This window comes from Bos grunniens, chromosome 12, assembly GCF_055505025.1.
Source record: "Bos grunniens cultivar Pamir isolate PY7600 chromosome 12, Bosgru_T2T1.0, whole genome shotgun sequence".
Lineage (NCBI taxonomy): Eukaryota > Metazoa > Chordata > Mammalia > Artiodactyla > Bovidae > Bos > Bos grunniens.
Window position 1 is genome coordinate 53,300,862 of NC_141176.1, and position 72,089 is coordinate 53,372,950.

At 40.2% G+C, this 72,089-nt stretch overlaps 1 protein-coding gene across 2 annotated transcripts; it reads right to left on the reverse strand.

The window, feature by feature from the left end:
• Positions 1-18,326: 18,326 nt before the first annotated feature.
• EDNRB (endothelin receptor type B) lies at positions 18,327-50,103 on the reverse strand. Of its 2 annotated transcripts, none has more exons than XM_086328602.1 (8): positions 49,927-50,103; positions 48,597-49,128; positions 29,700-29,812; positions 29,386-29,590; positions 27,620-27,769; positions 23,462-23,595; positions 22,788-22,896; positions 18,327-20,871 (listed from the first exon to the last, which is right to left on the reverse strand). In XM_086328602.1, the coding sequence occupies exons 2-8, from the start codon at positions 49,074-49,076 to the stop codon at positions 20,737-20,739; spliced, it is 1,326 nt and encodes a 441-aa protein (XP_086184728.1). In that variant the 5' UTR covers positions 49,077-49,128; positions 49,927-50,103; the 3' UTR covers positions 18,327-20,736. The 2 variants fall into 2 exon arrangements, with proteins under 2 accessions (XP_086184728.1, XP_086184727.1); XM_086328601.1 differs by having other exon boundaries at positions 49,849-49,968.
• Positions 50,104-72,089: the final 21,986 nt, after the last annotated feature.

A 72,089-nucleotide genomic window follows, 5' to 3' on the forward strand; every position in this document is an offset into this window, starting at 1 on the left:
ACTCTTGCCTGGAGAATCCCATGCACAGAGAAGCTTGGTGTGCTATGGTCCACAGGGTTGCAAAGAGTTGAACACGACTGAAGCAACAGCACACATGCACATCATGACACACAGTGGTGGGTTTTTTGGATTGACACTAGCCTCATTGATTTGTTCTCAATTACTCCTGTGAGTTGAATAACATACAATGTTTTTTTTTTTTTTAGCATGTATTAGTGTACATATATTTATTATTCTATTTGTTATGCCTTGATCTATTGACACTGATTCACAACAGATTGAAAACTTAAAGCTGAATTTCAAAAATGACTTTTCAAGCAATAGGCCTGGAAACAAGGTGACTTTTTGGTTTATATTTTCTTGGTAAAGGCAAACTTAAAATGTCTTTTTGGAAAGAGTACATGTTTGTTAAGATGTCTGGCTGGGTAAGTGGGATTTATAAAGAGGCAAAGGAAGGAGAAGTAATAATAAACTTCCAAGAAAACTATAATTTCAATTCAAGCTGCTGTCCAATATTTATAGAAAGCAATTAAGTAATTTTCTCATGTAATAATCTCAACAAAGTCCTGTTGTCCCCATCATGGTTTATTTTGTATAAGGAAGATTTTTTGTAGAATTTATGTATTGAATATCATCTGTTTCAGCATTCCAAATTGTATTTTGTAGATATACAATTATGTATGTCTAAATAACAGCTTTTTAGAAGTCAAGAAGAAAATAGTGACTTGAACCAAGATTAATCAAAAGAGTTGTTTCTAATATAAAAGAGATGGGAATACCAGACCACCTAACCTGCCTCCTGAGAAATCTGTGTGCAGGTAAAGAAGCAACAGTTAGCATTGGACATGGAACAACAGAGTGGTTCCAAATCAGGAAAGGAGTATGTCAAGGCTGTATATTGTCACCCTATTTATTTAACTCATATCCAGAGTATATCATGAGAAATGCTGGGAGGGATGAAGCACAAGCTGGAATCAAGATTGCTGGGAGAAATATCAATAACCTCAGATATGCAGATGACACCACCCTTATGGCAGAAAGCAAAGAAGAACTAAAGAGCTTCTTGATGAAAATGAAAGAGGAGAGTGAAAAAGTTGGCTTAAAGCTCAACATTCAGAAAACTAATTTTATTGATTTGATTTTTCTCCCTTTGTTTCTTGATGAGTCTGGCTAATGGTTTGTCAATTTTATTTATCCTTTCAAAGAACCAGCTTTTGGCTTTGTTGGTTTTTGCTATGGTCTCTTTTGTTTCTTTTGCATTTATTTCTGCCCTAATTTTTAAGATTTCTTTCCTTCTACTAACCCTGGGGTTCTTCATTTCTTCCTTTTCTAGTTGGTTTAGATATAGAGTTAGGTTATTTATTTGACTTTTTTCTTGTTTCTTGAGGTATGCCTGTATTGCTATGAACCTTCCCATTAGCAGAGGAAGATAAACTTTCAAACTCATTCTATGAGGCCACCATCACCCTAATACCAAAACCTGATAAAGATGCCACAAAAAAAGAAAACTACAGGCCAATATCACTGATGAACATACATGCAAAACTCCTTAACTAAATTCTAGCAAACAGAATCCAACAACATATTTAAAAGATCATACATCATGATCAAGTGGGCTTTATCCCAGGGATGCAAGGATTCTTCAATATTCTCAAATCAATCAATGTAATACACCACATTAACAAATTAAAAAATAAAAACCATATGATTATCTCAATAGATGCAGAGAAAGCCTTTGACAAAATTCAACATCCATTTATGATAAAAATCCTCCAGAAAGCAGGAATAGAAGAAACATACCTCAACATAATAAAAGCTATATATGACAAACCCACAGCAAACATTATCTTCAATGGTGAAAAATTCAAAGCATTTCCCCTAAAATCAGGAACAAGACTAGGGTGCCCACTTTCACCACTACTTTTCAACATAGTTTTGGAAGTTTTGGCCATAGCAATCAGAGCAGAAAAAGAAATAAAAGGAATCCAAAATGGAAAATAAGAAGTAAAACTCTCACTGTTTGCAGATGACATGATCCTCTACATAGAAAACCCTAAAGACTCCACCAGGAAATTACTAGAGCTAATCAATGAATATAGCAAAGTTGCAGGATATAAAATCAACACACAGAAATCACTTGCATTTCTATACAATAATAATGAGAAAATAGAAAGAGAAATTAAGGAAACAATTCCATTCACCATTGCAATGAAAATAATAAAATACTTAGGAATATATCTACCTAAAGAAACAAAAGACCTATATATAGAAAACTATAGAACACTGGTGAAAGAAATCAAAGAGGACACAAATAGATGGAGAAATATACCATGTTCATGGATTGGAAGAATCAATATAGTGAAAATGAGTATACTACCCAAAGCAATCTATAGATTCAATGCAATCCCTATCAAGCTACCAATGATATTTTTCACAGAGCTAGAACAAATAATTTCACAATTTATATGGAAATACAAAAAACTTCAAATAGCCAAAACAATCTTGAGAAAGAAGAATGGAACTGGAGGAATCAACCTGACTTCAGGCTCTACTACAAAGCCACAGTCATCAAGACAGTATGGTACTGGAACAAGACAGAAATATAGATCAATGGAACAAAATAGAAAGCCCAGAGATAAATCCATGCACCTATGTACACCTTATCTTTGACAAAGGAGGCAAGAATATAAAATGGAGCAAAGACAATCTCTTTAACAAGTGGTGCTGGGTAAACTGGTCAACCACTTGTAAAAGAATGAAACTAGAACACTTTCTAACACCATACACAAAAATAAAGTCAAAATGAATTAAAGATCTAAATGTAAGGCCAGAAACTATAAAACTCCTAGAGGAGAACATAGGCAAAACACTCTCTGACATACATCACAGCAGGATCCTCTATGACCCACCACCCAGAATATTGGAAATAAAAGCAAAAATAAACAAATGGGACCTAATTAAAATTAAAAGCTTCTGCACAACAAAGGAAACTATAAGCAAGGTGAAAAGACAGCCTTCAGAATGGGAGAAAATAATAGCAAAAAAGCAACTGACAAATAATTAATCTCAAAAATATACAGGCAACTCCTGCAGCTTAATTCCAGAAAAATAAATGACCCAATCAAAAAATGGGCCAAAGAACTAAACAGACATTTCTCCAAAGAAGACATACAGATGGCTAACAAACACATGAAAAGATGCTCAACATCACTCATTATTAGAGAAATGCAAATCCAAACCACAATGAGGTACCATTTCACACCAGTCAGAATGGCTGCGATCCAAAAGTCTACAAGCAATAAATGCTGGAGAGGGTGTGGAGAAAAGGGAACCCTCTTACACTGTTGGTGGGAATGCAGACTAGTACAGCCACTATGGAGAACAGTGTGGAGATTCCTTAAAAAACTGGAAATAGAACTGCCATACGACCCAGCAATCCCACTGCTGGGCATACACACCGAGGAAACCAGAACTGAAAGACACGTGTACCCCAATGTTCATCTCAGCACTGTTTGTAATAGCCAGGACATGGAAGCAACCTAGATGTCCATTGGCAGATGAATGGATAAGAAGGCTGTGGTACATATACACAATGGAGTATTACTCAGCCATTAAAAAGAATACATTTGAATCAGGTCTAATGAGGTGAATGAAACTGGAGTCTATTATACAGAGTGAAGTAAGCCAGAAAGAAAAACACCAATACAGTATAATAACGCATATATATGGAATTTAGAAAGATGGTAATGATCATCCTGTATGCGGGACAGCAAAAGAGACACTGATGTATAGAACAGTCTTTTGGACTCTGTGGGAGAGGGCGAGGGTGGGATGATTTGAGAGAATGGCATTGAAACATATATATTATCATATGTGAAACGAATCACTAGTCCACGTTCAATGCATGATACAGGGTGCTCAGGGCTGGTGCATTGGGATGACCCAGAGGGATGGTATGGGGAGGGAGGTGGGAAGGGGGTTCAGGATGGGGAACACATGTATACCTGTGGCAGATTCATGTCAATGTATGGCAAAACCAATACAATATTGTAAAGTAATTAGCCTCCAATTAAAATAAATAAATTTATATTAAAAAAAAAGAAAACTGAGATCATGGCATCTGATCCCATTACTTCGTGGCAAATAGATGGGGAAACAATGGAAACAGTGAGAGATTTCATTTTCTTGGACTCGAAAATCACTGCAGATGGTTACTGCACCCATGAAATTAAAAGACCACTTGCTCCTTGGAAGAAAAGCTATGACCAACCTAGATAGCATATTAAAAAGCAGAGACATGACTTTACCAACAAAGATCTGTCTAGTCAAAGCTATGGTTTTTCCAGTAGTCATGTGTGGATGTTAGAGTTGGACTATAAAGGAAGCTGCGTGCTGAAGAACTGATGCTTTCGAACAGTGGTGTTGGAGAAGACTCTTGAGAGTCCCTTGGACTGCAAGGAGATCCGACCAGTCCATCCTAAGGGAAATCAGTCCTGAATATTCATTGGAAGGATTGATGCTGAAGTGGAAACTCCAATACTTTGTTGCAGGAAGAGGGACCCCTTCTGGGGCCCGAAACTGGGCTCTTGTCTAACATTCAGAAATGAATTGTCCGAGGAGACATATGTGCTGACAAAGCAAGAGATTTTATTGGGAAAGGGCACCCGGGTGGAGAGCAGTAGGGTAAGGGAACCCAGGAGAATTGCTCTGCCACGCAGCTCGCAGTCTCGGGTTTTATGGTGATGGGATTTGTTTCTGGGTTGTTTTTGGCCAATCATTCTAATTCAGAGTCTTTCCTGGTGGCACACGCATCGCTCAGCCAAGATGGATGCTAGTGAGAGGGATTCTGGGAAGTGGATCCACACGCGGTGTCTCCTTTTGACCTTTCCCGAACTCTTCCGGTTGGTGGTGGCTTATTAGTTTCGTATTCCTTACCAGGATGTCCTGTCATAAAACAGCTCATGCAAATGGTTACTAAAGGGCCTGACCAGGGTGGGCGGTTTCAGTCAGTGTGCTTCCCCTAACACTTTGGCCACCTGTTGGAAAAAAACAACTCTGATGCTGGAAAAGATTGAAGGTGGGAGGAGAAGGGGACGACAGAGGATGAGGTGGTTGGATGGACTCAATGGACTCAATGGACATGAGTTTGAGGAAGCTCTGGTAGTTGGTGTTGGACAGGGAAGTCTGGTGTGCTGCAGTCCATGGGATCACAAAGAGTCAGACATGACTGAGCAACTGAACTGAAGTGACAGTTACATCACTATTATTTTAAAAGTTTTTTTTTTCTCTCTCTCTCTTCTCCAGTTTATACCCAGTCTCTCCTTGAAATCCAATCTCATCTCCTCCTGCTTTCTCAGGACTCTCTTCTTTACACCATTTCCCAAATCCTCTTCTGTATCTTCAAACCTCTCCCTCTCCAGCAATTTAACCCCATTATTATATAAACTCTGTCAAGATTCTTGTGTATTATTTTAAAAAGACAAATGTTGTAGAAGTTCTTCAAGTGTAAGTGACGCCAAGTCAAATATTTATATGTTCTTCCTTTACTTTCGGCATGTCAGGTGAGTGCATGTGTGCATACACACACACACACACACACACACACACACACACCCTTCAAAAGCATTACAAGCTGCCTTTCTCTTGTGGCTCCCCCTCTCAGTGAACAGCATCACCCAAGTCAGACACCTGGGATGTGTCATTGACTCTTTACCTATCTGACTCCCACTTTTCATTGATCACTAGGTGGGATCCTGTTGATTTATTTTCTAAATATCTGTTTAGTCCAGCTACATCTTTCCAGAACTATTACCCTAGTCTAGGGTGCAATATCTGTTACCTCATAACCTAGGGCCTTTTAATCTGTTTCTAGAATTCCAGTTTTGCCCTCATTTACTGTCTGTAGAAGGTCCATGATCATCTTTCTAAGTGCACATCCTGGATTGAAAGTGCTTAGTGTCTCCCCATCACTGATTTGAAACTCTTACCTTTGAAGGGCCTTCTGAACTGGATTTTGTTTACTTGTCTGTCACTATTCTCTTGCTCTGATGCCACATACACACAGAGTTCAGATATACGCACATGCATATGCACACACAGACCCACACCCATGTACACACATATACATACAAACACACACACACACACACACACAGACATTGTCAGAGATCATGTCCTCTCTCATCTCTAGGCTGTACGTGTGCTGTCCTCTCTCAGGAGAAATCTCCTTGTTTTGGACTTTGGTCTGGCTAACTCCCACTCACTCTTAGCCTTCAGGCTAAAAGTCACCTGCCCTAGGAAGCCTTCCCTAAATGCCACAGAATCCAGGCTCCTCTGCGCTTTGTTTTTCCTGTAAGAGTTCTTATTGAGTTCCACGTGTGTTGTTGACTTTTGAGAAGAATAAATGAACGGTGTTGCTTATCTCAGATTTATAACTTGGCTTTCTCCACAGTCTGTTTAATATGTACTGAACAGTGAGGCCAAAGTTGACTACAGTGTCAATTTAAGTACTTGAAATAATAAAAACTTTCCTAGTCTTAAAGCACACTAGGATAATGCTAATTGATAATACTAATTGTTAATTAGGATAATTGATTAAGCTATGTTTCAACCTCTTGGAAAAAAACAATTTTTCTAGCACCACCTACAATGTAATAAAGTGGACTTCATGTTCAGCCATTGTTTTCTTTTTCCCCTATTTCCTTTGATTTGCTAAAAAGTTTAAACTTTCAAGAATTAATTTAGTAAGTCATTCAAATTTGCCTGTTTATTATGTTAAATGTATTACAGTTTTAAAATCCCCTTTGGAATTTATTTGCTTAATCTTTAGTAAACATTACAAAATGCTTCTATATTGCCTATTTAGTAAAATACCCTTGTTATACTTCTGCCAACCCCAAAGCATTCAGACACTCTGCAAATAATAAACACTCTGATTAATATGTGGTATTAAAAAATCTAGCCAGAGTGCTTACAGAGCTTACAAACCAGGAAATGTATTCATATGCCTCTACCACTATTCCACTTTTAAAGATTAATTTTTACATTTAATAAACTAACATATGTGCCCTAGTTTATTGTAAGAAGGTTTATAATGAATACTAGCTTCTTCCTGCCCCTCCCCTATCCTTTGTTCCTGTGAATTCTGCATCATTAAGTAATATCTTTCTTTTTTCCTAGCCTTTCAAGCCTTTTTCTTTCATGTTTCTGAAAACATAATTTACTGCCATTTCTCAATTTTTCAATTAGGTGTTATCTACATTTTTCCTTTTTTTTTTTTCCACTTCTTAAATTGTGAACTACAACATAACTACAGAAGTGGTCATAAGACATTTATACTTAAATAATATACAAATTTAGTAGTATATAAAGTACATCATATTTTATGTAATATGTATATATAATAGTATCAACATAACGCATGTATAATGTATGCCAACTTACATTCAGTTCAGTTCAGTTGCTCAGTCGTGTCTGACTCTTTGCGACCCCATGAATCGCAGCACGCCAGGCCTCCCTGTCCGTCACCAACTCCTGGAGTTCACTCAGACTCATGTCCATCGAGTCAGTGATGCCATCCAGCCATCTCATCTTCTGTCGTCCCCTTCTCCTCCTGCCCCCAATCCCTCCCAGCATCAGAGTCTTTTCCAATGAGTCAACTCTTCACATGAGGTGGCCAAAGTACTGGAGCCTCAGCCTTAGCATCGTTCCTTCCAAAGAAATCCCAGGGCTGATCTCCTTCAGAATGGACTTTTTGGATCTCCTTGCAGTCCAAGGGACTCTAAAGAGTCTTCTCCAACACCACAGTTCAAAAGCATCAATTCTTCGGTGCTCAGCTTTCTTCACAGTCCAACTCTCACATCCATACATGACCACTGGAAACACCATAGCCTTGACTAGATGGACCTTTGCTGACAAAGTAATGTCTCTGCTTTTCAATATGCTATCCAGGTTGGTCATAACTTTTCTTCCAAGGAGTAAGCGTCTTTTAATTTCATGGCTGCAGTCACCATCTGCAGTGATTTTGGAGCCCAGAAAAATAAAGTCTGACAGTGTTTCCACTGTTTCCCCATCTATTTCCCATGAAGTGATGGGACCAGATGCCATGATCTTCGTTTTCTGAATGTTGAGCTTTAAGCCAACTTTTTTACTCTCCACTTTCACTTTCACTTTCATCAAGAGGCTTTTGAGTTCCTCTTCACTTTCTGCCATAAGGGTGGTGTCATCTGCATATCTGAGGTGATTGATATTTCTCCCAGCAATCTTGATTCCAGCTTGTGCTTCTTCCAGCCCAGCGTTTCTCATGATGTACTCTGCATATAAGTTAAATAAGCAGGGTGACAATATACAGCCTTGACGTACTCCTTTTCCTATTTGGAACCAGTCTGTTGTTCCATGTCCAGTTCTAACTGTTGCTTCCTGACCTGCATATAGGTTTCTCAAGAGGCAGGTCAGGTGGTCTGGTATTCCCATGTCTTTCAGAATTTTCCATAGTTTCTTGTGATCCACACAGTCAAAGGCTTTGGCATAGTAAATAAAGTAGAAATAGATGTTTTTCTGGAACTCTCTTGTTTTTTCGATGATCCAGCGGATGTTGGCAATTTGATCTCTGCTTCCTCTGCCTTTTCTAAAACCAGCTTGAACATCTGGAAGTTCACGGTTCACGTATTGGTGAAGCCTTCTTGGAGAATTTTGAGCATTACTTTACTAGCGTGTGACATATATAATACATGTATGTATAATAGATGTGTGTGCCTGCTAAGCTGCTTCAGTTGTGTCTGACTCTTCCCAAGCCTATGGACTGTAGCTGCCAGGCTCCTCTGTCCATAGGATTCTCCAGGCAAGAATCCTGGAGTGGGTTGCCATGCCCTCCTCCAAGGAATCTTCCCTAGCCAGGGATGGAACCCAAATCTCTTACGTCTCCTGCATTTGCAGGCTGGTTCTTCATCACTAGTGCTACCTAGGCAGCCCCATATATAATATAGTTATATTTAAAGTACATGTTGGGCTTCCCTGGTGGCTCAGATGGTAAAGAATCTGGCTGCAATGCAGGAGACTCGGGTTAGATCCCTGGGTCAGGAAGATTCCCTGGGAAAGGAAATGAAACCCACTCCAGTCTTCTTGCCTGACAAATCCCATGGACAGAGGAGCTTGGCGGGCTACAGTCTATAGGGTCATGGAGTCAGACATGATTGAAGTGACTTAGTACAGACATGAAGTATATATTTATATATAATATAGTTGTTACTATTTTTGTTTAGTCGTTAAGTCTTGTCTGACCCTTTGCAACCCCATGGACTGCAGCCTGCCAGGCTCCTCTGTCCATTTGGATTTCCCAGGCGCGAATACTGGAGTGAGTTGACATTTCCTTCTCCAGGGGATCTTCCCAACCTAGGGATCAAACGCACTTCTCCTGAATTGGCAGACAGGTTCTTTACTGCCAGCTACCAAGGAAGCCCCTATATAAATAGTTAGCCCCTATAGAAATAGTTATTACCATAGATAGCCATATTATATACATCATATATTTTGTATTAATATGCATGTTAGCATACAGAATACTATAAATTAATAACATAACAAATAATAAGCATCTTTCCAAAGCCAGTAGAGCCTCATGTGAATAACCATCATCCTTCCTGTATAATTATTTTCTTGCTTACCTTTATTTATTTATTGTCATCTATGGTTGCAATACTGTGAAATATAGCTTGGTTTTGCAAGGTTTTGAACTTCATGTTAATGAAATCAGACTGATGGAACTCAGTGGTTCTCAACAGGAGGCAGTTTGGCCCCCACGAGGCACTGGACAATGCCTGGAGACATTTCGTTTGTAACAACTGAGTGGGTGGATGCTACAGGCTTATTATTTAAAGCTGAGGCTAGGAATGCTGCTAAACATCTTAAAATGCACAAGAAAGACGCTTTAAAAAAGAATTATTGGGTCAAAAATGTAAATAGTGCTGAGGTTGAGAAAACCATAGTAGAGTATATCGCTGTATGGCTATGGACCACAAAATCTAGCCATAGAAAGTATCATGGATAGAGTTAGAGTTTTTCTATTTTTGACTGAAACAAACAATACTTCAGTGAACATTCTGGTATCTGTATCCTGATTACATAAGCAGTCTCTCTACAAGTAGTAATTTTGGTCATAGGATAAGCGTATCTTCAACTTTTTTAGGTAGTTAGCAATTGTTTTCTCTGACGTGCTGTAGGCCATGGGGTTGCAAAGAGTTAGACATGATTTAGCGGCTGAACAACAACAACAGCTATTGTTTTCCCAAGTTGGTGTTAGGTTTTTATTATACAAAATTAAGATTTACCTCTGTTGCACCACAACCATTACACACATGTTTCTTCCCCTTTTTTTTTTCTTCCAATTTATTTATATAACAATTTCATTTGTGTCACAAGATTATTTAAAACAATCTTCAGTGTTCACATTGACAACAACATATCCAAGTCATGTAGGTATGATAATTTATTTTTTCTCTACCAGAAAAAATTTTGGAGATGAATGATTACCTAATTACTTTTTGTTTGCTTACATTCTATGCAACTGCTATCCATTTATCCTCAGGAGCTTTAATAGACTTGCAAACTCCTATAAATACGGTCAAATATGACAATCTCTTCTGATTTTTTTTGGTGAGCTCCTCCCCCTGATCTTCAGCTCTAAACTAGACTGATTGCACTGTAGACAGGTTAAACAGTATTTCCTCCCCCTCAGTTATCTTGGGAATAGTTTCTGAGCCTTTCCTGTGTGGGATTCACCTGTTTCCTGGATCCCTTAATTTCCTTCCTCAGTTTAGCTTAAGCACACTTTGGTAGAAGAGCATTACATTCTACTTTCCCTCAAGTTCATCTCTGAAATCCTTTCATTGTATTTTATTTTATTTCTCCTACCAATGTTCATTTTCCAGGAGCATGTTTTCCATCTTTGAACATTCCTTTTGTGTATACAACGTCCAGTATTTGCTGCTCATTATTTATTGCTCTGGGAAAATCAGTTATGATTTTGCTGCATTTTTTTACGTTTGTTTCCCCAGTCCCTTTGTTTTGTTTTTTTTTTTTCCCCTGGTTGTTTTGGGTTCTTTCACTTAAGACGTTTTTCTAAAATGCCTACTGATCTTTGCCTGATTATTCATATTTCAAAATGTGGCACTAAGGTAATTCTAGGTATGTGGTGGGGAAGAAAACCCACTGCAATGAGAATTTTCCCCACCCTCAATAGAGATATCTGTAGACATTATTTTTCTTGAGCTGAGCTGGTTATTTCCTCAGAACAGAATCTTCAGTCTCCTGCTGGGACATACAAGACTGCCAGTCATTCTTCTGGTGTGTCTGGTAGGGGATGAGGGCTGAAGCTCCCACTGTCTATAGGGCAGTCTTTGCTTCATCCTTTTGATTCCAGTAAGGGGTCTCTTTCCCCTCCCACCTTCTCCTGTCCTCCATGTGACCAAAGAGCTGACCTCCACGGACCATGATCTCCACAGATAACCTGGAGCAACCTCTCCAGAAGTTAAGCCACATGTCTTCAGCGGACTCGGGGCACTCACTGGTTTGTACAGGCTACAGATGGATGCTCCAGTCTGATCTCTTAGACTTTTAATCAGTCATTTTGTTTCTTGCTTCACTTCAGTCTCTTGTCTTCAAAGGGAAAGAAGACACCTGCCCTCCAACACCCGAGTCTCTTCTGGGCTGTGAAACATGTCGACCTGCCTCTGTGGCAGTCACTGCATAGAGAAAGCCCAAATTTGAGCTGTTTCTCATCTTTCTGGTTTTCATCTTACTTCTGTTAATATTTCTAATCAGATGCTATCTTCTCTTTTATCTCTGTCTTTGTGGGTTTATACCTTAAAAAATTCTTATTCTGTCATTTTAGTGGAGTTTTGGAAGGAGTATGAGGAAAAAAGCATGTATTTTTAATACATTAATGTTAACCAAGAGCCTAATCCTCCTCTATTGCTAAGGTGGCATGATATATGACATATGTATAAAATACATATTAATGAGTGAATAGGAGATGAGAAAATGGAGATATATCATCGTCATCATCATCATCACCTCTCTCTCTCTCTCTCTCTCACACACACACACACACAAACTGCTCCTGATGACGCCTCTGATGTTTTTCAAATTTCCAATTTCAAAGATCACTTTGAACATTCTCATTTTACTCTGATTGACAGCTTATCCTTTGTTTCTGCACCACCTTCCCATGACTTTAGTGACACCAGTTTTCATTGTTCCTTGAAGTCTCTTCTGAATTTTTTTTCTCTGTTCACCCCTCTTGCATTTGTGACCCCTGTTTTTTTTTTTCTTTTTACTACTTTTTCTGATTCTCCTTGAACCTTTTCCCCTTTAATGAACATCTCTAAACTGTGGTAGCTAAGATGGTAAAGAGTCTGCCTGCAATACAGGAGACTTGGGTTTGATCCCTAGGTTGGGAAGATCCCCTGGAGGAGGGCATGGTAATACACTCCAGTATTCTTGCCTGAAAAATCCCCATGGACAGAGGAGCCTGGTGGGCTACAGTCCATGGGGCCATAGGAAGTCAGACATGACTGAAGTGATTAATACAAACCATGATAAAAACATCTTTGTCTTGAACCTTGACATAACTTCTAAATCTCTCTGTGGATGTTTCATGGTACCTTAAACTCATTCCATCCCAGACAGATTTCATTTAGTTCCCATAATTCATTTTTGTCCTCCAATTTAATTGCTGCCTCTCTTTTCCTTTAATGTGGTTTACCTAAGTTGTGCCGGTGTGCTAAGTTGCTTCAGCCATGTCTGATTCTTTGCAACCCCATGGACTGTAGCTTGCCAGGCTCCTCTGTCCATGGGGCTTCTTCAGGCAAGAAAACTGGAGTGAGTTGCCATGCTCTCCTCTAAGGAATCTTCCCAACCCAGGAATTGAACCTTATTCTCTTATGTCTTCAGCATTAGTAGGCAGGTTCTTTACCACTAGCATCATGTGGGAAGCTCTTATCTAAGTCAGTTCAGTTCAGTCGCTCAGTCGTGTCCGACTATTTGTGACCCCATGAATCGCAGCATGCCAGGCCTCTCTGTCCATCACCATCCATCAAGTTGGTGATGCCATCCAGCCATCTCATCCTCTGTCATCCCCTTCTCCTCCTGCCCCCAATCCCTCTCAGCATCAGAGTCTTTTCCAATGAGTCAACTCTTCACATGAGGTGGCCAAAGTACTGGAGTTTCAGCTTTAGCATCATTCCTTCCAAAGAAATCCCAGGGCTGATCTCCTTCAGAATGGACTGGTTGGACCTCCTTGCAGTCCAAGGGACTCTCAAGAGTCTTCTCCAACACCACAGTTCAAAAGCATCAATTCTTTGGCACTCTGCTTTCTTCACAGTCCAACTCTCACATCCATACATAACCAGTGGAAAAACCATAGCCTTGACTAGACGGACCTTTGTTGGCAAAGTAATGTCTCTGCTTTTCAATATGCTACCTAGGTTGGTCATAACTTTCCTTCCAAGGAGTAAGCGTCTTTTAAGTTCATGGCTGCAGTCACCATCTGCAGTGATTTTGGAGCCCAGAAAAATAAAGTCTGACAGTGTTTCCACTGTTTCCCCATCTATTTCCCATGAAGTGATGGGACAAGATGCCATGATCTTCGTTTTCTGAATGTTGAGCTTTAAGCCAACTTTTTTACTCTCCACTTTCACTTTCATCAAGAGGCTTTTGAGTTCCTCTTCACTTTCTGCCATAAGGGTGGTGTCATCTGCATATCTGAGGTGATTAATATTTCGTGATTAATATTTCTCCCGGCAATCTTGATTCCAGCTTGTGCTTCTTCAAGCCCAGCGTTTCTCATGACATACTCTGCATATAAGTTAAATAAGCAGGGTGACAATATACAGCCTTGACGTACTCCTTTTCCTATTTGGAACCAGTCTGTTGTTCCATATCCAGTTTGAACTGTTGCTTCCTGACCAGCATACAAATTTCTCAAGAGGCAGGTCAGGTGGTCTGGTGTTCCCATCTTTTTCAGAATTTTCCACAGTTTCTTGTGATCCACACAGTCAAAGGCTTTGGCATAGTCAATAAAGTAGAAATAGATGTTTTTCTGGAATTCTCTTGCTTTTTCCATGATCCAGTGGATGTTGGCAATTTGATCTCTGGTTCCTCTGCCTTTTCTAAAACCAGCTTGAACATCAGGAAGTTCATAGTTCACATATTGCTGAAGCCTGGCTTGGAGAATTTTGAGCATTACTTTACTAGTGTGTGAGATGAGTGCAATTGTGCGGTAGTTTGAGCATTCTTTGGCATTGTCTTTCTTTGGGATTGGAATGAAAACTGACCTTTTCCAGTCCTGTGGCCACTGCTGAGTTTTCCAAATTTGCTGGCATATTGAGTGTAGCACTTTCACAGCATCATCTTTCAGGATTTGAAAGAGCTCAACTGGAATTCCATCACCTCCACTAGCTTTGTTCGTGGTGATGCTTTCTAAGGCCCACTTGACTCCACATTCCAGGATGTCTGGCTCTAGGTGAGTGATCATACCATCGTGATTATCTTGGTCATGAAGATCTTTTTTGTCCAGTTCTTCTGTGTATTCTTGCCACCTCTTCTTAATATCTTCTGCTTCTGTTAGGTCCATTCAATTTCTGTCCTTTATTGAGCTCATCTTTGCATGAAATGTTCCCTTGGTATCTCTGATTTTCTTGAAGAGATCTCTAGTCTTTCCCATTCTGTTGTTTTCCTCTATTTCTTTGCATTGATCGCTGAGGATCAATTATCTAAGTCAGGGACTGGCAAATGTTTTCCGGTAAAGGCAAAATAGTAAATACTTCAGGCTTTGCAGTCCATGAAGTTTCTGTCACAATTGTGCTATTAAGGCAATTATAGTCAATATGTAAACCAATGGATGTGGCTGTCTTCCCAGACCTTATTTACAAAAAAAAAAAAAAAAAAAGAAAGAAAACAGGTTAGTAGGCTGGCTTGGCCCTTGGGCCACAGTTTGCTAATTGAGGTTAATGGCCCGCCATCCAAAAACCTCTTAAAAACTTTACCTGCCACATCTTTCTGCTCAAGTAGGTTATGATGACCCTGTCTTTCCAGGTCTGTCCTCCATCCTCTCCACGCACATTCCCCCCTCAGACCCTCATGTCTCTATTCTGTCTCCTTGCTTTCTGTCTCGTAGTCAGGCTCCACGCTGTTTCCAAACCAGTGTCTTATGGGAACAGAATTTACCCTGTTGCTTCTTATTTAAATACTCGGTGTTCCGCAAACATCTACATTGCAGGGCTTCCTCAGTGTTTGATGCATAAGAGTTACTTGAAATCTTCATTAAATTAAAGACTTCTGGGCCCCACCCCAGAGATTCTAAAGATATGAGTTGAAGGCTAGGAATCTGCATTTTCAACAAACCTCCAGATGATTGGCACATGTGGTCCTCAAACATTTGAAAAACAGTAGCCTTAGATAAAGGGCTTCCCTGGTGGTTCAGATAGTAAAGAATCTGCCTGCAATGCAGGAGACCTGGGTTCCATCCCTGGGTCAGGAAGATCCCCTGGAGAAGGGCATGGCAACCCACTCCAGTACTCTTGCCTGGAGAATCCTATGGACAGAGGAGCCTGGCGGGCTACAGTCCACAGGGTCGCAAAGAGTCAGACATGATTGAGTGACTATCACTTTCACTTTCAGCCTTGGGAAGGGCAAACCCCTCTGCATGGAGCACAGGTCCTGCATGACCTATAGTCTCTCCAGCCCCACCTCTCGTAACTCCTCCTTCAACATGCTGTGGGTCAGCCCTTTTCTTGAACTGGCCATACTGGTTCACCCTCTTTTTCCCCATTAGATGGTCACTTTGCCAGTAATGCCATTATCTCCTGGTCTGTTGGGTAAACTTCCTTTAAGGTTCAATTCAAGTTCCAACCGCTCTGATGAGTTTCTCTGAACTGTCTATTCTTACTGTGTATGTATCCATATTCTAGAACCTGTAACACATTAGCTGCTTGAATTTATTTGTCTACTTCTCCCAGTAGAGTGTGAATTTCTGAAGGACAGGGACTATGTCTTCTGCATTTGAATATACCTATGTTTTAGAGGGTACAATAAAATTATGTATTAAGATTGATGCTTTCAAACTGTCATGCTGGAGATGGTAAGGTGATTAAATCAGTCAATCCTTAAGGAAATCAACTATGAATATTCATTAGAAGGACTGATGCTGAACCTGAAGCTCAGGTTCATACTATGCTACATGATGCAAAGAGCCGACTCATTGGAAAAGACCCTGATGCTGGGAAAGATTGAGGGCAAGAGGAGAATGGACGACAGAAGATGAGATGGTTGGATGGCATCATTGACTCAGTGGACATGAGTTTGAGCAAACTCCGAGAGATAGTGAAGAACAGGGAAGCCTGGCATGCTGCAGTTCATGAGGTCGCAAAGAGTTTGATACCACTTAGCAACAGAGTAACAACAATGGAATAAATGTGTTGATTTGATATAAGAGTTAGACTAGGAGTGTTCATATCTATATTTTATAGGTAATTCAACTGGAACTCTGAGATGTTAACTGACTTGTTTGAGATCAACCAAAGTGTCAAAACAATCAAGGGTATCACTTTTTTTTTTTAAACATTTGGAGTTTTTTCCATTACACATGCTGCCTTCCTACCATGATGGAGTTATTCCCTGGGCTGGTGAGCCTTACATTCTGGAAGTGTTCAGTGGGATTTTCTGATTTGGGTATACACATTCGGTCTGTTGCTTATTTAATGTTGTCACTTCTGTGGTTAACTAATGACTGAAAGCGAGTCAGTCCAGCCAGATACATTATTCTTCATGAGTTTGGCCTCTGCACTATTTGGATTTCTGGACATTTCCATCTTAGTGTTGCTACATCTTTTGGTTTTCTTCCAAGAACCTAAATTGTATTTGTTTTGCCTACATTTACTATCATGAATCATTTGGGCATTATTATTATTATTGTGACTCCATAACTCATATAGTTCAAGAGAAGGAAGGCTTTTTGTTGAATCCTTAGAGAGGATTCTGCCTGGGTTTTGCTTTCTTGTACTTCTCACATAGCTCCTGAATTCAGAACATCTATATCTCAAAATAGATGGGGGCTTCCCATATGGCACCAGTGGCAAAGAACCCACCTGCCAATGCTGCTGCTGCTGCTAAGTCACTTCAGTCGTGTCCGACTCTGTGTGACCCCATAGACGGCAGCTCACCAGGCTCCCCCGTCCCTGGGATTCTCCAGGCAAGAACACTGGAGTGGGTTGCCATTTCCTTCTCCAATGCATGAAAGTGAAAAGTGAAAGGGAAGTCGCTCAGTCATGTCCGGCTCTAGCAACCCCATGGACTGTAGCCTACCAGGCTCCTCCGTCCATGTGGTTTTCCAGGCAAAAGTACTCGAGTGGGGTGCCATTGCCTTCTCTGACCTGCCAATGCAGGAGACATAAAAGATGGATGTGGGTTCTATCCCTGGGTTGGAAGATCCCCTGGAGGAGGGAATGGCAACTCACTCCAGTATCTTTGCCTGGAGAATCTCACGGACAGAGGAGTCTAGCAGGCTGCAGTCCATGGGGTTACAAAGAGTCGAATGTGACTGAAGTGACTTAGCACACAAGCATATCTCAAAATGCCCAGCTCAGATTAGGCAACTTGACATTCAGAAAAGGTGAGGAATAACTCATACAAACCTCTAGAACACTAAGTTGAGTTTAAGATAATTATTTGGTAAAAGAGTAAATGCAAATTCTTGATTATTTTTATCAGGGGAAGAAAGAGGTTGTGTACTAAGAGATAAAAGCATGTGAACCTTGAGAGCTGCAAAACACAGTTATTTAGTGGTCACTTCATTTTGTCTTGTACTAATTTTTGCTGTTATTTCTATCTCCTATCAAGTAAGAGCTGACTTCTTGTTTTCTTAATTTCATCCTATCTTGCACTTAGTAAATACTCAAAAGGAGCTTGTGAAATGAAATGAGTGATTCCAAAATCTCATTTCAGCCTTTCACCTTTCATCTATGGTACAGTAATAATTAGACAATGAAATGCTCCCCAGGCAAGAAACCAGAGGTAGAAAGACATAAGGTGCCATTGGCAACTATCAATCAGATAACCTCGGAAAATTGAATGTGTATATGTATCTGGTTACTCGCAACAATAAACCATTAACAGAAACTTGGCATTTTAATTTAAGAACTTTCATATTTTCTTGACGGTTGTGTGTTTAACATAAGTAATGTCCATTTGTGACATTTATATTTCCTTAAAACTTTAATACTAAATTAGTGTTTAATAAATTATTGCTTGAGCATTGAAAAAATAAGCTGGTCTTTTTCAAAAACAATTTAAATTTTTATTGATTTTGTTTACATCATAAAGAATTAGCAACTATAGTAGTTGCCACTTTAAGTGACCTCAGAAAAAACAAAATATATAATTATTTTACATGGTTATATTACAATTTTATAAAGTTAGTTACAGCTTACTCATGCTTTGTTATAAACTGTATTCCTTTGGCCATATGTTGTAAGCTATCAATACTAATGCACATCCATATTAGCAAATATAAAAGAAAATCTAAAAGTGTTGTAAGTCTTTTAAGCTTTACAACCATGTTAACACTACTTTTGTCCATTGTTATATTATGCAGTCCTTAATACTAGAAAATATGTTTGAAAATTAAACGGTAGCTCCTTTCCCCATATTGATTTTATTTATGCTGAGAAATCATGTTTGTTTCTTACCAACCTTTGTCAGTCTGTTAAAATTTTGAATCAACCATTTTTAGAAAAGCTACTGAACATGCTGCTGCTGCTGCTAAGTTGCTTCAGTTGTGTCCGACTCTGTGCATGAGTTCATTATAAATAATCATGTATATACTTTCTGAGTGCAGTTTAAAATTTGACAAGATGTTTACAGCCCATGATTCTGACACAGAGAAAGGGCACAGTAATGTAAATGAGGAAGAAACGAAATGAAATTGTCACAAAATGAGCTCAAATTTAAATAGGAATAAAAAAATCCATCAACAAACTGAAAACAGTAGTGACCCAAAGTTAAAATAAGATCTGGAGTTTAAAATGTCTTTTGTGATGACAAGGATCTGAAAATGTGATTAGGAAGACATTAATAAACAAGACTGTGATGTGTATATAAATTCCATGTGGCATATGAATCCATGACTTGTCTTTCCTTTCTGGCATTGTTGGGTTTTTGGTATCATCACCTTAGGTGCTGGAAAGCAGCATTGCTCATTTATTCCCAACATGTGGCTCTGGATTACCAAAAAAAAAAAAATCAGAAACTGTGTTATATTTTAAGACAGAGTTAAAGCTCTTGGGCCCAATTTGTTCCTGAAGCCACTCTGAGAACATTGCACTGTGTTTTGCTGGAACAGAATCAGGACCTTTTGCATTGATGTAAAGGGCAATGACGAACATCAGGCTAAGAATGGGAATCTGTCCCCATGGGTCTCCTCCCGCCCCATCTCATTTCCTCTGTCTTCCGTTTTCCTCTCGTACATACTTTCACACACATCTCATCTGAGTTAACCTAAGGCACTTTGCTGGGGAGATGAAAGAATTCGGCAAGAATGCACAAAGTTAAAAGGTTCTTAACAGTCTCATATAGCAGCTTTGCCTGTGACAGGAAGGCACCGCATCCAGAACTCGTTTCTATTAGTTATTTACAAAAATAATGTAAAAGTTAGTAATAAGTTTTAAAGGTGACTGTTGCACTGACTGTAATAGCTATGCTCTTAGAGACAGTATTTTAACTATCACATGGTACATATGCCAGATATCACCTTAATTGCAGAGAAGATGCTGCTGTCTCCTTTGCCATATGGTCAACGCTCCAGGCAACTCACATTCTGTCCATGATGGGGTTACTGGCATCTCTCCGTTGTAAAGGTATGAACACCGGGGCCTGCCTCTGTTTAATCATCTACACGTTGTGTATTGTAGCGAAGTATTTACAGATGACAAAACTAGATGTACAGCTTTTAAACTACAGTGGTAAAAGAAGATGCTTTAATAATCCTCAAAAAAATTTGTAGGTAGTCCTTTCTTTGCCAAGTACACGAATAGGCGATTTCAAAGCATTGTTTTGGGATGGCATTCCAAAACTTCTCTCTCTGTCCCTTTGTGACATTTGATCTCATCTGAATGTAAAGTTGCATGATTTTCAAAAACCTCAGTCTGTCTGATTCTCCCTCCTGATCATTTAAATACATCTCTAATGTCAAAAATACACCAGCTGAACTATTTTCACATGTTGTTTCCAAATATAATCCCTACCAATGGTGTGAAACTTTAAAAGATTTTTTAAAAATTTCATCTACAAATTCTGTTTTGCAGTGACACATTTTTCCTTTACATCAGATTCACCTTAATTTACAAAAATAAACATCTTTCACAGGAATTCTGAGTGAACTCAAGTTAAATGTAAGTGGTGTGTGAATAGACCAGAAGTTCTGAAGAGCTATAATATAGTGAAGTGCTAACTGTAAAGAATTAAGTGCTTTCACAATAAGGCTTTCTTAATTCTCACTGCTTGTCTTCTCATGCTGGAAACAGCTCATCAAACGTCATGTGGAACTCTTGAGTGTGAAGAAAATAATCACTCTTACATTTGTACATTGTTTTGTGCAAACACACACGTTGTTTTGTTTTACTTTGGCAGATACCTCTTTGTTTGAATGATTTCTGTCCAAAATAAAGAAAATGAATAATCCTTCTTTCAAGATGAGCTGTATTTATTACTGGAACGGAAGTTGTCATATCCGTGATCGTTAGCTTTGAACTTTAAGCACGACTGCTTTTCCTCCAAGGACTGTTTTTCTTCAAATGATTGGCACCAGCAGCATAAACATGACTACAGAAAGCAAAGTAACCTCGTTATAAGTTTACATCAAGTTACACTATCACAACCCTCCTTGCTCACCAGAATTCTGGCTTTCTCTGCATGAACAGCAATTCTTGGGCCACTTTCTTGCCATGCCCTCTTATTTTCCCCTTAAAAACATATAACTACAGAAGTAGTATATGATAAGTGTTTAAACTAGAAGCTACATTGAAGAAAAATGTATATAATTAAACTTCTTCATCTTTTAATTAAAATGAAATAGAAAGACATTCACTTCTTGGATACTTACTCTTGATTACTTGAGGAATATTCTTAATATTTGATAAATATATAACTCAAAGCTTTTTTCCTATGCAAGTGGCAATATTACCATACCCATACATCCATAATAATCTGTAACTTTGTGGGCATCAAAATAATTGTAGCTTGTTCCCCCCATATATTTAAGTACAGAACTAAAATTGTCAGCAAAGAGATGCTACAGACCCATGTTGACGTCTTCCACTCTGAGAATATGGTGCCCTAGAACTTCACCCCTAATTCCATAGAAATGGAATGGTGGTTGACAGTGGGGAACTGAAAACAGCTCCTTTGTCCCTTTCCTGTTTACCTATTTCTGTTCACTTCTAACCTTAAAAGAACCTAATTATAGGCTTCTCTGGTGGCTCAGAGGATAAAGAATCTGCCTGCAATGCAGAAGACCGAGGTTCAATCCCTGGGTTGGGAAAATCCCCTGGAGAAGGGAATGGCCCAGTCCAGTATTCTTGCTTGGAGAATTCCATGGGTAGAGGAGCCTGGTGGGCTACAGACCATGGGGTCACAAAGAGTTGGACGTGACTGAGCAACTAACACACCCCTAGAGATTTGATCACTAAGCAATTGAAACTGACTCCTGACTTAATGCTCAACTGGGTACACAAGATGCCTTGTCTAACCTGTTGATGCTTTTCCTAGATAAAAAGAAGCGGGACTAGGTCTGAACCCACAGCAATCCCCCCAAGGGATCCTGCAAGCAGATCACTTGGCAAGATAACATCTGAAGAGAGAGCCAGATTGTCTGCCTTCCATGGAGAGGCAGAACCCAACCTTCTGCCTGGATGATTTACTGAGATTCTTCTCCCTCCATTTTTCCCTTTAAAAATTGTCATGACTGAATAGAATCTTTAGAGTCGGTCTCTGCACCCGAATCCACCATCTCCCTAGATTGCTGGCTTTTCTGATGAAAGTATTTTTCTTCTTTATTAACACTTGCCTCTAGAATTATTGGTGTATGAGCACAAGCAGCCAACCTAGGTTTGGTTACACTAAGAATAAGTGGATATAAGGGAAGGAATGTTTTATTCCGTACTAGGTAACTGAAGGAGTGAATGGATGGGTGGATGTTACACGCAAATGGAAGCAGGCAAACGAGGAATCATTTCACGTGTTCTGTATCCAGGAGCACTGCTATTCAATGAAGACAGAAAAGTGAAGGCAGAGCTTGAATTAAGCTGCTTTGTTTGACTTGTAATTCTCACCTGTGTATGAAAAAGGAGCCTAACATAGTTATAATTAGGAGTGGGCTACCTAGTCCAAAATCTTGCAAAAAGGGAAATAGTGCATTTAATTCATGTGTAGCTCTTATTTTATCATGTGAGAGCATTCATATATCAATGCATGTAATTTTTTATTCATTTTCTGAGTAATTCTATGAGTAAAACTGATTGGTTGAGGCAGTAGTGAACGGTTGACTGGGATTTGTAGGGAGAAATCAATTATAGTGATTTATGAGCAAAATTTATATTTAAACAATCGTCTATCATGTAATACAAGGGAAAATTATAAAACAATTGACTAGATCTCTCTGAATAGAAATGTTAATAGTTTGTAAGGGTTATATTTGATACCAGATTACAAGGGTTTTTGATTTTCGAATACTGTCTTACCTTAAAGCAGTTTTTGAATCTTTTGCTCACCAAATACAGAGCTATTGGGTTAATACAGGAATTCAGGGAGGCCATGTTGATGCCAATGTAGTCCAATACCAACAAAAAGCTGCAAAAATAATATGAAAATTTATTTATGTGCTATGAGCACAAATCCTTTAAAGACTTTTGTGCTTTATAAATTTAAAAATTACCCATTTGTAGTTATTTTAACTTTATCACTAGTCTTTGCTGATTTTGATCTCTCTCTCCCTCTCTTTCTCTTTGCTTCTGTCTCTCTCTTTCTCTTATTCTCTGTCCCTGTCATATCATTAACCGCTATTCCCACTCCCATGCTCAATTCTCTGCCTTAAAATGAAATATATTTCGTAAGTGCCCAGGCTGTCTAAAAAAGAAAGGATTTACAAAGTGCAATGGAGAACCAGATCTGGTATTTTCAATCATGCACTCACTCACTTGGACAGCCCTGGCTCTCCATTCTCAGCGTTCTCCAAAGCTCCCCTTACTTCTCCATTGGAAATAGAAGTAAAAGTAAAAAAAAAAGTTGGGGGGCATCTTAAATTGCTTTAGGATTAGAAAAATGGTACTCTCTCTTCCTGCCAATGAAAGGAATCAATGGAAAAACTTCTGAATGGCATTTATTTACACAACTATTTCTATTTTACCTTACTTACCTTAAAAACTCACATCTACGGGGATCATGCTGATCATAAAGAGTGAGCTTCAAAATCCTGCTAAGATGAAGAGGAAGCCAACACAGAGCAAAGACAAGGACCAGGCAAAATACTGTTTTGGCCACTTCCCGTCTCTGAAATAAAACCACAATCAGACTCTGTAATGGATGGCTCATTATAATCATAGCATTCTCTCTTTCCAAAAAAAATGTTTAATACTGTTTACAAAAAGTCAGTGGCATTTGTAAAAATTCAGGATACAGAGTTTTAAACTAAATAGTTACTGTGAATTAGAACCTAAATGAATAGAGACTCATCTTTTTCTTTAAACTTTTCATTTTGTATTGGGGTATAGCCAATAAGGAGAAGGCAATGGCACCCCACTCCAGTACTCTTGCCTGGAAAATCCCATAGACAGAGGAGCCTGGTGAGCTGCAGTCCATGGGGTCGCTGGGAGTCAGACACAAGTGAGCAACTTCACTTTCCGTTTTCACTTTCATGCATTGGGGAAGGAAATGGCAACCCACTCCAGTGTTCTTGCCTGGAGAATCCCAGGGACAGGGGAGCCTGGTGGGCTTCCGTCTCTGGGGTCGCACAGAGCCGGACACGACTGAAGCAACTTAGCAGCAGCAGTAGCATAGCCAATAAACAATGCTGTGATAGTTTCAGGTGAACAGCAAAGGGACTCAGCCATACATATACATGAATCCCTTTTCCCTCAAACTCCCCTCCCATCCAGGCTGCCACACAACATTTAGGAGAAGTCTATGTGCTAATATAGTAGGTCCTTGTTGGTTATTCATTTTAAATATAGCTGTGTGTACATGTCCATTTAAACCCCCCTAACTAGCCGGCCCTTCCTCTCATCCTAGAGATGGACTGGAATGGGTGAATTTAACTCAGATGACCATTATATCTACTACTGCGGGCAGGAATCCCTCAGAAGAAATGGAGTAGCCCTCATGGTCAACAAAAGAGTCTGAAATGCAGTACTTGGATGCAATCTCAAAAACGACAGAATGATCTCTGTTCGTTTCCAAGGCAAACCATTCAATATCACAGTAATCCAAGTCTATGCCCCAACCAGTAATGCTGAAGAAGCTAAAGTTGAACGGTTCTATGAAGACCTACAAGACATTTTAGAACTAACACACAAAAAAGATGTCTTTTTCATTATAGGGGACTGGAATGCAAAAGTAGGAAGTCAAAAACCACCTGAAGTAACAGGCAAATTTGGCCTTGGAATACGGAATGAAGCAAGGCAAAGACTAATAGAGTTTTGCCAAGAAAATGCACTGGTCATAACAAACACCCTCTTCCAACAGCACAAGAGAAGACTCTACACATGGACATCACCAGATGGTCAACACCGAAATCACATTGATTATATTCTTTGCAGCCAAAGATGGAGAAGCTCTATACAGTCAGCAAAAACAAGACCAGGAGCTGACTGTGGCTCAGACTATGAACTCCTTATTGCCAAATTCAGACTTAAATTGAAGCAAGTAGGGAAAACCACTAGACCATTCAAGTATGACCTAAATCAAATCCCTTGTGATTATACAGAGGAAGTGAGAAATAGATTTAAGAGCCTAGATCTGATAGATAGAGTGCCTGATGAGCTATGGAATAAGGTTTGTGACATTTACAGGAGACAGGGATCAAAACCATCCACATGGAAAAGAAATGCAAAAAAGCAAAATGGCTATCTGGGGAGGCCTTACAAACAGCTGTGAAAAGAAGAGAAGCAAAAAGCAAAGGAGAAAAGGAAAGATATAAATATCTGAATGCAGAGTTCCAAAGAATAGCAAGAAGAGATAAGAAAGCCTTCTTCAGTGATCAATGCAAAGAAATAGAGGAAAACAACAGAATGGGAAAGACTAGGGATCTCTTCAAGAAAATCAGAGATACCAAAGGAACATTTCATGCAAAGTTGGGCTCAATAAAGGACAGAAATGGTATGGACCTAACAGAAGCAGAAGATATTAAGAAGAGATGGCAAGAATACACAGAAGAACTGTACAAAAAAGATCTTCACGACCCAGATAATCACGATGGTGTGACCACTGACCTAGAGCCAGACATCCTAGAATGTGAAGTCAAGTGGGCCTTAGAAAGCATCACTACGAACAAAGCTAGTGGAGGTGATGGAATTCCAGTTGAGCTATTTCAAATCCTGAAAGATGATGCTGTGAAAGTGTTGCACTCAATATGCCAGCAAATTTGGAAAACTCAGCAGTGGCCACAGGACTGGAAAAGGTCAGTTTTCATTCCAATCCCAAGAAAGGCAATGCCAAAGGATGCTCAAACTACCACACAATTGCACTCATCTCACACGCTAGTAAAGTAATGCTCAAAATTCTCCAAGACAGGCTTCAGCAATATGTGAACCATGAACTTCTGATGTTCAAGCTGGTTTTAGAAAAGGCAGAGGAACCAGAGACCAAGTTGCCAACATCCGCTGGATCATGGAAAAAGCAAGAGAGTTCCAGAAAAACATCTATTTCTGCTTTATTGACTGTGCCAAAGCCTTTGACTGTGTGGATCACAATAAACTGTGGAAAATTCTGAAAGACATGGGAATACCAGACCACCTGATCTGCCTCTTGAGAAATTTGTATGCAGATCAGGAAGCAACAGTTAGAACTGGACATGGAACAACAGACTGGTTCCAAATAGGAAAAGGAGTTCGTCAAGGCTGTGTATTGTCACCCTGCTTATTTAACTTATATGCAGAGTACATCATGAAAAACGCTGGACTGGAAGAAACACAAGCTGGAATCAAGATATCCGGGAGAAATATCAATCACCTCAGATATGCAGATGACAGCACCCTTATGGCAGAAAGTGAAGAGGAACTAAAAAGCCTCTTGATGAAAGTGAAAGAGGAGAGTGAAAAAGTTGGCTTAAAGCTCTACACTCAGAAAACAAAGATCATGGCATCCGGTCCCATCACCTCATGGGAAGTAGATGGGGAAACAGTGGAAATAGTGTCAGAATTTATTTTTCTGGGCTCCAAAATCACTGCAGATGGTGACTGCAGCCATGAAATTAAAAGACGCTTACTCCTTGGAAGGAAAGTTATGACCAACCTAGATAGCATATTCAAAAGCAGAGACATTACTTGGCCAACAAAGGTCCATCTAGTCAAGGCTGTGGTTTTTCCTGTGGTCATGTATGGATGTGAGAGTTGGACTGTGAAGAAGGCTGAGCACCGAAGAATTGATGCTTTTGAACTGTGGTGTTGGAGAAGACTCTTTAGAGTCCCTTGGACTGCAAGGAGATCCAACCAGTCCATTCTGAAGGAGATCAGCCCTTGGATTTCTTTGGAAGGAATGATGCTAAAGCTGAAACTCCAGTACTTTGGCCACCTCATGCGAAGAGTTGACTCATTGGAAAAGACTCTGATGCTGGGAGGGATTGGGGGCAGGAGGAGAAGGGGACGACAGAGGATGAGATGGCTGGATGGCATCACTGACTCGATGGACGTGAGTCTGAGTGAACTCCGGGAGTTGGTGATGGACAGGGAGGCCTGGCATGCTGCGATTCATGGGGTGGCAAAGAGTCAGACACGACTGAGCGACTGATCTGATCTGATATGTGGAATCTAGAAAAACGGTACAGATGAACCTATTTGCAGGGCAGGAATAGAGACACAGACACAGAGAAAGGATGTGTGGACACCAAGCAGGGGAGAGGAGGGTAGGATGAACTGGGAGATTAGGCTTGACATCAATGTACTACCATGTGTAAATGGATAGTGGGAACCTGCAGTATTACACAGAGAGCTCAGCTCAGTGCTCTGTGATGAGCTAGCTGAGTGGGATGGGCGGTGGTGAGAGGGAGGTCCAAGAAGGGGGGGATCTATGTATACATACAGCTGATTCACTTCACTGCACAGCAGAAACACAGCACTGCCAAGCAATTATACACCAATAAAAAATGGTTTATCTAAAAAATTGATGGCTCTTTTTACATTCCTTTAGATTATGTAGGGTATCTCCAGGTAGATAGTATAAACCATATTAAAAATATCAGACTAAGAAAAAGGAATTATGCTCTAGTATATGATACTTTTAGTTTATTATCACTACAATTATTTTCATATTCATAATTGGAATTATAATCATGAGTCAGCAAATATTTCTATTTCCTTACCTGTTTTAAGTGATCATTTAAGGCAATTTGCATACCACTCTTCTTTCTCAACATTTCACAAGTCATCAGGGTATAAAACAATGCAGTGATGGCCAGTGGCAGGCAGAAATAGAAACTAAATAGCCACCAGTCTTTAGCTGTCTTGTAAAACTATGGGGAAGAAAGGATGTTATAGTTAATATTCCTCTGTAAGAAAATTTTACATATCAGATATTAAAAAATGCTCATCAAGGAATAATCTTCTAAAGTAGATCCATTTTATAAATACTATGTAGAATCTTTCAGTAGAATCTTTATTCTACTATGTAGAATTTTTTGTCTGCTGAACAAAAAATTAAATTAAATGAAACAAACTTTTCCTAAAAGGTGTTTCAATTCTCTAAGGCAGTGTGCTATAATTATATATAAAAATGTAAGCAATTGGGCAAAATTGATAACTCAAATATTTTTGTCTTCACACAAGTGAAAGGAACTTCTTGTGTGAAATACCACATCTTGATGTGTAAAGATATTCTAGTGTTTTGGGGAACTTCTCACTTTTTAACAAGTTTGTTTCTGGGGAAAGCAGGTAGGAAGAGGTCTATGGTAATCATTTAGCTCAGGAATGTATACATCTAAGCTATCAACTAAAAATCAAAATTGCTTATAAAATCACTTCTCTCTTACTCGTTCTTTTTTCCTTTTCCTTTTAAAGACTGTTGTTCCAGATACGTCTCTGTTGGAACAGAAGTTATGGAATCTATGCAGTACTTTGGGCTTCCCAGGTAGTCTTATGGTAAGGAACCCGCTTGCCAATGCAAGAGACATAAGAGATGCAGGTTCGATCCCTGGGTGCAACAATCCCCTGGAGGAGAGCACAGCAACCCACTCTAGTATTCTTGCCTGGATGATCCCATGGACAGAGGTGCCTGGTGGAGGTGATCCATGGGGTCGCAAAGATTGGGACACGACTGCGACTTAGCGCACACCCATGCAGTACTTTTTCTATTGCAACTAATAAGAAACAAGGAAACGGCATTTTCATTTTCAGTTTCCCATTAAAGCCCCTCTTTAGTCTTTTGTTTATCATGATCTATACACATATACATAAAATCTTATATAAACTTATGTGTAAAATAGAAAATAATTATTTGTGACATTTGGACCCACTCCCTTTGCATTAACTTCTCCTCACCCTTTCTGTTGGGAAGAGCCTTTTTTACTTAGGGTCTATTTTCCGATGACCAGCATTGCTATTTTTCCCCATTCCCTAATTAAACACTCTTAAATAAATAGACAAGATGAAGTTCTTTGCAATAGCAGCTTTCCCTTTAGAGAGAGGACAAGCTTGTCATTCATACCAAGACTCATGGAGTCACATAGATTTCTACCAGTCTGTCCATACGAGGGACTTCTCCTTGATCATTCCTTTAACCACACACTGCCTCCAATGACTGCTGTGTTGCTTAATGCAAAATACGTTGTAGCTGCCAGTTCTTATGTGAATTTGAGTCGGAAAGCTATAAATTCCAATCGATTCTCTTATGTCAACTTGGCTTATCTGTATTCCTGAGAATCAGGGAATTCTTGGAGAAGTAATGACCTAGCTTCTTGCAGCATGGGTCATTAGTCCCACTGTTAACCCTGAGGTCCTGGGACCTACACTTTTAATTTATGCCAAGGATAGTCATAAATCAATAATTTCCCAAGAAGAAGAGATTGGGGGAAAATAGCTAAACATTTATAAGGCAAGAGCAGAAAAGGGAAAAAAAAAAAGTAAAATTTACCTGCATAAATGCTGTTTTCTGAGTGGGATGGAGCAAGCAGATTCTCAGTTTATTTCCTATGTGATCACTGGTAATTATATCAAAACCCACAGCCTCAGGGACAGCCAGAACCACAGAGACCACCCAAATTAAAACAATTTCTACTGCTGTCCATTTTGGAACCCCGATTCCTTTAATCCGACTCCAAGAAGCAACAGCTCGATATCTGAAGAACAAAACAGAATCAATTGCCAAATTACAGTTTACTTTCTAAGTAACGTAGCAACCACGAGGATCGTGGTCAGGATATATGTCGCTTAGATACATGCTCTTACCTGTCAATACTTAGAGCACATAGACTCAGCACAGTGATGCCCACGGAGGCCTTCTGAATGAAAGGCACCAGCTTACACATCTCAACCCCAAAGGGCCAGTCCTTGGCAAGCAGCTGCATTGAGGAGACACAGAGCTCTGTTAGGGAGATGTTCACAGGGTGCTCTTGAACTGTATGTATTACTTAGTGGAGGTAAATGAACTTGTGGAGTGAAATAACAAATTTCAGTTCTTATTCTTTTTCTCATGGACTCCTCTGAAAATCATCTGCATTTGTTAGATATTTGGAACAAGAGAGTGGGCTGGCAATCATGAAAGGGCAGACAATTCAGGAGAATTAGCTACACATGAACAGGAGCTTAGGGTCAAGGTATCTTCTACTGCAGGGCCAACAGGGGCCAATTGCTTAAGTTCTCCTTACAAAAATGGGAAGCTGCTGTATAGCACCAGGAGCTCAGATTAGTGCTCTGTGATGATCTAGAGGGGTGGTATGGGGAGCAGTGGGAGGGAGGCTCAAGAGAGAGAGGATATATGTACACATACTGCTGATTTGCTTCATTGCACAGCAGACACTAACACAACATTGTAAAACAATTATATTCCAGTTAAAAAAAATTTTTTTTAAATTGAGCCTGTAGTGCTGAAAATGCCTCTCATACTCTTATGAAGTCTCCAATGCTCAGTTGATGGCCAAATCAAAATAAAGATTAATCAAAAATAGGTGAAAAGTATTCCTTAGACTACATGACTCCCTGGGCTTCCCTGGTAGCTCAGCTGGTAAAGAATCTGCCCGCAATGCAGGAGATCCTGGTTCAATTCCTGGGTTGGGAAGGTTCCCTGGCGGAGGGATAGGCTACCCACTCCGGTATTCTTAGGCTTCCCTGGTGGCGCAGACGGGAAAGAATCTGCCTGCAATGCAGGAGACCTGGGTTCTGTCCCTGGGTTGGAAAGATCCCCTGGAGAAGAGAGTGGCAACCCACTCCAGTATTCTTGCCTGGAGAATCCCCATGGACAGAGGAGCCTGGTGGGCTACAGTCGATGGGGTCGCAAAGAGTTGGACACGACTAAGCGACTAAGCACAGATGACTCCTATGGAGAGCAGAGTGTGTGTTCGTGTACTTACTCTTCACTCTGGCCAACTGCACTGTCAGTCAGCACACTGTTCAGCATGTGTTCAACACAAGGCACCCTTTTCCTTAAGACTTCACCTGAGTCCGTCCTTCTCCAAGAAGGCTTTCCCCCAACAGATCCACTTGGCTAAAACCTTTACTTCTCTTAGCTCTTATTCAAGTCTCATCTTTTCAATATGACCACACTGCTAAGGATAGGAAATGGTCAGGTCTCCCCATCTCCGTCTTTCTACTCCACTTTCCTTTACACCTACAGCACTTATTAACTCCTACTGTGTATAGTATAATATACTTGTTTGTTTTGTTAAGTTTTTGCTGTCTGCAGCCCCTAGCCTATCAGACAGAATACAACTTCTGCAATTGCCTAGCACAGTTTCTGACACACAGCAGATGCTTAAGTATTCAAGTCCCTAAAATACATAGGCACTGGTTATTCAGTGAGCAAAATGACTTAGTTCTTGCTACTGTACATACATTTCTATTTCAAACTAACTATGCAGCTATCTTCTGTTAAACTCATGATTTTCTTTTGTAGGACAACTGGGTATGCCCCACACACAATGTAAATGAATCACATTAGGTAAACATCTGGGTCAAACGTTTACGCAGTTTGAAAAGAAACTGTTTTAAATCTACCTATGAGTGTTTAGAGTTGACTCATTGGAAAAGACTCTGATGCTGGGAGGGATTGGGGGCAGGAGGAGAAGGGGACGACAAAGGATGAGATGGCTGGATGGCATCACTGACTCAATGGATGTGAGTCTGAGTGAACTCCGGGAGTTGGTGATGGACAGGGAGGCCTGGTGTGCTGCGATTCATGGGGTCGCAAAGAGTTGAACACGACTGAGCGACTGAACTGAACTGATGTGTGTTTTAATGTTTTAAAGAATAAACTTCCAAAGTTGAAAACTAGTTTGAAACATAATTAAGTCTTTCCATTCTCCTACTTGTAATGTTTCTTTGTAGAGTTAGTCATGCTGGGTAACTGTTTGGCAACTAGAATGGCACCCAAACCTGAAACGTGTGTCTCAGTATGAATATGACTTGGATCTCCAGCATGAGACCAATTTCACTTCTAAGGCAGACGTGAAAAATTACACCGACATGTAGACAAATGTTGGCAAACTTACAGCAAATATGCTTTTTCTAGGGTCGGAAAGCCTACATGGCCAGGCAGATCACACAAGAGTGAAGGCAGCCAGGTGCAAGAGAGTTACTGGTGTCAGGAAATAATAGAGGGCAGAGGGGTCTGGGCTAAATCCTGTCTAAAAGGAACCTGTGCTAATAAACATGATGTGATTGTTGATAAGAAATCCCCAATACCAAAATATCTTGATTTTTATCCCCAAATGTTTATATAAAATCTCATAATTTATAAAAATTGTCAACTAATTCAAATTTTTGAGAAAACAAAAACACTAACAGATAATAACATCATGTTAACAAAATAATTTTATGTGTCAGACCAGCCTCTAACTTGTGACCTCTGGATTAAAATGGGCTGGCTCATAACTCTGCTTATTCATTTATTCATTCAACAAACATGTATTCAATACTCACCATGTGCCAACACCATTTGGAGTATGGGGGCCCATTAGAGAACAAGGCAAACTCCCTGCTCTCATGAAGCTTACAGTCTAGTGAGGGAGGCAGAGAAAGAACACACAAATACTTAATATGGTGTTCACAGGATTTGTGGCAGCTGATGCGAAGAGCTGACTCATTAGCAAAGACCCTGATGCTGGGAAAGATTGAGGGCAGGAAGAGAAGGGGATGAGATGGCTGGATGGCATCACTGACTCGATGGACGTGAGTCTGAGTGAACTCCAGGAGTTGGTGATGGACAGGGAGGCCTGGCATGCTGCAGTTAATGGGGTCACAAAGAGTCGGACACGACTGAGCGACAGAACTGAACCAAGAAACTGTAATGAAATTTGGGGTGCTTTCTTGTTTTAAAGATAGTTTTGATGTGGACCATTTTTAAAGTTTTTATTGCATTTGTTACAATATTGTTTCTTCTTTATGCTTTGATTTTTTTGGCCATGAGGCATGTGGGATCTTAGCTTCCCAACCAGGGATCCAACCTGCACCCACTGCATTGGAAGCAAAGTCTTAACCCCTGTACCACCAGTCAGGTCTCTCTCACAAGAGGCAACCTTCAGTAGGGATTTGACTAAAATAAAAGAGTAAGCCATGCAGACTGTACTCTAGGCAGAGGAAAGAGCAAATACAAAGGTCCTGAGATCAAAATAAGCCTAGTGAGAGGAGATGAAAAGAAGTTTCTTAAAGCTGACTGGAGTGTTCCAGACCAGTCTAGATGTAGTTAGAGGGAGGAGTGTGATTTATTTTTTTTTTTTTAAGGAAATCCATTGCAATATTTTGAACAGGGAGATGGCATCATCTTATTTATGTTAAAAAAAAAATCACTCCAGGGATTTCCCTGGTGATCCAGTGGTTAAGATTTCACCTTTCAGTGCAGGAGTTGCAGGTTTGATTCCTGGTCAGGGAACTAAGATTCCATACGTCTATGGCTAATAAAACCAGAACATAAATAACAGAAGCAATACTGTAACAAATTCTACGAAGTCTTGAAACAAAGTGGTCCAAATTAAAAAAAAAGAAAAAAAAACAACCCTTCTCATTCTAAAAACATAAAAAGATCACTCTGGGTGCTCAAAATAGACTAGAAAGTGGTATGGCAGACTATGAATGGACTAGATAGACAATGACAGACGACTAGAATAGTCAAGAAAAGAGGATTTGATGAGAGATCATGGGCTGAAACTTGTGGTGCCTTGCAACTGAAAGGAATTGATTACAGACAGGATATATTTTGATAACAGAGCTAGCAGGACTTGTTGATGGGTTGGATATAAGATGTGAGGAACCAGAAAACTCAAAGAAGTTGATCGTATGAATGGTGAAGACATTGACAGAAATGTAGAAGACCCAGGATCCCACAAATCTGAACCAGCTACAAGCTCGAGGTGGTTTAGAAGACTTGTCAATTACCCTTGCAAACATAATAAAAAGATTCCAACCAGTTGAAAGAATCCTTCCAGACACAATTTGGTATAAACTACTGCATCTAGGTGATACTCTTTCTAATCATTCTGTCTTTATATGTATCAGAGGGGGAAGAAAAAGGAAAACTGACATTTACAGTGGGTTAAGGACTATTCTAAGCCATTTACCTATGGTATATCATTGAATGCCCAAAGCAATCCTATAAGGTAAATTACTATAAACTGCATTTTAATAGGTTAAAAGACTTAGAGGTACTTAGAAGTTTATTAACTTGCTGTGTTGGTTTTTTAGGGCTCCCCTGATGGCTCAGACAGTAAAAGAATCCACCTGTAATGCAGGAGACTTGGGTTCAATTCCTGGATCAGGAAGATCCCCTGGAGAAGGGCATGGAAACCCACTCCAGTATTAAACATGCCCACAAATTCTTCGACAGTCCTCCCTTCAAAAGGTGAAGCTCATTTCCCTCCCTTTGAAGGGGGGAGGGTACTTAATGATTCACATTTAGTGAATAGAATGTGGTGGGACTGATGATGCCTGACATCTGAGACTAGTTCATAGATGGCATTATGGGTTCCTCCTTGCTCGCTCTTGGATCATTGCTTTGAGGGAGTTGCCATGTCAAGGAGGAGACTCAAGGGTCCCTGTGAAGAGGCAACATGGCAAGGAACTGAAGCCACCTGAAAACAGCTGGCACCGATTTTCCAAGTGTCCAGCCTTGGACAAGCCTACTCATGACTGCAGCCCCACCAATAACTTGACCCTCCTGAGAGACCCTGAGTCAGGACAACCCAGGTCTCCCACACTGCAGGTGGATTCTTTATCAGCTGAGCCACCAGGGTAGCCCAAGAATACTGGAGTGGGTAGCCTATCCCTTCTCCAGCGGATCTTCCTGACCCAGGAGTTGAACTGGGGTCTCCTGAATTTCAGGTGGATTCTTTACCAATTGAGCTACCAGGGAATATATCTGTCCTTGGTCACTCACTTATGTGAGGCTTCCTGTGTGGCGTTTGTGGTAAAGGACCCACTTGCCATTGCAGGAGACATGATATTGTGGGTTCGATCCCTGGGTCAGGAAGTTCCCTTGGAAGAGGGCATGGCAACCCACTCCAGTATTCTTGCCTGGAGAATCCCATGGACAGAGGAGCCTGGAGGGCTATAGTCCATAGGGTGGCAAAGAGCTGGACACAACTGAAGTGACTTAGCACGCACACACATGCTCACTTAGGTAAGTAATAGATAACTCCCTGGCTATTTTATTCATCTAATGTCCAAAAATTCAGATCGTTTCAAGTATCTTATTGTCTTGAACAATCTCTAAATATGCAAATGTGAGTGTCACAGGGTACAGTCATTAGATGAGTCAAAATGAATGAGTGTCTGGTCACTGAAGAGAGAGATGTCTGGCCAATGAAAATGAGTTCTGCGTTGAATCCAGGCTCTGTTTTGAGGTTATTATTGCTTTTGGCTCAGACTGGACATTGGATGATTGCTTTTCATACCACTGGGAGGCCTGCAGTCCAACCTCTGACCCAAGTTATCACAGGGGACAGGGAAACACAAACTGAAAATTGTAGCAATTCTCTTCAAGTTCAACACAGAGATAGTCAGAAACTTAATCACAACCGACAGATTACAATTTTCTAATCTACCCTTCCAAAGGAAAAGAGACTGCCAAAAAACCCTTCATGATTTCAATTCAGACATGAATGCTGCCAGTCCTGAGAGGCCACAGAAGGTGAGGGATTGATCGCCCATTTCTATTATTTTGTAGTCAGAAGGATGACTTTGGCAACCTCTGCTTCTCTCATCAGAAGGCTTTGTGGAGACACTGAGAAGCCTGATCTCCTGTGACATAGACCATGCGTACTGTTGATGCTCATCTCTGTCTAAATGGCCTCCATCCAGAATGTCTTGGCAATTTAGGGCTTGGAGCTTATTAAGAATGCAAAGACATTAATCTCTTGCCCTGAGTGGAGGAAAAGCTGTGAACTTAAAAGAAAAATCAATCTCAACCAAGATGCCACTTTAAAATTTGGTGAAAGAATGTTCTTAGAGGTTTTCATAATTCTTGGAAATTATTTCACTATTTCTTGACAAAAATAATGACACCCAGTGCCTATAATCTGAAGTTCAATGATTCAGTTTTCCTTTTGGTAGAGGAAACTGATTCTCTTTTATTGCAAGAAGAAGCAAGTCTAACTTTAAACCTAGCAATAATACATTCATATTTCTTATTTGCAGTTTTTGTCATTCAGTTAGATAACTTAAGGGCAAAATCTGAGTATTGAAGACAAATTATGCACGTAATCAAATCTCTCTGATTGCAAAAAAAAAAAAAAAAGGTCAGGGATCAATATTGTTTCTAGGTCCCTGCCACCTAACTTAAATGTTTGGGTCCTGTTTAAAATTAAGTTTGAATACATATTACTTACTATTTATCAAATGCGAGCCAGTCAGAAAATATTCCCGTTACTGACACTGGTTTGCAATGGTGATGGCTCATTTGAGAAAGAGCCTTTGTTAGTATTGGTCCTAGGAGCAATGCAGTGTCCATCTGACAAATGATAGCCTGTCCTCAGGCTTGCCTCTTTCCCCTAAAGCTTCTACTGCTCTGCTAGCACATTTCTTTTGTATAAATAAATACAAATAAACAAACAAATAAACACTGGATTGAAAACAGTCATGGTCATACTGACTATAAGATTTCTACTCAAAGATGCACATGATTTCATAACTTTATGTTGAAACAGCTGTTTGAGAAAGAAAAAAGGCAACAGAATACTACAAAAGTTCATATCATATTGTATAATTGTTTTTATAGTACATAGTTTATACTATGTACTGTATACTACTATAGTATATACATATTTTTATATTACATAGTTTAAAAAATTTCTAAAAGGATAAATAGTGTGAATAGAAAATCAATGTCTTTTCTTTAAAGGTATTGCTAAATGAGTCCTACAAAATCTTTCCAACTGGGGAAATTTATATTTTCCAATTCTCTTTTTTAATTAAAAATTACATTCTTGACAAATTAAATGGAGAAAATCCTATTAATACATACCATTCTTAATACCCAATGGAATCTAGACCCTCCTGCCTTCAGTCTTTCCCAGCATCAGGGTCATTTCCAGTGAGTTGGCTCTTAATGATGAATGAATGAGTTCATGGATGAGTGAATGAACTTGATCATAAGACAGACATCTTGTATTAAGACTTGTCATGAGCTTTTCAGTTCCCATATTTGAAACAATTCTTCTGAGAATTGAGATAACTGTGCTTACTACTGATTGACTGATTTTGTAGTGTCTAGTCCAGGTCCTCCTCCCTACCAGATAGATCAAGTCTTCTTGACACATAAAGCCAGGGCCTCCAGAAATGAGGCGTTGGCTCTTCTCTGGGAGTTCCGCTTGCCAAGCAGACAGGAAAAAGTGGAAAGCAAAATTCCTTCCCTTCCCTCTCTCTCTCCTCCTCAAATGTGTCACGGAAATGACTGGTATAAAACAGAACCCACTATTTCTCACTATCTGCTGGGATTCTATGCAGTGTGTTATTTGTAAGCATGGTGGAGATGAATGTGGAAAGCACAGAGATGCTTTTAGGAAGGTGGGTGAGCAACGCATTACAAGTGACAACCAGGGTTACTTTGCCAGACTGCTGTCTGTTCCATCTGGTGATGAGCTGTGAACATTTCTTTCAAATGACTGATATTATAGAAATATTTTTACAGTCAGAGTCAAAAGAAGGAAATAATGGAGTGGCTGTGTTTCACAAGTTTGGGGAAGGGTGTATTCTTCTGCTTTTATCTGTTTCCTGTGGCAGATAAGAGTTTTTCTGCATTTGAACTGGCGTTTTCATAAGATAAGACATCCTCATTCAAGGATTTCCCATGTCCGATTGATCTCCCTTTCTTTTTTTTTCTTTAATTCAAACTGGAGCTCTGTGACAACCTAGAAGGGTGGGGTGGGGAGGGAGGTGGGAGGAAGGTTCAAGAGGGAGGGGACATAGGTATACCTATGGCTGATTCATGTTAATGTTTGGTGGGTACCAACACAATATTGTAAAGCAACTATCCTTCAATTAAAAATAAATAAATTTAATTAAAAAATACAGTGAGAATTAAAGCTGCTGGTAAAGTGCACAGAAAATATTTTCTTGACTTACATGGTACTTGTGCCCTGGGGACAAATATCAATTACAAGTTCCATCTTACATCCATTAAAATGCAGTTAATCACTTAAAGAATAGGCCAAAGGTGCCATTTAAATAGACTACAGTATGAACAGCACCCCCTGGAGTTGTGTTAGACAGAGACCCTGTCCCAGGAATCTGTTGTGTGCACTCCAGCAAAGAAAGGGCTTTCCACTGCTCTGAAAAGATTCCTAGGACTGGCTGAAATAGATGAATGACTCCATTAAAATGAGTTAAGTTTCCTGAAACAAAAGCTCTAAGAGCAGCAAAGAGACAGAATAAAAAGATAAAAAATAAATATGTCTTAGGAGTAAATTAACTTCACTTTAAATATATATCCCTTCTCAGGTTACAATGAAATTTATTTCCACATCTGTAACAGGCCAGTAAATAACTGGATGGCTACTCTTCTATGATCTGAACCTGAAAACTTATCCTCAATTTGTGCTTAAAAGCTTTCAATGACATGTCACATATGTTGAAAAGATTCAACTAAGAGCATTAAGAAATGCTATTCACAAGTCTAGCTTTATGGTCAGATTCACTTCTCTGAGCTGAATCTTCTAAGATAACTGTGACACCTGAAGAAACAAAAGAATTATAACCTGATGATCTCATGGCTCAGAAAGTGACTCTCAAACTTAATAAATTCAACAAATCTTAAGTCATTTCATGTCTTACTTAAACCTAATTCTATCCAGAGAATGGTTTACAGAATAATCTGTGCTTAGAAAACATTTGATTACTATGGAAGTCAAAAGCTCTTTAATATAAATTAAAACATTGCATGAGGGGGAAGGCGACATATAGAACCTAACACCCAGAGAATTGGGTTACTCCTTTCTGAAAAGTAAAATGAAGCTAAGGAGGAGAGAAGTAGAAACACAAGGGTGAGAAGGCACGAGTATGTCTGGAAAGGAATCTTGGGGACAAAATGCCTCAGTCAACTTTGCTGACATATTTCTTTTTCTTTTTTTTTGATGTGGACCATTTTTAAGGTCTTTATTGAATTTGTTACAACATTGCTTCTGTTTTATGCTTTGGTTTTTTGGCTGCGAGGAATGTGAAATCTTAGCTCTCTGACCAGGGCTCGAACCCATACCCTCTGCACTAGAAGACAAAGTCTTAACCACTGGACCCCCAGGGAAGTAAGTCCCTGCTAATAATTTCTGACTCAAGAACAATCCTCATTCTCTCTTTCTTCTACCACCCCATTTTGGCCATTTTCTTATTTCTTTACCAATTTCACCAGAGGATCTTTTAGGAAAGACAAATAGTAAATCTGTAAAATAAAAGCATTGGAAAGAAAAAAAAAGTCTAAAATTAGAGAATTTGCTGGCTAAGGTACATCCATATACCATGCTCAGCTATCTCCTAGACATAACCAACCTCTTCTTAACTTTGCAAAGTCCTCAAAGAAAATGCTTCACATCATAAATTATATCTAGAATCGCATTTCAGCTCAGGCTCTATCTGTCAACATCCTTGAAAGCACTTAGTCACTTATTAGCATTAGGCATGTTTCTCTAAAGATCATCAATCATTGCATATTAGCTACACAGTGAAAACCTTATTTGGTTTTCTTTAGAGAATGAAGACCCTGGCTCCCTGGCTTCGAAACAACATGGTCTTGGCTGTATCATCCTCTTGTACAACTATGGAAATACCTTCAGTCTTGAACGATTCATTTAAAATAAGCAAAGAAAAAAATGTAAAGTCTTTGATAGATAAACCTTACCATGTTGAAAGAGACATTGCCCTGACATTTTAAGAGCCTTAGATTTATGGAGTGACCGAGTGACAGATCAAAGGCAAACACAAGAAGAATCATAGAGTTAACCCTGGGAAACCTTCCATTGTCCATGGCCAAGGGTTTGCCAATCACTTTGTCACAGGCATCCATGGGCAAAATGTGAAGCAATGAATCAGAACTAGGAAGTGTTGCGTTTCTGGGTTATTTGACATCTGCTATTCACTTTTCACTTTCATACATTGGAGAAGGAAATGGCAACCCGCTCCAGTGTTCTTGCCTGGAGAATCCCAGGGATGGTGGAGCCTGATGGGTTGCTGTCTATGGGGTCACACAGAGTCAGACATGACTGAAGAGACTTAGCAGCGGCAGCATTGACCTCTTATTCTGCAATGGCCAATAGCCTCATATATATAGAAAAAAGAACAAAAATCTCTTCTTTTTCATTTGGACAGTTACAAAAATATGAGTAGAACGTCTGTCAACAAGCATTTGTCTGCGGTTGACTGTTACAGGGTGTTGGAGTGTTAGTTATATTTATTAATTGACTCAAGGTTATTCAAAACAAATAGTCTTACTCTTTATTAATACTTTTAAAATGTTACTACTTCAAATATGATTAATTGGTGGTCCTTAAATTTTTTTTTTTTAATTTAAATAAAGGAATCTCAGAAGTATCTAGGTTCTGTTCTGGGTACAAAATGCTTCTTCTACTAACATATCTCTGTGCTCAGTTGTGTCTGACTCTTTGCAATCTCATGGACTATAGCCTGCCAGGCTCCTCTGTACATGGAATTTTCCAGGCAAGAATACTAGCATGGGTTGCCATTTCTACCTCCAGAAGATCTTCCTGATCCAGGGATCAAACTTGTATCTCCTGCATTAGCAGGCAGATTCTTTACGGCTAAGCTGCCGGTGAACCCTAACATATCTCCAGATATTACTAAAATGTCACTAAAATATCACAGTTACTTAACTGGACATATCAACAGTATTGATATCTTGGGCAAAATTAGACTCGCCTACTCAATGGCAGGGGCTTCCCCGGTGGATCAGCAGTAAAGAATCCACCTGCCAATGCAAGACACACTGGTTCAATCCCTGAGTTGGGAAGATCCCCTGGAGAAGGAAATGGCACCCCACTCCAGTATTCTTGCTTGGGAAATCTCCTGGAATGAGAAGCCTGGCGGCCTACAGTCCTGGGGGTTGCAAAAGAGTCAGACAGGACTCAGCAACTAAACAATGACATCCACCACCTCCATGATACCTTTACTTCTTGTGTTGCTCTATACACATAAACTTCCATTTATTAATCAGAGAAGTATAACTTCAAAAGTTAAAATTTGATGGTGTTCTGTTCACTTCTACTTCTAACTACGAAACTAGTTAATCATACACAGACTTGTTAAGTGCTAGAAGTAGTCTAAGATTGAAAAGTGAGAAAGGTGCTTTTGATTGAAATATAGCTTTGATTGTGTCCCAAGCAGGAAAGCCTGACTATCTGACAGTCACTACAAGGTCATTTCACTCAAAACTCATTTGAGGGTTCAGTGAAGCAATTCCCATTTTGACATACCAGCATTTTAATGTTACATGTATTCCACCTGAAGTGGTTAAATGTTAAAGATCAGTAGTTTTTGCCTCTCAGACCTAGGAAGGCAGCTTCTTTGCCTCCAACAGTGGCCTCCAAAGTCTTAACAATAAAACCATCTAGAGGCACTCGAAACAGGCCACCAGCTTAATTTTTAGAAAGCTCTCCACCGCCACAAGATTATACTTGGATCCTTATCAAAATAATGTCCATGTAGATATCTGTCATCAGTTTTTAAGGAAATTTGTTTTCAAATGCAATTTGTGTGTGTGTGTGTGTGAGCTCTGTTGTGCCTGACTCTTTGCAACTCCATGGACTGTAGCCCACTAGGAAAAAAAAAGTCCATGGAATTTCCCAGGTAAGACTACTGGAGCAGTTTGCCATTTCCTTCTCCAGGGATCTTCCCGACCTGGGGACTGAAACTGCGTCTCATACCTTTAGGCTTTTTACCAGTAGGGCCACTGGGACGATACTAAATGCTATTTGCTTATATATAGAGGAAACTATATTTCTATTATTTACTATATTTATGTTAACTATATATATCAACTCAGTTATCCATGTAAATACAGCACAAAGAGAATGAATTTGTTACAATTTAAAAGTTCAATATTTGCTCAAGCATTTTTAACTTCTTGAGATGTTAAGAGAAGTTGAAGAAATTTTCAATTCAAGGCTTTAAAAAATATCACTGCTAATCCAAACCAAGCAAACCAACTAATCAATCAATCACTAACAACACATAAAACTTCACAGCATCTATAAGTACACTCAGCTCTTCCTATGCAACTTTGACATTGGTGCTACTCCAGGATTCTATAGAACATCTAGATTATTTCATTCATTTTAGTCTTACAAGAAGGACACAATAAGTAGTTTGTGAATAAGGAGAGATTCACCCTCCCATGAGATACTTAAAACACTAGTCTGTGGGTCAGTGCATACATAGCCCATATAAATACTGGCATAGTGATTCACGTTCTATTTTAGAGATAGATATTGATACATATATATGTGTGTATATATGTATGTATATGTGTGAACATATATATATATATATATATATATATATATATATATGAGGGGTTCCCTTGTGGCTCAGCTGGTAAAGAATCTGCCTGCAATGTGGGAGACCTGGGTTCGATCCCTGGGTTGGGAAGATCCCCTGGAGAAGGGAATGGCAACTCACTCCAGTATTCTTGCCTGGAAAATCCCATGGACAGAGGAGACTGGCCGGCTGCAGTCCATAGGGTTGCAAAGAATTGTACTTGTCTAAGCAGCTAGCAGTTTCACTTTTAACTTTTCATATATATATGAAAGTGAAAGTTGCTCAGTCACGTCCGACTCTTTGTGACCCCATGGACTATACAGTCCATGGGAATTCTCCAGGCCAGAATACTGGAGTGAGTAGCCTTTCCCTTCTCCAGGGGATCTGAGCCACCAGGGAAGCCCATATAAAGGTGGCTTCTGACCAGGGCTCTCACCAGAGCTCCTGAGTCAGGGAGGAAATACTGATAAACAGATGTTGTGGGAGACTCAGCAAACTGAAGCTCTAAAAAGGTTTCAGATAATCATGTGAAATGCTGGAAATAAAAGCTTATTTCTCCTTCTCAGCAACACACACTGGGGTTGTCACTGTATTGCATAAGAACATCCAGATGAAAAATGAAATGCAAGCATCCAGAAAGGATGTTTAAAAATATGTAAGTATATATGTATATATATTAATATGTGAATATATTAAATGTTATAAAAATATGTAGATAAGTAGAGAGGTGAATATCACTGGTTACAATACCTGGTACAATGTAACCAAGTAATAAATGTTATTAGAATGTGTATGAGTGTATGTGTGAATAAGAATGGAAACTTTTTTTTTTATTTTAGCTTTTGCCATTATAAGCATGACTACAAATAACATCTTTGTATAGCTTTGTAACATCTTACACAAACTCATGATTCAAACTAAGAGTACAACAATAACTTTGGGGGTCAGTATAGCAATGTCTATCAAAATTACAAAGGCACATATCCTTTGATTCAATAATTCTAATTCTAGAAATTTATCCTTCAACTATAGTCACACATGCGTACAAAGCCATACAAAAAAGTTATTTGTAGTCAAGTTTATAATGGCAAAAGCTGAAAAACAAGACAATTTCCATTCTTATTCACACGCACTCTCTCACACATTCTAGTAACATTTATTACTTGGTTAGTTTTACCAGGAACTGTGACCAATGATATTCACCTATCTACTTATCTACACATTCTTATAACATTTAATGTATTTACATATGAATATGTATAACCATATATGTGCATGTGTGTGTGCTCAGTCGCTTCAGCCCTGTCCTACTCTTTGCAACCCCAGGGATGGTAACCTGGCAGGCTCCTCTGTCCATGGGATTTTCCCAGCAAGATTACTGGAGTGGGTTGCCATGCCTTCTTCCAACTGATTCAGGGATCAAACCCACGTCTCCTGTGTCTCCTGCATTGGCAGGAGGATTCTTTACTGCTGAGCCACTGGGGAAGCCCATATACACATACACTTATATATTTTTAAAGGTCCTCTTTGGATGCTTGCATTTCATTTTCATCTAGATGCTCTTATGTAATACAATGACAGCCCTAGTGTGTGCTGCTGAGAAGGAGACACAGCTTTTATTTCCAGCATGCTTACATGCCTATCTGAAGCCCCTTTTAAGCTTCAGTATGCTGAGTCTCCCACAACATCTGTCAATCAGAATTTCCTCCCTGACATAGGAGCCCTGGTGAGAGGACTGACTCTGTCTAGAAGTTTCCAGAGAACAGTTCCTTGAAGGAGTTGAGGCAGAAGAGACACATGCCCTGAGGTTTGTCAGCGCTCATAGCAGCCCCTCCCTGAAAAGTCCCATCCCGTTTCTACAGCTGCATCAAGGAGCATGGCTTTCAGCCAAATCTGTGACATTTTGTGGTTTGTCAACTTTATTGAACTCTAGAATTACTGAACTCCAGATTAAGTTACAGATTCATGTTGAAGTTTCGATACCCTGGGTAAACCAATAGATGACTTGCAGTATTATATGAACCTTCAGAAATTGTGAATGTATATTATATTATGTATTAATTATAATGCTCAGATAATGGCACCCCACTCCAGTACTCTTGCCTGGAAAATCCCATGGACAGAGGAGCCTGATGGGCTTCAGTCCATGGGGTCGTGAAGAGTCGGACACGACTGAGCGACTTCCCTTTCATTTTTCACTTTCATGCATTGGAGAAGGAAATTGCAACCCACTCCAGTGTTCTTGCCTGGAGAATCCCCGGGATGGGGAAGCCTGATGGGGTGCCATCAATGGGGGTCACACAGAGTCAGACACAACTGAAGCGACTTAGCAGCAGCATCAGCAGATGGTATAGAATCCACCTGCAACATGAGAGACTCAGGTTGGATCCCTAGGTTGGAAAGATCCCCTGGAGAAGGAAAGGGGCTACCTACTCCAGTATTCTTGTCTGGAGAATTCCATACTGGTCGGCATGAGGTCAAAAGAGTTGGACAAGTGACTAATACTTTTTCTTTCATACATAAATTATCTATTTATATATTAATTTATATAGCATATAACATAGATAATTAAGTGGGTTTTCAAGAGACTAGTAACATCCCACAAAAACAAAATTAGAAATCACCAGAGTACCCCACTTTAGGCTAAATTTAAATGATACTCATAATTCACTTAAGTTCCTTTGTGTGAAGTATAATACTTAACTACTGTGAAATTCTAAATGCATTTTTTAAACTTTTTAATATAGTGACATACTTATTTAAAGAAATAAGTGGCTTTTAACTAGTCCTGGATTAGATGTTTTTGTAAATAAAGACTTTAGAATAACAAACAGTGATATTATCAATGTTATACATTATAGATCATCTGAGGGGAATTTCAGGAGATAGAAATCTTCAGATGACAAAATTAAAACTGAAAATGCTTCCCAAGAAGCCTACTGTGAGGTAGTGCATCACATAATTGCACCATTATACTCCAGTGAGGTCCTAACAATATTCCAGGTTGGAGGAGGTCATGCTGTGAGCAGCTCAATCTGTGCAGGGTGGGGGGTTCTAGGGCCAGAGGCCTGGGTTCAAACCCAAGTTTCATCACTTTCTAGTGGTGTGACATCATCAAGTTACTTCTTCATCTCTTGAAAATGCAATTTCCCCATCAAACAGGGGTGATAACAATACTCCTTCCATAGGCTTTCTTGTAGTGATTGAAATGAACAAAACCAAGTATACCATGCATAATAATGGTAACCATTGTTATTATATCATGTCTCAAGTGACACATATTTATGCATATTATAAACATAAACCAAAGACCACTATGTAGGATTCAGTGATGGCAAACCTAGCAAGAGGACCTAATTCTAGGTGATGGATTAGTTCATAGCTAATAAGGATAACTACAGGGCCAGATTTGTAATGACTCAGAAACAGAAACATAGGTTGAACAGACTTAATGGTTTCAGGGAAAAGAATGTAACTTCCTAGGGAAATCATAAAAGAGTTTGAAAGGGAGGGAAAACCTGTGTGCCCCTTTGGGAACAGGCTTGTCTCTGGCTTATTGAATGTAATAATTTGGCCAGGCAGAGAAAGTAAGATGGTCCTGGAAGAGCTGATTTACATCTGGTGCCCTCAAACCTACCTTCCCTACAGGATTTCACCTGCCAGCTGACCTAGGAGTTAGGAGGATATCTAAGTGGGCTCACCACATGGGATTTCCTGGTACCTTCCTTAACAGATCTTTCACAAAACTAGATGCAATCTCCCTTTTCAGAAGGATCTTATAATGCTGGGAAAGATTGAGGGCAGGAGGAGAAGGAGGTGACAGAGGATGAGATAGTTGGAGAGCATCACTGACTCAATGGACATGAGTTTGAACAAACTCCAGGAGACGGTAAAGGACAGGGGAGCCTGGTGTGCTGCAGTCCATGGGGTGGCAAAGAGTTGGACACAATTTAGCGAATGAACAACAGTAAATCACTTATTTTAAAGGTTTTCACAATACCTTGTACTCTAAAGTTTCTTAAGTCAGGTTTGAGGAATGCCTCTGCCACATTAGAACAGTAAGACTTGGTCTGTAGGACTCCTAAAATGGGTTAGTTTTGGTTCTAATGGAGATGGGACTGCATATAAGGGACACATTTCAGCCCGTGCTTCTCCCAGGAAATCCTCAGAGTTCATCAGAACTGGTAGTCATGCAGGAAATTAGGATTTCATCTATTTCTCCCTCATTTCTGGGAGTGTTTCTTTCTAGGACCTGGCTCCTAATCTAAATACTATCTGTAAATCTTACAAATCTCTAGAATTCCTTAATGTCTGATTTTTTGGATTAGGATTTCCAGAAATTCATAAAAGACAACCTAAAAGCATCCTATCTGGTAACTTCTCCTGTCACAAAACTCTAAGAATTCCCCACAACCTTTTCCTAACCCTACCTGCCTTCCCCCTTCTCCCCCAATCTTGTACTGAGCCCAAAGCTAGCTTTAGGCAAATCCCCAAAGTACATTCTGAGTTCCTAACACTTTTGGGTTCTGTGTTTATGGGTGACTTTCTATTGCTGATTATGATGGGGATGTAGAGTTTTACATATTTGCATAGTCATTTTTAATATTCCATCTCTTTCCCTTAGGCTGTTTTCTCAACGCCACAAAATTCCAGTTGGTGGGTTCCCTGGTGGATCAGATGGTAAAGCGTCTGCCTGCAATGCGGGAGACTTGGGTTCGATCCCTGGGTGGGGAAGATCCCCTGGAGAAGGAAATGGCAACCCACTCCAGTACTCTTGCCTGGAAAATTCCATGGACTGAGGAACCTTGTAGGCTACAGTCCATGGGGTCGCAAAGAGTCGGACACGACTTAGCGACTTCACTCACTCAGCAGCTTATTATAGAGTTGAGGACACTGAGGTCCAGAGATGTTGGGATGTGTTCAGAGTTTCAAAGCAAGTGGGAGTCAAATCATATGGGGGTTTGTGTCCTGCCCTAGCTCTTCATGCCCATTTCCTCTGATGCCAGTGGTAATCACACAATGATGTTAGCTACTGAAACTGTGACAGACTGCAGTTAAGTGTTCTTGGTCTTGTCTGCAAAGTAATTGATGCGGTGCAGTTCGCACTTTGGAACCTGACAGATTGGGCCTGATTTTCCTCAGCTCCATCACTTATTTCTTGTGAGAGCCTTGAGCATCCTATCATTGATAAAATGGAGTCATATCTACTCATAGGTTGTTAGAAGGAGGAAGGAAAAGTAACACATTTATCCCGGTGCTTGGCCCATCATAGGCATTCAGTAAAGACCAGATACGACACAGTCATGCACAGCAGATGAATATGTTTTCCCACTCACCTGTCTGGGAATCTTTCTCTTAGGCCATTTGTTTTCTAAAAACCTATTCGCTTCCCAAGGTTAGTATGCATATGAATCACATAGGTATTGTAAGATGCAGGTTCTGATTTAATAAATCTGGGGTGGACCTGGAGCTCTAACAAGCTTTCAGGTGATAACAATCTGCCAGTCCATGGTCCATCAAACTCTGAGCAGAGAGAATATACCTTTGTGAGTTGAATTTAGGGACAAGGTCCTTCAAGACCAGTACCTTTCAAACTACCTGGAGGGCTTGTTAAAATACATTTCTAACAAGTTCCCAAGTTATATTTAGGCTGCTGGTCTAAGGCAATGGTAACCCACTCCACTACTCTTGCCTGGAAAATCCCATGGACAGAGGAGCCTGGTAGGCTGCAGTCCATGGAATCACTAAGAGTCGGACACGACTGAGCGACTTCACTTTCACTTTTCACTTTCATGCATTGGAGAAGGAAATGGCAACCCACTCCAGTGTTCTTGCCTGGAGAATCCCAGGGGTGGTGGAGCCTGGTGGGCTCCCGTCTGTGGGGTCGCACAGAGTCGGGCACGACTGAAGCGACTTAGCAGCAGCAGTAGCTAGGGGCTATGCTTTTTCTAGGCTTAGCAGGGGGCTACTGAAACCGGAAGGGTGTTCGGTTCCAATGATTATTGAAAGTACGGGGGGAAGCGGGGTTGTGGGGCCTGAGAGTGGAGGTGGAGGATGAGGGGGATGGCTCTTCTTGAGGAACCTCCCTGCAAAGACTTTCCCATCTTCCCGGGCCTAAGGGTGCGCCCTCCCATCGCGATCCTAGCAGGCACCCCTTACCTTGTAGGTATTGATGGGGATATCAATGATAATGTGCAGCAGGTCTCCGAGAGCCAGGCTGGCTATCAAGATATTTGGACCGTTTCGCATGCACTTGTTCTTGTAAATGATTCTCAGTAGCGTGGAGTTTCCGATGATGCCCAGCACGAACACTAGGCAGGACACCACCGTGTTGATGTACTTGAAAGTCTCCTTGATCTCTATGGGTCCATCGCACGGGGGTGGGGTGCGCGGTGGGATTCCCGCCATCCTTCCCCCTCTAGGAATCTGCGGTGTTGCGGACGATCGCGGGTCGCTGGCGTTGGACCTCCCGGGCCAGGAGGTCTCAGTCGGGGTCTCCATCATCTCTCCGGTCCCCAGAAGTGGCTGAGTGGCCCCGGCTGGCGGGAATTCCCTCTCTTCTGCTTGGATCCCCGCCACGCCGCAGGCAAGGATCAGCGCCACCAGGGCGCGTCCGCACAAGCTGGGCAGCGGCTGCATGCTGCTGCCTGCTCCAGAGGGAGTCGGGTGGCCGCTCCTCCGCTTTCCGAGTCTAGAGACCAGCAAGGGAAGGAAGACAGGACACCCGGGTCAGCGTTCCCAGCCACGCCCCTGCAAGCTGCTATCCTGAAGCGCAGCAGCGCCCACACTCTCAGTGCGCAAAAGTATTAATAAGTCGAGCTGGCGCGGGAGTGGGGAACTCTGGCGCGTGGGACTCGCCTGCGCCCCTAGACCGTCCCTCCAGAGCCAGCTTTGGCTGGTTTTTCCTCCCCTGCGTCCCCTGAGGGGTAAATGACTCGCAGTGGGGCGGGGTATCCTGGAAGGGGTGTGACGGGGAGGATAGGACGGGTGTCCAAAGCAAAGCTTTGAGCTCCTGGTGTGCGCAGAGGGAGCAGTATTCTTTCTGGCCAAGGGCGCGCGGGGACGGGGCAAATCAAGGCAGGTTAGAGATCAAGGGCATCGCCAGTCTCTGCATTCGACTCCACAGCAACCCCGGATGCCGCATGTCTGGACTTTCAGACCCCTTCCTTCCCGGCTCCTTCGGCACCGCCCCCACCCCCCATACACACACCCCAGGACTGAGCCGGCTGACTCGGAAAATCTCCCGGACATCTCCACCTGGTCTAATTGGAAGAGTCTCTATCTGGATTAACTCGGAAGTTTCTATCCCCTCCGAGTGACTTCAGACACTCAAGCCCTCTCCTTCACTCCAATCCCATTTTAATCTGCTGTAGCTACAGGTTAAAAAACAAACAAACAAACAAAAACAAACCTAAGAAGTAATCCAAACTGAAGCCCCAGGATAAGGTTCAATCACAGATTTGAATTAAACACCAAGCAGAACGGTTACCTCTTGGTCCGAACGCACCAGGCAGGGACCTCCTTCCCCCGGCGCGCGGCTGGGTTCCCGGCTGCCCGTGAGCAGAGCGCGCCTCCCTTCAGCAGCGGGAGGGTCTGGCTCTGACGAAACGCCGAGGGAATGCCTGACAGTGTGGCCTCCGCAGTTTGCTCGGGATCCTTGCTGTCCCAAGACAAGTACTTTTATTCATTCGCCCCTTCCCCATCAATCACCACCAGACTCCTCCCGTCCCTAGCGACCGCGCAGCAACCTTTCCCCTGGGGCGACGCCTGGACAGCGTCAGTCGGACCTGGCCGTTGCCATACTGGGCAGTCCTAGGCCAGAGATGCGTCCTGAAAGGCTGTGGACATGTCATAGCTCAAAGCGCTTCAGATGAGTCTCGGCCAAGGGCAAGTTTTTACACAACTCCTGGCCCTCGAGGCTCGAGACTAGAACCTGGCTCTGAATTAAATGTGTTTAATGCCTGCTTCCTAGGTGGTGCTAGTGGTAAAGAACCCACCTGCCAATGCAGGAGACAAGAGACTAGGGTTGCATCCCTGGGTCGGGAAGATTCCCTGGAGGAGGATATGGCAACCCACCCCAGTATTCTTGCCTGAAGAAGGCCCATGGACAGAGGAGCCTGTCGGGCTACAGTCCATAGGGTTGCACAGAGTCTGAAGTGACTGAGCACAGGTACACACGATGTCTGTTAAGACTTCCCTTCCCCGCCCCAAAAGTTAAACATCCCACGGTGACACCTAAACTTCAATTAGTTGGGGGTGGAGGGTGCTCTTGGCTTTTAAAGAAAATTATATATGTATTTTAATTGAAGGACAATTACTTTACAATATTGTGATGATTTTTGCCATATATCAATATGAATCAGCCATAAGCATACATGTGTCACTTCCATCCTGAACCCCCACCCCCACCTCCCTTCTCACCCTATTCCGGCTTTGGGTGCCCTGCTTCATACATCAAACTCCCTGCTGCTCCTGCTGCTAAGTCGCTTCAGCTGTGTCTGACTCTGTTCAACCCCATAGACGGCCGCCCACCAGGCTCCTCTGTCCCTGGGATTCTCTAGGCAAGAATACTGGAGTGGGTTGCCATTTCCTTCTGCAATGCATGCATGCATGCTATGTCGCTTCAGTTGTGTCCGACTCTATGTGACCCCATGGACAGCAGCCCACCAGGCTCCTCTGTCCATGGAATTCTTCAGGCAAGAATATTGGAGTGGGTTGCCATTTCCTTCTCCAACATCAAACTCCCACTGACTATTTTACATATGATAATGTATATGTTTCAATGCTATTTTCTCAGATCATCCCACTCTCTTCTCCCACTGAGTCCAGATGTTTTCCTGTTAAGTGTCAAGTCTGCACTGGCCCCCACCAGCATGGAAGAGCTTGATCCTTTCTTCTTAAGCCTCATCACTGCCCTGAGAGAGAATTAAAATTCCTCCCTCATTTTCTCTAGCGGTGGCTCTTCTCTCTTCCTGCTGTGTCTTAAAGTGCTATTGTCAGTCTATCTCCAGATTTTTTTACTGTCAGAACCTGATACCTATCGGGGGCATGAAAATAATCAGAGAGCTAACATTCAGATTTAGGATATTTATCAGCAGAGCCATGAAGTGAATTCTTCCTATCCATTCTTGAACTCAGTTTTTAAGAGGTAGAAAGAAATAATACTGGCTGAGAATTTTGGCCAGTTTTAGCTAGATTGTATAGAACGGAAGTCAGAAATTCAGGCTGTACAGTGTATACTGGATGTTACTCTGCTGTCCTCCAGTCAGCTAAGTCCCCGTTGGATCTGTGAAATTTCAGACTCAGGAGGAGCCACTTCTTGCAGCAATTCACCTGGTGTCTAGGTGGGTCATTCTTAACTTCACAGCTGGTTAATGGCAGAGGTAGGACCAGAATCTTGGATTTTGGGGCTTCGATACAAAGTTTTCTGGGAAAATCTAAGTAAGAAATCAATTTCTATTTTAAAAGGTGAACTTTAAGTGTGAAATATGGTCTAAAGAACATGATTAAGAAGTAATGCTAAAGGAATGAGAAATATGGTCTAGAATTGTGAGTACTAATTCCAGATCTGGCTATTTTGAGCCCAGTACTCATCCTTCCTGTCTTGGTAAAAAACAAAGTCAACATTCAGTTGCTTCAAAACTGAGTCAAGTGACAATACAGAGTGTTATGTGAATGAGAAATTAAATGGATGAACTTGGAGTATACTGTGCTCAGTTTGGAGAAAGAAATGGCAACCCACTCCGGTGTTCTTGCCTGGAGAATCCCAGGGATGGGGGAGCCTGGTGGGCTGCTGTCTATGGGGTCACACAGAGTCGGACATGACTGAAGCATATTAGCAGCAGCAGCAGCAGTGCTCAGTTTTGGACCTGTCCGTCTCCCCTATGGCAGGCACATAGAGCCCTACAGATGGGGTTACTTTCTTTTTCCTCCTAGTCACTCCCCCATCTTCACTGCCATCTCCAGTCATGTTTCTGCCACCCTATCCTGGATGTCTATTCTAAGCCTCACCAAGATCTCGCTCTCCTTTTTTCTCTTAGCACTTTAAGACTGTTAAATACAACTGAGCACTTGATCACATTGAGGCTTTCATGGCTCAAGGTTGATTTCATGTGTATTCACTTCTTTTTCAGAACAGGGACAGAATGATAGGTTCTTTCTGGACCACCACAATATACCTGCCACAAGCTGAGCTCCAGAAATAATTTTTATAGATGTGATAATTACATTTTAAGTTATTTAATTGAATTATATTTTAACAATTGTAGTCATAAGTCTCAGGGTCAAAGCCAAAAATTAAGGTAAATATACACATTCCTCACCTGAAACTTAAAATACAATATTGGCTACCTACTCCAGGACCAGGTAACCTGGGATTTCCTGGTGACTCAGATGGTAAACAGTCTTTCTGCAATGCAGGAGACCTGGGTTTGACCCCTGGGTTGGGAAGACACCTTTGAGAAGGAAATGGCAACCCATAGACTGAGGAGCCTGGTGGGCTACACCCCATGGGGTCACAAAGAGTCAGAAATGACCGAGTGACTAATACACATACACTACAGGAAGAGGAATTAAAAAGTCTCTTGATGAAGGTGAAAGAGGAGAGTGAAAAAGTTGGCTTAAAGCTCAACATTCAGAAAACGAAGATCATGGCATCTGGTCCCATCACTTCATGGGAAATAGATGGGGAAACAGTGGAAATAGTTTCAGGCTTTATTTTTTTGGGCCCCAAAATCACTGCAGATGGTGACTGGAGCCATGAAATTAAAAGACGCTTACTCCTTGGAAGGAATGTTATGACCAACCTAGATAGCATATTAAAAAGTAGAGACATTACTTTGCCAACAAAGGTCCATCTTAGTCAAGGCTATGGTTTTTCCAGTGGTCATGTATGGATGTGAGAGTTGGACTGTGAAGAAAGCTGAGCGCCGAAGAATTGATGCTTTTGAAGTGTGGTGTTGGAGAAGACTCTTGAGAGTCCCTTGGACTGCAAGGAGATCCAACTAGTCCATTCTAAAGGAGATCAGCCCTGGGATTTCTTTGGAAGGACTGATGCTAAAGCTGAAACTCCAATACTTTGGCCACCTCACATGAAGAGTTGACTCATTGGAAAAGACTCTGATGCTGGGAGGGATTGGGGGCAGGAGGAGAAGGGGACGGCAGAGGATGAGATGGCTGGATGGCATCATCGACTCAATGGACACGAGTCTGAGTGAACTCTGGGAGTTGGTGATGGACAGGGAGGCCTGGCTTGCTGCGATTCATGGGTTTGCAAAGAGTCGGACATGACTGAGGGATTGAACTGAAACTGAACTACAGGCTGTACTAGGCACCTCATCCACAGGATCTTATTTACTCCCTCATCATAGTCTTTGGGTTAGGACTTGTTTTTCATGATTTTATAGGTAGTGAAATTGAGCTATAGAAATGCATGTAAGATCATGTAGTTGGTTAGTTGTTGGGATTACGATTTCAATCTAGGATTCGAATCTGAGTCTATCTGGTTATACAGACCATACTTTCGATTAACTCCATAGATTCTACACATATTTTTTTAAATTAATTTGGGAAAGCAGTGTTTTAGACATCAGAATATTCAATTGAAGTTTAACCTTCAATTGACTGAAAATGGTAAAGGTAATGATGTGAAAGTTTTCTGACTTGCTCCTCATGAATGACCCTAATCAAGTCACAAGAAGTTGAGTCTCAGTTTCCTCTTTTGTAAAATAGAGGGAAAGGACTAGATGATTTTTAAAGCTGTCTCACTTTAATCCATCACTTTGACAGATAAGCTAACTGATCCTGTAAGTGTGTGAGTGTGTGTGTGTGTGTGTGTGCACGGGTGTGCGGGTGTGCTCAGTGACCTGAAAAGCAGAAAAGTGAGGAGAGATCTTATGCCAGACCTTATTTTTCTTCTTTGTACTTTCTCTGCTACTCATGCCTTGGGCACTATTACTACAGATACAAGGGTTTTTTTTCACCTAATGACTTAAAAGCCTTTATTGATAAACATTATTTATAAATTCATCAGTAGCTAAAGTGTTGTGTAAACACTTTTTAGTTGTAAATAGGAGAAAAAAGTTGGATCAAGTTTTAATAATTCTTTCCTGAAAACTTTTGGGTTTGAACTAATTCCACAGTTAGCATTTAGGAAGGGAATTTCTTTTTTTGACTTCGTAAATACGGACTCTTTTACAAAGTTGCTTTTATGAAGACACTTTTTGAAGTGCCCTAGGAAGTACTTCAAAATCCTAGATTGGCTAAAGTCACCAAAGACAGAAAGGGTGGTGAAGAACAATGTCCCACAATCCCTTTCAAATGCTTTAACTAGAAAGTCTTGAAGACATGGTTGAATGCACTCCAGAATTCTTTTCTCAAAGATGTTTGAGAAATAGGGAGCTCACCCAAAGCAAACCTTTTCTCCTGTTAAGAGAACAAAGAAAAAAGAAATCCCTTACAGTCACAAGAAAAAGCTAATGCTTTAGTGTGATCCCCTTGCTATGAATATACCTTTCGAAATCTACCTGCCATTCTCTAAACCATCAATGCTGGGGAACACAGTGTATGCAAAACAGAAAGAGTTGGTTCAGCTGCTCTCCATACATCTCCCCTAGGAACATCTGATGATCAGTAGTAAGGGCAAATAGAAGATTTAAAGTGACTGTACAAATCAATAGCAAACAGCCTGAGCCTTTCTATTTTTGAATTTTTCTCATATATTAAGTGACTGTAGCTATTTGGGCCTTATGGCTAAGGATGCCTTTTCAAGGCTTTCAAAGTGAAAGTATAATTTACATAAAGCTAAATGGACAGGCTTCCCTGGTGGCTCAGTGGTAAAAGAATCCGCCTGCCAATGCAGGAGACATGGATTTGATCCCTGGGTGAGGAAGATCCCCTGGGGGAGGAAATGGCAACCCACTCCAGTATTCTTGCCAAGAAAACCCACGGATAGAGGAGCCCGGAGGACTATCGTCCATGGGGTCGCAAAGAGTCAGACGTGACTTAGTGACCAAACAACCACAAGTGAACAGGGAGTAAGTGCACAGTTTTCACTGTTGGAAGACTTTTGGCAAATGCATGCTCCCTGTGACCCATACTTACCAGGGATTTTTGAAAATGCATTTATTCTTCTTTTAAAGTAGCAACATTTGAATATTTTGGATCTGGATATTATTCTTATGGAATTTTTTATTTAGACATCATTTCTACTCTAGTAACTTATTTTACACACGTTATCAGTTTCTGTGATTGAAACATGATTCATTAGAGGTGTGCTTATAATTTACAGACTCTAAAGTTTGAAACTATATTGATAATTGCTTGACAATACCCCTAAAGTCATGAAAGTTTGATAGGTTTTTAGTAACTAGAAATAAGACATAACTAGTTATCTGCTTAGAGGAAATATGAAAAATAGCAAGGCCACACTTCCTTTATTTCCTGAGAAAAACAGCATAGTTCAAATACCTCAGGCTAAAGTCTACTTTAATTAAAGGATTTAATTAAAGGATTTGCTCTCTTGCTTATGGCTTAAGCAATTTTTATATTTCTTTCTTTGATGTACTTTTTGGACACCAGTGTCAGTAAAAGAAAAAAAAAATGAGTATAAGCTGGTCTACAAAATCCTTAAAACTATTCACAAGAACTACTTGGCACAACTTAAAAATGTATTAGAAATCCCTTCTAAGCAAGCAGTCCGACCTGGACTCTCTTGGTTTGCCAGAGCACACTTAGCATTTACGGAAATTATTCTTAGTCCATTCAATCATGGACAAAATACTCCCATTTCTTGATATTAGAATAATCCCGTCATGTGTCAGGAACTCCTTTGGGTGGCTGTTATTTCATTGGGATATAATTTATGATGAATTTATAGATCATTTCTTCTAACTCTATTTTCTTTAATTTTCACATTTCCTCGTTTCCATTCTTTTAATATCCCAAAAAGAATGTTCAAAAAGATATTAGTCAAAGGAAGTTAGAAAGAAAAGAGAGAGTGAAACATGGGGATTTAACAATTCACTGTTGAATAAAGGAGAATTGCTATTTTCTTGAAGAAAGGAGTTCTTTGCAGTACAAAATAGAATGTGCTAGGAGACGAGAAAAAGAATTTCCACAGCAGGCTTTTTAAAAAATTGCGTTTGATCAATGAGGTATTCTAATTTCACTTTTGCTAATAATGAAAATTATTAGCTAATTTTGCTAATTAATGAAAATATTTTCGATCAAATGCTGCTGACATCTTTAAAAAGTTTCCTATCTGTTGAGATCTATTAGTGGAAGAATAGAAAAGTTTGAACTACAAGTGTAAAGGGAAACTGAATTTCCTGAAAGTTCATTTACCTTACATAAGATGAAAAATTTGATCTCCAGTCCAAAGTGAAAGAATAGCTCAGAATTATGACACCTTTGTTAAGGTGATGCATTATCAGGGGTTTTCAAAACTGTGCCTGATTTCACAAGGCTGTTTTGGTCAGTGGTTCAGTGGTAAAAAATCTGTCTGCAGGGTAGGAGACACGGGTTCAGTCCCTGGGTTGGGAAGATCCTCTGGAGAAGGAAATAACAACCCACTCCAGTATTCTTGCTGTGAAATCCCATGGACAGAGGAGCCTGGTGGGCTATAGTCCATGGGGTTGCAAAGACACGACTTAGCGACTAAACCACAATAACAAAGACTTAGAGATGGATGAGCAGAGAATTGCCTCTTCTATTTCAGGCCTTCTAGGAGGAACAGTTGGGAGAAGGCAATGGCACCCCACTCCAGTACTGTTGCCTGGAAAATCCCATGGATGGAGGAGCCTGGTAGGCTGCAGTCCATGGGGTCGCTAAGAGTCAGTCATGACTGAGCGACTTCACTTTCACTTTCCACTTTCATGCATTGGAGAAGGAAATGGCAACCCACTCCAGTGTCCTTGCCTGGAGAATCCCATGGACAGAGAAGCCTTGTAGGCTGCAGTCCATGGGGTCGCACAGTCGGGCACGACTGAAGCGACTTAGCAGCAGCAGCAGCAGCAGGAGGACCAGTTATTGTTACCTTTGGAAACAGGGATTCTAAAGTGATTTATCAGCTATTAATTATTGACATTGCCCACATGCTCTCATAGGAAATGCACAGAAGACATAGTTACTTCAGGGGCTGGTGGTCATTTGAGGGGCCGCTGCAGAGGCAGTGGGTACAGACCGAGCAATTAGATAGGGAGGCAGACAGGATATAGCAATAGGGAATCTGGCAAGTGGTTTCTCCTTTGAAAATCTACATTGTTTATTTTTGTATTGTGATAAAAAACACATAACATGAAATTTACCATCTTAATCATTTGTAAGTGTACAATTCACCTGTGTTGGGAATTGTTACAGGTCTCCAGTTTTCATCTTGCAAAACTGAACCTCTGTACCTTTTCCCTTACCTCCCAGGCTCTGGTAACAACCGTTCTAATGTTTCTATGAATTTGAGAACTTTAGATACCCTTGTAATTGTCTTTCTGTGATGGGCTCACTTCACTTAGCATAATCCTCAAGCTTCATCTATGTTGTAGCAGGTGACAGGACTTCCTCTCCTTTTAAGGCCCAATAATATTCCTTAATAATCCATTGTATGTATAAACCACATTTTGTGTAACCATTCATCTGTCCATGGACATTGGGTCACTTCTGCCTTTTGGCTATTGTGAATAATACTGCAGTGAAGATGTGATATGAACACATGCCTCCAGAATTCATATGTTGAAACCTAATCCTGTGAAGGCAAGCAGGAAATCACCGGCTGGTACTGGTGATCAGAACAACTTGGGCCAAAACTGATGAGCAGGAAACACATGCTGGACTTCCAACATAATTTTCCTGAGGGTCAGAGCCCCTGGTGTCCTGTATGTGGGCTGCAGGCACACACCTGAAGCTGAGTTTCAGTCCATATGAAAGCTTGTTTATTTCCCATCCTTACTCTTAAGAGGCAACACCTCTGAGTGCAACCCCAGATGGGGGATGGGGGCCCCCACTCAGGGTGTGTCCTGGACTCCAGCTTTTATCCTCCTAGCTCTGCAAGGCTGGGAAGAAACTGCCACTTGCCACAACTGAACTGTTACAGTGCCTGGGGGTGGCAAAAGCAGTATCAAAATCACAGGCTTAACTTCTCTGGTTTTACCTTTTCTCTGAGAATTTGGCCTATTAATTCATTACCTTGCTAAATCTTTGACTTCGAGCAATACACATACATGCACAGTATATATAAGATTAATACATATTTTTTCTCATCTTCATGAAAAAGACTGTCCTTTTTCTCATTATGGTTTATCAGTTCAGTTCAGTTCAGTCACTCAGTCGTGTCCGACTCTTTGCGACCCCATGAATCGCAGCACGCCAGGCCTCCCTGTCCATCACCAGCTCCCGGAGTTCACTCAGACTCACGTCCATCGAGTAAGTGATGCCATCCAGCCATCTCACCCTCTGTCATCCCCTTCTCCTCCTGCCCCCAATCCCTCCCAGCATCAGAGTCTTTTCCAATGAGTCAACTCTTTGCATGAGGTGGCCAAGTACTAGAGTTTCAGCTTCAGCATCATTCCTTCCAAAGAAATCCCAGGGCTGATCTCCTTCAGAATGGACTGGTTGGATCTGCTTGCAGTCCAAGGGACTCTCAAGAGTCTTTTCCAACACCACAGTTCAAAAACATCAATTCTTCGGCGCTCAGCTTTCTTCACAGTCCAACTCTCACATCCATACATGACCACTGGAAAAACCATAGCCTTGACTAGACAGACCTTTGTTGGCAAAGTAATGTCTCTGCTTTTGAATATGCTATCTAGGTTGGTCATAACTTTTCTTCCAAGAAGTAGGCGTCTTTTAATTTCATGGCTCCAGTCACCATCTGCAGTGATTTTGGAGCCCCTAAAAATAAAGTCTGACACTTTTCACTGTTTTCCCATCTATTTCCCATGAAGTGTTGGGACCAGATGCCATGATCTTAGTTTTCTGAATGTTGAGTTTTAAGCCAACTTTTTCACTCTCTTCTTTCACCTTCATCAAGAGGCTTTTTAGTTCCTCTTCACTTTCTGCCATAAGGGTGGTATCATCTGCATTTCTGAGGTTATTGATATTTCTCCCGGATATCTTGATTCCAGCTTGTGTTTCTTCCAGTCCAGCATTTCTCATGATGTACTCTGCATATAAGTTAAATAAGCAGGGTGACAATAGACAGCCTTGACGTGCTCCTTTTCCTATTTGGAACCAGTCTGTTGTTCCATGTCCAGTTCTAATTGTTGCTTCCTGACCTGCATACAGATTTCTCAAGAGGCAGGTCAGGTGGTCTGGTATTTCCATCTCTTTCAGAATTTTCCACAGTTTCTTGTGATCCACACAGTCAAAGGCTTTGGCATAGTCAATAAAGCAGAAATAGATGTTTTTCTGGAACTCTCTTGCTTTTTCCATGATCCAGCGGATGTTGGCAATTTGGTCTCTGGTTCCTCTGCTTTTTCTAAAACCAGCTTGAACAACCGGAAGTTCATGGTTTACGTATTGCTGAAGCCTGACTTGGAGAATTTTGAGCATTACTTTACTAGTGTGTGAGATGAGTGCAATTGTGCGGTAGTTTGAGCATTCTTTGGCATTGCCTTTCTTTGGGATTGGAATGAAAACTGACCTTTTCCATTCCTGTGGCCACTGCTGAGTTTTCCAAATTTGCTGGCATATTGAGTGCAGCACTTTCACAGCATCATCTTTCAGGATTTGAAAAAGCTCAACTGGAATTCATCACCTCCACTACCTTTGTTCGTACTGATGCCTTCTAAGGCCCACTTGACTTCACATTCCAGGATGTCTGGCTCTAGGTCCGTGATCACACCTTCGTGATTATCTGGGTCGTGAAGATCTTTTTTGTACAGTTCTTCTCTGTATTCTTGCCACCTCTTCTTAATATCTTCTGCTTCTGTTAGGTCCATACCATTTCTGTCCTTTATCGAGCCCATCTGTCCACGAAATGTTCCCTTGGTATCTCTAATTTTCTTGAAGAGATCTCTAGTCTTTCCCATTCTGTTGTTTTCCTCTATTTTTTGCATTGATTGTTTATCAATGGTTTATCACAGGATATTGAATACAGTTCCCTGTGCTGAATACAGTAGGACCTTGCTGTTTATTGATCCTATATGTTAATATAATAGTTTGTATCTGCTAATTGCCAACTCCCAGCCCTTCCCTCCCTGACCCCTTTCCCCTTGGCAACCACAGATCTGTTCTCTGTATCTGTAAATCTGTGTTTGTTTCATAGATATGTGCATTTGTGTCGAATGTTAGATTCTACATATAAATGATATCATATGTTATTTTTTTTTCTCTTTCCAACTTTGCTTAGTAGGATAATCTCTAGGTCCATCCATTTCATTCACAAGAAAGATTGTTCTTAATTGCCTAGTTCTCTGTTCATGGTCATAGAAGTCAGAGATTCAAAGATCACTATGTGAGCTCTGAGCCTCCACATCCTTGATCTGGGAGCCTCAGTAAGTTCAGAGATTCTCTAGTTGAGGTAGGTTGAGGGTTGGACTCTAGAACTGTATTGTTGCATTCAGAACTTGCTCTGGATTTATGAAGGAATTGGACAGGCCTGAAATTGTACAAGAAGGATATTAACAGACCCATCTGGGGAAATGTGAGGATTGGGGAAGTCTGTGTCTAGAAACCAGGTCAAGGGTTAGCAAGGGTGGGTGTACTCAAGACAAATTTAAGACAAATTTCCCCTTTTTGACAATTTGGTAAAAGGCCAGCTGTGGAGTTTAGGTGAAATCAACAATCACGAACTTCATAGAAATGTTTCCATGATATTGTTCCCATTTCAAGGTAGTTGAAAAAGTAGGTGAATGATTATCATCACTGCAGTGCTTTAAATAAAATTTATCCTGAGTAAGAGCTATAACATCTTTAGATTTTCACAGTTGCTTTTCTTCTACTTTTATCCATCCATCCATCTATCTAGATATTCAGAGTAAATAATCCATATCTTGTGAGGGAGTCAAGTATTTGTAGAAAAAAGTATATTGGATCTTAAATATGCAAGCAAGAAGATAAACAATTAAATTAATCTTTTATTTTATAATCATTTGGGCAGTAAATAAGATGCTACTTTTATTATGTATACATATATGTGTAGATTTATTATAATATTACATATGACTATAACTGTTTTGCCAAAAGTTTTACTTTCATTTTAGGTTGGAAGGAAATTTGTTAACAAAAGAAATCTCCTGTTACTCACAAGTAAACAATTTAAATTTTTTATAGAAAATTATTTGACAATTTCAATATACAGTCATTTAAAAGAAAAGATGTAGAAACAATAGAGAGAACAGTGTATACATCACCAAATTGGGCCAACAATCTATATCCAGACTTGAACAGCACTGGTGAGTCCCTTGTTAATAGCAATCCGGAGTCTCAGTTGTGAAAGGGTTCCAGGCGATGCATCTACCCTACAGGTAAGCCTTCAGATGGCAGTGTGGGGGGCTCCTGCTTATAATTCCAGGCTGCAAACTGATACCATCATCATCAGTTTTTGTGCAAAACTTCAGCTCTGTTTTAACTTTTACAAGCTTTTACAATGCTGTTACAGTTTGTTTCACCTTGTGAGTCATAAGACTTCTTAGACCCTGGGAGGCTGGCCTGGTCCTCAGGGGCTTAAAAGAGATTCCAAGACCCACTCCCTTTCTTATCTCAAGTGTTGCCTGACTTGCTGTGCTTGCAGGCAGGCACGGAATCCAAGCAGAGTCCAGGTCAGTCAGGAACAAGTCAGAGGCCTACTCTCTTGCTTCTGAAGCCTGGATAAGACTTTCTCCATTTTAATTTCCATGACGATAGTATATCATCATATTTTTAAAGCTGCAGTGTTAACCACTGTCTTATATCAAGAACCAAGTGATCTGATCTTTGGTGGTCCTCTTTTACCACCAAGAAATATTCTGAGGAATGTTTCATCCCTTTTGCTTACCACAGGGTGGTTCTGTGCTGGTATTGCTACCAAATATTTTATATATTTTTTTCATGACAGTGTTTTTTGGTATAAAATTATCTAGAGTACAAGATATTTTAAGATTTGTTTTCAAAAGGAATGTTTTTTCCGGAAAAAAGTGTACCACTGGAGGCATCAACAGTGTATTCAGCTGAAAAGTAGTTCTAAAAACACATGTTTAAGTTATTCCATCTGAAATATATAAATGAAAATGTCTTTGCCTGAGATAAACAAATGGCCTTTTCCCTTTGGAATTCCAGACATAATACAGCTTCTTGGAAATCAAGAGAAGATCAAGTCAGGGAACAATGTGATCCTTACCTTTAGGGAAAAGCGGTATTTGCTTGAGGGATGAAGGTAAAATGTCATGGTCTTGGTAACGCTTTCACCAAATTATTTAGGAAGAATTTCCTAAGTATTTCTTAAAATATTTCTAATGCGTAATTTAGCAACAATCATTGTCCAATCTCCAATTGTTAAAACAATTTCTCTAAGTATCAAATTTACTTAGAGCTCAGGCTGTCAGCAGAGGAACCAAAGCAATATGGCTGAAGCATTTTCAGTTGTATTCAGTCATGTATCAGGTTGAAATTTTAGGTGCAGACATTGACGAGGGTCAAAAGGTGAGTGATTCATTTCCTGTACTTGTCAGGATGCTGCTTGTTACAACAGATTTCTGGAAGTGACTGACAGTGGAAATAATCATGCAAAGGGATTGTTTGTTTTGCCTGAGCAAGTGTAATGTGGGCCTAATACCAGGAATTGTTTTGGTTATTAGAAATTCTCAGAGTATATGAGTGAGAAGACCAAAATATACAGGATTATGTCTTCCTAAACAGTTACTAATACATAAGGGAAAAGGGTAAGATAAATATCTTAGATCTGGTCATACAAATTGTACCTCTCATCTACATGTATGTATGACTCTTCTTTGATACTTAGTGATGTATATTGGCTTCAGCTTGGTCTTATAACACAGCCTCTGTTTTCTTTGGTTCGTGTTTTTAGTTACTCAGTTGTGTCTGACTCTTGCAACCCCATGGACTGTAGCCTGCCAGTGTCTTCTGTCCATGGGATTTCCCAGGCAAGAATACTGGAATGGGTTACTATTTCCTTCTCCATGAGAATCTTCCCAACTAGGGATTGAACCATGTCTGCATTGCAAGCGGATTCTTTACCGCTGAGCCATTGGGGCAGCCCATCTGCTCTCTTTACTGCTGCTACTGCTAAGTTGCTTCAGTTGTGTCCAACTCTGTGCGACCCCATGGACTGCAGCCTACCAGGCTTCTCCGTCCATGGGATTCTCCAGGCAGGAATACTGGAGTGGGTTGCCATTTCCTTCTCCAGGGGAATCTTCCCAACTAGGGATTGAACCATGTCTTCTGCATTGCAAGTGGATTCTTTACCACTGAGCCATTGGGGCAGCTCATCTGCTCTCTTTAGATGGCCTTTATTTTTTAAAAAGTACATTAGAAGACTTCCTCTTCTGTGGCTTTTTGCTATTATTTTTGGCTAAGATCTATCATTATTTTGAAACAATGAAATAGCAACTGTCTTATTTCTTATATGAATTGGATGTTTCTATCTGAGTCTGCTTAGTTGCTTCAGTTGTGTCCAATTCTGTGTGACCCCATAGACTGTAGCTTACTAGGCTCCTCTGTGCATGGGATTCTCCAGGCAAGAATACTTACCTGGAGTATATATACCCAGAACTGAAATTGCTGGATCATATGGTAGCTCTATTTTTAGCTTTCTGAGGAACATCTATGCTGTTTTTAATAGTGGTTGTACGAGTATGTGAATTTCTTTTACTAAATATGCTGTGCTGTGCTTAGTCGCTCAATCGTGCCCGACTCTCTGCAACCCATGGAGTGTAAACCACCAGGCTCCCCTGTCCATGGAATTCTCCAGGCCAGAATACTGAAGTGGGTTGCCATTCCCTTTTCCAGAAGATCTTCTCGAACCAGAAATCAAACCCAGGTCTCTTGCATTGCAGGCAGGATTCTTTACCACTGAGCCACCAGGGAAGCCCCTAGATAATTCTTAAGGACCTAAAAATAGATCTGTACATGGCAGGTAAACTTTCCAATACTTTATTTATTTGGCTGTGCCAAGTCTTAATTGCAGTCTGTGGGATCTAGTTCCCTGATCAGGGATCAAATTGGGCCTGCCCCCACTGACAGTATGAAGTCTTAGCTACTGAACTACCAGGGAAGCCCCTCCAATACTTCCTTGATAACAATCTTCCTTTTAAACCCCTGGACTAGAAAAAGGAGAGGCTTATGCCTCTTAGAAAAGAGGTGGTCTGAAAAGCAGAAAAGAACATGCGCCTTGGTCACTCTGAAACCTGGTCATTTATTTAGCTGAGAACACTTAAGTGAATCATTTTACCCCCATGAATCTCCTGAGTTAAAAGGGAGTAAGAATAGTGACTTCATTGTAAAATTTAAGTTCTACAGTTTGTGAAGCATTTAGAATAGTGCCTGGTCTTCCTTGGTAGTCCAGTAGTTAAGACTCTGCACTCCCAATGCAAGGGGCCCAGGGTCCATCCCTGGCTGGGGGAAGATCCTGCATGCTGGCCAATGTGGAAAAAAAAAAGCCAACAAAAACACTTGAAAAAAAAAATAGTACTTCGGATAGAGTGACTATCTAGAAATATCAGAGATCATTTTTATTAATAATACATTTTCTGTTTGAGGGTAAATATTAGGGTGGGGACACTGCATGATGGAGTCTTTTGGATGAGGGCTTGTTTCTAATAGAATTGATGTATATTATGATTGATTGATAGATAGCTGAGTTTATGCCATCACTGTTTGTTGCACTGGATTGCTTTCTTTTGATAATCAATTATATGATGACCAGAAATGAGCAAGACTGACCATCTCGGTGACAGTTTCATTGGTCTTCAAATACATAGCCATTGCCTTTATGACCACTTGAAAGCCAGTCAAGAAAACTGAAAAGCATGAGAATTAGTTATATGGACAGTAGATTTTTCATCACTTACAAAGTTAGAGCTGCATAGATTTAAATGCCTTGTTTATTTCAGTAAGTTCTTAAAATGTACTTTCATGTGAGAAGTAAGCTACTTTTGGAGAGGACTCTATAAATAACTGGTTCATGGTGGGGTCAGTTCTAATTTTTACTTCAAACTACATTAATATTTTATATTTAATATTATTAAACATCTGTGACGTGGCACCACAAATTAGCATAAATGATTTCTTCACTCTTTGGATGCTTGCGCTCTGGGATACAATAGCACTGTGATGGAGAGATGGTTTTGGGGAGAAATTTCCATGTTGGTGGACATGAACCATCCATCAGTGCAGATTTGAGACCAAAATCATGTCAGAAAGTTTGATAGTTCGTAACATACTAACTTTTCAAAAGTACATACAGAAAGCTACTGAGAAAAGTCCAGCATGTTTTGATACATCTGTTATGTGCTGAAATAGAACTTTCAGCAGTTCTGAGATGTTTGCAGAAATAATGAGACTTGGCTAAACCCTTGCAGTGCCTGAAGTGTAGTCTTTGAGGAGTTTACCATGCACAGCTGGGTCTTGTTACTGGTGCCAGTGGAATTTGGAGCACTATCTATTTTATGACATTTCTACACCTATTTTTACCTTATAAGGTAGAGCCCCAAACTCTAAGTGTGTATTATACACAGGCCTATATTTAGCAGCAAAATACCAATTTTTGCAAGCCAAAGAGAAATAGAAATTCAGTTTCCAGATGCTGTTTTTGAAAAGCAGCATCTAAATCATTGCTGCTCTATGTCACGAGGTTGTTGACTAAGATAATTTCAGCCTGTTTTCCTAAAGCCATTGTATAAACCAAATTTCTGTTTTTTAATATAATATATAAAATACTTACATGGATAGTTGAAACTAAAATAAAATGAAACTTCAAATATTGTAAGGACTTTGATGAAGTGGCTCAGTTTTATTAGAGTTTATGTTTAAAGTCATGCCCCCCCAAACCTGCCTTTCCTCATTTTATTGAGGAATTTCCCAAATTTTGTGTAAGAAGTCATATCAAACAACAATGACAACAACTTATAATCAAACTGCTTATAAATAGTAATCTTGGAGAAGCTTCCTGATCCATAGAAGTTTCTTCCTCTGTCTTGATTATGTAGGGTTGTACCCCTACCAATGCAGGAGACATGGATTCCATCCCTGGATTGGGATGATCCCCTGGAGAAGGAAATGGCTACCCATTTCAATATTCTTGCCTGGGAAATCCCATAGACAGAGGAGCCTGGTGGGATATAGTCCATGGGGTTGCAAAGAACTGGACATAACTTAGCAGCTGAGCATACATGCACCACTAAGAGATCACGTTTGTATCATATGACAGCCTAGCTAGCCATAGCTGACTGGTGGGAGAGGTACTAGACCCCAGCTCTCCTATTGCCCTATCAGTGTTCAGACGCATGGTAGATTTTCAGTGAATATTGATAAATGAATAAATTAACCAACTTAAAGATGGTAGGCATCAGCATATCTCTTTTCTGGAGGTGGGGAGGAGGTGCTTATCTCTGTCAACGGGACTGAAGAATGAATTTGTGTGTACAAATTAATAAGTAGGAGGACTGGAAATAGATATTAGTTTTTCAATTAATGACAGCTGACTCAGATGGCCTGGCTAACCTACATCCTTCCTGTCTTTGCTAATAAGAAATATTTTATGAGGAAGATTTCCTAAAGCTGAAGTAGATTAGTTCTTCTAAGGGCTTTCTTATCACAGCACTTATTACACTGTATTGAGTTTTCTTGTTTGCTTATCTGCCTCAGTGCATCCAACAATTCTCTACTTCTAATACTGCCACTGCCATGATGACCATCACCACCACTTCATCACACCACCATCACTAACACCACCAAGTCATAACCACCACCGTCATCACTACCACCATCACCAACACCACCAAGTGGTCACCACCACCATCACCATCATCACCAAGTCAGCATCACCACCATCACTACAACTGCCAGAGATCGTAGGTCCCCTGAACTCAGGGGTCTTGTTCATACATACAAACAGGGTAGCTTTTGAACAAATATGCTTAGGTGTATATCACAGTTTGGAACAGAAATATATGGCTAATGTCTCTAAAACTTAACTAAAAAAATGCCTTCATGAAATACTAGGCTTTTTTTCTTTTGAAAAAATATTACTTGAATTTTCTAATTTTCCTTTTCAAATGTATGTAAATTCTACTATGATTAATGTGACCCAAATTTTTTGAAGCAAACTGCAGTGGAGAAAAATTAGAAACGATCAACATGTAACCATTAAAAAATTGGTTACAACATAATTTTATTACATCCTTAATAGGAAATACTATTTAGTCATTGATGATTGAATAAAGTAGACCTATGTGGAATTGAAAGTCACTCAGTTGTGTCCGACCCTTGGTGATCCCATGGTCTATATAATCTATGGAATTCTCCAGGCCAGAATATTGGAGTGGGTAGCTTTTCCCTTCTCCTGGGGATCTTCCCAACCCAGGGATTGAACCCAGGTCTCCTGCATTGCAGGCGGATTCTTTACTAGCTGAGCTACAAGGAATTTAGTCACTGATGACTGAATAAAGCAGACCTATGTGGAAAGATGTTCACGATAGATTACTGTGTGGAAGAGTCTGCTTCAGTACAGAATGTATAGTTCCAGAATATTTTTATGAATTATGCATGCACATACATCCATATATGTAAAAAAAAGAAAATTGTAGATAACAATTTATTTATAATATTTATGTTGGAGTTGTAATGAGTACAGAAAACTTACGAAGGACTCTCATTTTTGGGTTTTAGATGTATGTGTTATTTAGAATATATTTTACTTAGCCCACATTTAGTTACTGTGACAGCTAGTCACCAAAATGGTCTACCATGATCTCTTCCTCATGGCATTAGATCTGTATGCAGTCCTTTTTGACACTATGCCAAGGTTGATGTGTTGATCTGTGTTATCAATAGAATGTGACAGAAGTCATAGTATGTGACTTCCAAGCTTAGGTTGTAAAAGACCCTGTATTTTCTCTGCTCTCTCTCTTCTTTGTTTCTGATTCTCTGTGTGTTACACACACACACACACACACACACATTCTTACCTCTCTCCTTACTTGATCTGAGGAAAGCCAGTTGTCTTGTTACAATCATTCACGTAGAGATGCTCTTCTTATATAGAAACTGATGTCTCTGACCAATAACTAATGAAGAGATGAGGTCTATGAGAGCCATGAACCAGAACTTGGGGGTGGATTTCACAGACTGAGTTGGGCTTCAGATGACTAAGTTCCCAGGCAATAGCTTGATTACAAGCTGATAAGATCCCTGGGCCAGAACTGTCCAATGGTACCACTCCTGGATTCTTGGTCTCTGGGACTATTTGCTATAAGAAATGTCTGATATTTTAAGCTCTAGACTTTGATGTAATTTGTTACCTAGAAATAGTTAAGAAATACAATTTGCTCTTGCTGTTATTTTAGTTGTTAGGTCATGTCCAACTCTTTGCAACCCCATGGTCTATAGCCCACCAGACTCCTCTGCATGTGGAATTTCCCAGGCAAGAATACTGGAGTGGGTTCCCTTCTCCAAGGGATCTTCCCAACCCAGGGATCGAACTCACATCTGCCTTGGGAGGCAGATTCATTACCCCTGAGCCACCAGGGAAGCCCAAGTAATACAGTTAGTAAATACTTATTGAATGAATACCCACATTAACTTTGATTTCAAAAAATATATAATTGTATGCAAAGGATGAGAAAGCACTTTAGAAAACCATTGAATTTATGGCAGCTCAATTTCATTATGTGTGGTCTCAATCCATAGATATGAGAAGCAAAACAGCTGTCACAAGGAGGGAATGTTTAAGAAATATACTAACATTGCAGAAACACTGTCATAGACAATTGTTTATAAAATAGAAGTGATTCTGATTTAGATTCAAAGAAAAGCAATTCCTTTTTGTAAAGTGGGTTTCTTGTACATAGCCATATATAAATATTTATAACATGTATACTCATATGCATATCTATATGGGTGTGTAACAGACATTCATAATTGACATGCTAATAGAAAATAGATTGCTTAAAATCGAATGTAAACTGAAGTTCAAATTATAGTAACCAATGAAAATACATTATATATTAATGTTTGTTTTCTCATTAAGAAGGTATGTAATTACATTCAGAAAAATCTTCCTATTTACAGCTAAGTACTTATTGGATTCATAGAAGACCAAGGTACTTTGAGCACACTTCAACTGGCTTACATGACCATGTTAACTGACCAGTGATCCTGATGTGGGTAAAGGGAAGAGACCTTTGGTAAACAAGAGCAACATATCTATTACCAGAAAAGGATTTGCTTTACAAGGATTTCAGGAAACTTCTATCGTGAGACACTGATTTGCTCTTTAGAAATGAATGTGCAAGTTACTTTGGTATTTGGGAGAGGATTTTCTTAAGATAGTTTTATTTTTGCTTTGACACTGAGCTGCCCTGACTGGGGGTTGGGGACTGGGGGCAGCAGGCAGTGCAGAATACCATCTTATAAAGCAAATATTTAAAAAGTAAGTATGTATGCAGTATTTACAACCTGATCACTAAATCCTAGCTTAGTATAAGAATTAACAATGATCATAGTTTTTACTGTCCATCAGCATGTTTGTTTATTAACTCACCCTGAAACATGTCTGAGGCAATTCTTTGTCATGATTAGGATTTAGCTGCCAAGTCTTAGAGCAAGTTAGCATCAAACTCCTTTCAGATTACTCCTCTCAGCTGCTATGAGCAGCTTATTTTCCTTCTTGGACAGTCTGGGTTATTTAAATGGATAATATTTGTTTGCACTGCCAGGTTTCTGATCTTTAGGAATCTGTAGTACTTTCTCAGTATCTTCTCCATCCTCTCTAAGAACGAAGGAAAAAATGACAGGAAGGGACCACATGGGGCTTCTCTATTCGGAAAGTATAAGATGATTAGTTATGTTTACTTGAAGTGAAGTCGTTTCCATGTTATTATTACATAGAAGTTAAATATCCTTTCATCTAATAATAGTTATCTCTGGTTAAATGCATCGGCTAGGGTAGCTCAAATCATACAATGAAAGTTCTCTTTAATAAGAAGTGTTAGCTCACGGACGAATTTTTATGAAACTGTTTTCTGAAAGACTCAATTCTGTTTCTTAAATACAAAAATAAGACAAAATAATATCGGAATTCAGTTTTATAATACAGACATAATTATCTCGACAGTTAGATTATTGGAAAAATGTGAGGAGAGACTCAGTTCAGAACCAGGAAGAAATAGACCCAAGGGTGGAGACAGAAGTCCTGAAATTTTGACACTGTCTCAGAAAGGAAGGCTAAAGACAGTGCAAACATAAACAGATGAACCTAGAATTCTGAGGATTGAAGGTACTCGAAATCTATGAAGTAAAGTGGACATCATAGACAGTTTCATCCATTTCCCAATCTTTCAGTGTCTCTCCTTGGATCTAATTTATCAGAACATACCTGCATAGTAACATGTGAAAAAGATATGAGAAACGTTAGTCTCTATTGCTTATTTAACAAGTTTTATTATTCAAAACAATACTAATAACAATAGTTTTCACTTACTGAGTGACAGCTCAATGACATATCAGTTGCCTAATTTTTCTATGTGTCTGACTTTGTTAGAACCTTATTTTTAAAAACTCTATGAAGTAAATATTTCTTGACATTCAAGATGAGTCACTCCAGATGCCTATGGACATAGAGCAAGTAAACAATGGATGGCGAATCCGAGACTAAGTCCCTCTGACTCCAGTCCCGCACTCCCCAAATGTTTTGATCATGCTCATATTGACAGTGTATGTCAAAGTCCGTTCATGGCTTCAACTGACATACTTATTGAAAAGATAATAAATACAATCAAAACCAAAAATGCTAAGTGAATCGTTCCAATATTTGGTGTTGGCCAAAGCAGTTTTTCTTTCAATCCCTTTTAAGGTGGAACTCAATGTTAATGTTTTAGTAACACAAATTTAGAGTTCAATTCAAATCTCTCCAAGATTAAAATAAATGAATAAATCAGGAGCGTAATGACTTCTGGAAAACATCCAGTTGTAATAAATCTGTCATGACCAACTAAAGGATACATCACATTAAAGAAGCAAACTTTGATGTCTTGCCAAGTATTAAAGCATGCAAATTTCCCTTGTGTGGCATTATATATATTTAAGGAGTGTTGATGACAGGGCTGTTTTAAATTTTCTGCAAATGTCCTTTTATGGGAATATTTGTTTCTGTGGTGATCTTAAGATGCTAGAAACTCCTGTGTCCATTTCAAAACACCTGTGGATATTGTGGCAAGAACTTCAAAATTGAATTTTGTGGGATTTTTCTCATAGGCAGAAAAGTGGGTTGGAATACTGAATTTTGGATTTTAACTTCTATGGTCTTTAGCAAATTTTCTAATCTCTCTGAGCTTTAATATTATCATTTGTATATTTGTAAAAATAATACCTTTTTCACAACTTTGTTGGGAGGATTAAGTGAGGTCATGAATGAGAAGAAACGCCTTTTATATTGTAGGTGATCCATAACGTTTATCTTAAAGAATTTCTGTGCAAATTAAATGAGATGATGATGATAAAGGATTT

Bases quoted from the DNA above. Each gene is read 5' to 3' on its own strand.
- EDNRB (XM_086328602.1), bottom strand. From the start codon at position 49,076: ATGCAGCCGCTGCCCAGCTTGTGCGGACGCGCCCTGGTGGCGCTGATC. The intron at 27,770-29,385 runs GTAAATTTTACT...TCTTCCCCATAG, and splicing joins AGAAAACAGCATTTATGCAG to TTTTACAAGACAGCTAAAGA. The intron at 20,872-22,787 runs GTAAGACAGTAT...TGCTTTCTGTAG, and splicing joins GATTCAAAAACTGCTTTAAG to TCATGTTTATGCTGCTGGTG.